This window comes from Petromyzon marinus, chromosome 23 (genome assembly GCF_048934315.1).
Source record: "Petromyzon marinus isolate PM22_M1 ecotype Great Lakes invasive population chromosome 23, UKy_Petmar_22M1.pri1.0, whole genome shotgun sequence".
In the NCBI taxonomy this organism is placed as follows: Eukaryota; Metazoa; Chordata; class Hyperoartia; order Petromyzontiformes; family Petromyzontidae; genus Petromyzon; species Petromyzon marinus.
This window is the reverse complement of record NC_133689.1, coordinates 32,097,200-32,169,288: the sequence shown is the minus strand read 5'-3', so window position 1 is coordinate 32,169,288 and position 72,089 is coordinate 32,097,200.

Sequence of the window (72,089 nt, the reverse complement as noted above, 5' to 3'; positions counted from 1 at the left end):
CATTTATTCGATGCGACGTTTCTTATGGGATTTAATGAGCGACAACATTTTGACCCCAAATCGAGAGGATTCTGGGATGTTTGTGGTTTTTTTGTAATAACTCTGGAAGGAAACGTCGCAGACCCATCAAGGTGGTACTCGTACTGCTCGCCTCATCGAGTGGAATCCAAAGATATGAGTGGTTAAGCTATGGGATATGAAATGGACGAGCGACCAATAAAACAACATGTATTATGGGGTTGAATGCTTTTTGCTATTCACAAAATAAAACAAAAGCATTCATGCAAATATCTTATTTAACACAGCACAGCAAAATCAGTTGCACCATTCAATCCCCCTCGTCCAGACGGGGAGAATTCAATCACATTTATTCGATGCGACTTTTCTTATGGGATTTAATGAGCGACAACATTTTGACCCCAAACCGAGAGGATTCTGGGATGTTTGTGGTTTTTTTGTAATAACTCTGGAAGTAAACGTCGCAGACCCATCAAGGTGGTTCTCGTACTGCTCGCCTCATCGAGAGGAATCCAAAGATATGAGTGTTTAAGCTATGGGATATGAAATGGACGAGCGACCAATAAAACAACATGTATTATGGGGTTGAATGCTTTTTGCTATTCACAAAATAAAACAAAAGCAGTCATGCAAATATCTTATTTAACACAGCACAGCAAAATCAGTTGCACCATTCAATCCCGCTCGTCCAGACGGGGAGAATTCAATCACATTTATTCGATGCGACGTTTCTTATGGGATTTAATGAGCGACAACATTTTGACCCCAAATCGAGAGGCTTCTGGGATGTTTGTGGTTTTTTTGTAATAACTCTGGAAGGAAACGTCGCAGACCCATCAAGCTGGTACTCGTACTGCTCGCCTCATCGAGAGGAATCCATAGATATGAGTGGTTAAGGTATGGGATATGAAATGGACGGGCAACCAATTAAACAACATGTATTATGGGGTTGAATGCGTTTTTGCTATTCACAAAATAAAAAAAAGCAGTCATGCAAATATCTTATTTAACACAGCACAGCAAAATCAGTTGCACCATTCAATCCCGCTCGTCCAGACGGGGAGAATTCAATGACATCTATTCGATGCGACGTTTCTTATGGGATTTAATGAGCGACAACATTTTGACCCCAAACCGAGAGGATTCTGGGATGTTTGTGGTTTTTTTGTAATAACTCTGGAAGGAAACCTCGCAGACCCATCAAGGTGGTACTCGTACTGCTCGCCTCATCGAGTGGAATCCAAAGATATGAGTGGTTAAGCTATGGGATATGAAATGGACGAGCGACCAATAAAACAACATGTATTATGGGGTTGAATGCTTTTTGCTATTCACAAAATAAAACAAAAGCAGTCATGCAAATATCTGTTTTAACACAGCACATCAAAATCAGTTACACCATTCAATCCCCCTCGTCCAGACGGGGAGAATTCAATCACATTTATTCGATGCGACGTTTCTTATGGGATTTAATGAGCGACAACATTTTGACCCCAAATCGAGAGGATTCTGGGATGTTTGTGGTTTTTTTGTAATAACTCTGGAAGGAAACGTCGCAGACCCATCAAGGTGGTACTCGTACTGCTCGCCTCATCGAGTGGAATCCAAAGATATGAGTGGTTAAGCTATGGGATATGAAATGGACGAGCGACCAATAAAACAACATGTATTATGGGGTTGAATGCTTTTTGCTATTCACAAAATAAAACAAAAGCATTCATGCAAATATCTTATTTAACACAGCACAGCAAAATCAGTTGCACCATTCAATCCCCCTCGTCCAGACGGGGAGAATTCAATCACATTTATTCGATGCGACGTTTCTTATGGGATTTAATGAGCGACAACATTTTGACCCCAAACCGAGAGGATTCTGGGATGTTTGTGGTTTTTTTGTAATAACTCTGGAAGTAAACGTCGCAGACCCATCAAGGTGGTTCTCGTACTGCTCGCCTCATCGAGAGGAATCCAAAGATATGAGTGGTTAAGCTATCGGATATGAAATGGACGAGCGACCAATAAAACAACATGTATTATGGGGTTGAATGCTTTTTGCTATTCACAAAATAAAACAAAAGCAGTCATGCAAATATCTTATTTAACACAGCACAGCAAAATCAGTTGCACCATTCAATCCCGCTCGTCAAGACGGGGAGAATTCAATCACATTTATTCGATGCGACGTTTCTTTAATGGGATTTAATGAGCTACAACATTTTGACCCCAAATCGAGAGGATTCTGGGATGTTTGTGGTTTTTTTTTGGTAATAACTCTGGAAGGAAACGTCGCAGACCCATCAAGGTGGTACTCGTACTGCTCGCCTCATCGAGAGGAATCCAAAGATGTGAGTGGTTAAGCTATGGGATATGAAATGGACGAGCGACCAATAAAACAACATGTATTATGGGGTTGAATGCTTTTTGCTATTCACAAAATAAAACAAAAGCAGTCATGCAAATATCTTATTTAACACAGCACAGCAAAATCAGTTGCACCATTCAATCCCGCTCGTCCAGACGGGGAGAATTCAATCACATTTATTCGATGCGACGTTTCTTTAATGGGATTTAATGAGCGACAACATTTTGACCCCAAACCGAGAGGATTCTGGGATGTTTGCGGTTTTTTGGTAACAATTCTGGAAGGAAACGTAGCAGACCCATCAAGGTGGTACTCGTACTGCTCGCCTCATCGAGTGGAATCCAAAGATATGAGTGGTTAAGCTATGGGATATTAAATGGACGAGCGACCAATAAAACAACATGTATTATGGGGTTGAATGCTTTTTGCTATTCACAAAATAAAACAAAAGCAGTCATGCAAATATCTTATTTAACACAGCACAGCAAAATCAGTTGCACCATTCAATCCCCCTCGTCCAGACGGGGAGAATTCAATCACATTTATTCGATGCGACGTTTCTTATGGGATTTAATGAGCGACAACATTTTGACCCCAAACCGAGAGGATTCTGGGATGTTTGTGGTTTTTTTGTAATAACTCTGGAAGTAAACGTCGCAGACCCATCAAGGTGGTACTCGTACTGCTCGCCTCATCGAGAGGAATCCAAAGATATGAGTGGTTAAGCTAGGGGATATGAAATGGACGAGCGACCAATAAAAGAACATGTATTATGGGGTTGAATGCTTTTTGCTATTCACAAAATAAAACAAAAGCAGTCATGCAAATATCTTATTTAACATAGCACAGCAAAATCAGTTGCACCATTCAATCCCGCTCGTCAAGGCGGGGAGAATTCAATCACATTTATTCGATGCGACGTTTCTTTAATGGGATTTAATGAGCGACAACATTTTGACCCCAAACCGAGAGGATTCTGGGATGTTTGCGGTTTTTTGGTAACAATTCTGGAAGGAAACGTAGCAGACCCATCAAGGTGGTACTCGTACTGCTCGCCTCATCGAGTGGAATCCAGAGATATGAGTGGTTAAGCTATGGGATATTAAATGGACGAGCGACCAATAAAGCAACATGTATTATGGGGTTGAATGCTTTTTGCTATTCACAAAATAAAACAAAAGCAGTCATGCAAATATCTGTTTTAACACAGCACATCAAAATCAGTTACACCATTCAATCCCCCTCGTCCAGACGGGGAGAATTCAATCACATTTATTCGATGCGACGTTTCTTATGGGATTTAATGAGCGACAACATTTTGACCCCAAACCAAGAGGATTCTGGGATGTTTGTGGTTTTTTTTGTAATAACTCTGGAAGTAAACGTCGCAGACCCATCAAGGTGGTACTCGTACTGCTCGCCTCATCGAGTGGAATCCAAAGATATGAGTGGTTAAGCTATGGGATATGAAATGGACGAGCGACCAATAAAACAACATGTATTATGGGGTTGAATGCTTTTTGCTATTCACAAAATAAAACAAAATCAGTCATGCAAATATCTTATTTAACATAGCACAGCAAAATCAGTTGCACCATTCAATCCCGCTCGTCAAGGCGGGGAGAATTCAATCACATTTATTCGATGCGACGTTTCTTTAATGGGATTTAATGAGCGACAACATTTTGACCCCAAACCGAGAGGATTCTGGGATGTTTGCGGTTTTTTGGTAACAATTCTGGAAGGAAACGTAGCAGACCCATCAAGGTGGTACTCGTACTGCTCGCCTCATCGAGTGGAATCCAGAGATATGAGTGGTTAAGCTATGGGATATTAAATGGACGAGCGACCAATAAAGCAACATGTATTATGGGGTTGAATGCTTTTTGCTATTCACAAAATAAAACAAAAGCAGTCATGCAAATATCTGTTTTAACACAGCACATCAAAATCAGTTACACCATTCAATCCCCCTCGTCCAGACGGGGAGAATTCAATCACATTTATTCGATGCGACGTTTCTTATGGGATTTAATGAGCGACAACATTTTGACCCCAAACCAAGAGGATTCTGGGATGTTTGTGGTTTTTTTTGTAATAACTCTGGAAGTAAACGTCGCAGACCCATCAAGGTGGTACTCGTACTGCTCGCCTCATCGAGTGGAATCCAAAGATATGAGTGGTTAAGCTATGGGATATGAAATGGACGAGCGACCAATAAAACAACATGTATTATGGGGTTGAATGCTTTTTGCTATTCACAAAATAAAACAAAATCAGTCATGCAAATATCTTATTTAACACAGCACAGCAAAATCAGTTGCACCATTCAATCCCGCTCGTCAAGACGGGGAGAATTCAATCACATTTATTCGATGCGACGTTTCTTTAATGGGATTTAATGAGCTACAACATTTTGACCCCAAACCGAGAGGATTCTGGGATGTTTGTGGTTTTTTTTTTGTAATAACTCTGGAAGGAAACGTCGCAGACCCATCAAGATGTTACTCCTACTGCTCGCCTCATCGAGAGGAATCCAAAGATATGAGTGTTTAAGCTATGGGATATGAAATGGACGAGCGACCAATAAAACAACATGTATTATGGGGTTGAATGCTTTTTGCTATTCACAAAATAAATCAAAAGCAGTCATGCAAATATCTTATTTAACACAGCACAGCAAAATCAGTTGCACCATTCAATCCCGCTCGTCCAGACGGGGAGAATTCAATCACATTTATTCGATGCGACGTTTCTTATGGGATTTAATGAGCGACAACATTTTGACCCCAAATCGAGAGGCTTCTGGGATGTTTGTGGTTTTTTTGTAATAACTCTGGAAGGAAACGTCGCAGACCCATCAAGCTGGTACTCGTACTGCTCGCCTCATCGAGACGAATCCAAAGATATGAGTGGTTAAGCTATGGGACATGAAATGGACGAGCGACCAATAAAACAACATGTATTATGGGGTTGAATGCTTTTTGCTATTCACAAAATAAAACAAAAGCAGTAAAGCAAATATCTTATTTAACACAGCACAGCAAAATCAGTTGCACCATTCAATCCCGCTCGTCCAGACGGGGAGAATTCAATCACATTTATTCGATGCGACGTTTCTTTAATGGGATTTAATGAGCGACACCATTTTGACCCCAAACCGAGAGGATTCTGGGATGTTTGTGGTTTTTTGGTAACAACTCTGGAAGGAAACGTCGCAGACCCATCAAGGTGGTACTCGTACTGCTCGCCTCATCGAGTGGAATCCAAAGATATGAGTGGTTAAGCTATGGGATATGAAATGGACGAGTGACCAATAAAACAACATGTATTATGGGGTTGAATGCTTTTTGCTATTCACAAAATAAAACAAAAGCAGTCATGCAAATATCTGTTTTAACACAGCACAGCAAAATCAGTTATACCATTCAATCCCCCTCGTCCAGACGGGGAGAATTCAATCATATTTATTCGATGCGACGTATCTTATGGGATTTAATGAGCGACAACATTTTGACCCCAAACCGAGAGGATTCTGGGATGTTTGCGGTTTTTTGGTAACAATTCTGGAAGGAAACGTAGCAGACCCATCAAGGTGGTACTCGTACTGCTCGCCTCATCGAGTGGAATCCAAAGATATGAGTGGTTAAGCTATGGGATATTAAATGGACGAGCGACCAATAAAACAACATGTATTATGGGGTTGAATGCTTTTTGCTATTCACAAAATAAAACAAAAGCAGTCATGCAAATATCTTATTTAACACAGCACAGCAAAATCAGTTGCACCATTCAATCCCCCTCGTCCAGACGGGGAGAATTCAATCACATTTATTCGATGCGACGTTTCTTATGGGATTTAATGAGCGACAACATTTTGACCCCAAACCGAGAGGATTCTGGGATGTTTGTGGTTTTTTTGTAATAACTCTGGAAGTAAACGTCGCAGACCCATCAAGGTGGTACTCGTACTGCTCGCCTCATCGAGAGGAATCCAAAAATATGAGTGGTTAAGCTAGGGGATATGAAATGGACGAGCGACCAATAAAAGAACATGTATTATGGGGTTGAATGCTTTTTGCTATTCACAAAATAAAACAAAAGCAGTCATGCAAATATCTTATTTAACATAGCACAGCAAAATCAGTTGCACCATTCAATCCCGCTCGTCAAGACGGGGAGAATTCAATCACATTTATTCGATGCGACGTTTCTTTAATGGGATTTAATGAGCGACAACATTTTGACCCCAAACCGAGAGGATTCTGGGATGTTTGCGGTTTTTTGGTAACAATTCTGGAAGGAAACGTAGCAGACCCATCAAGGTGGTACTCGTACTGCTCGCCTCATCGAGTGGAATCCAGAGATATAAGTGGTTAAGCTATGGGATATTAAATGGACGAGCGACCAATAAAGCAACATGTATTATGGGGTTGAATGCTTTTTGCTATTCACAAAATAAAACAAAAGCAGTCATGCAAATATCTGTTTTAACACAGCACATCAAAATCAGTTACACCATTCAATCCCCCTCGTCCAGACGGGGAGAATTCAATCACATTTATTCGATGCGACGTTTCTTATGGGATTTAATGAGCGACAACATTTTGACCCCAAACCAAGAGGATTCTGGGATGTTTGTGGTTTTTTTTGTAATAACTCTGGAAGTAAACGTCGCAGACCCATCAAGGTGGTACTCGTACTGCTCGCCTCATCGAGTGGAATCCAAAGATATGAGTGGTTAAGCTATGGGATATGAAATGGACGAGCGACCAATAAAACAACATGTATTATGGGGTTGAATGCTTTTTGCTATTCACAAAATAAAACAAAATCAGTCATGCAAATATCTTATTTAACACAGCACAGCAAAATCAGTTGCACCATTCAATCCCGCTCGTCAAGACGGGGAGAATTCAATCACATTTATTCGATGCGACGTTTCTTTAATGGGATTTAATGAGCTACAACATTTTGACCCCAAATCGAGAGGATTCTGGGATGTTTGTGGTTTTTTTGTAATAACTCTGGAAGGAAACGTCGCAGAACCATCAAGGTGGTACTCGTACTGCTCGCCTCATCGAGAGGAATCCATAGATATGAGTGGTTAAGCTATGGGATATGAAATGGACGGGCAACCAATTAAACAACATGTATTATGGGGTTGAATGCATTTTTGCTATTCACAAAATAAAACAAAAGCAGTCATGCAAATATCTTATTTAACACAGCACAGCAAAATCAGTTGCACCATTCAATCCCGCTCGTCCAGACGGGGAGAATTCAATGACATTTATTCGATGCGACGTTTCTTATGGGATTTAATGAGCGACAACATTTTGACCCCAAACCGAGAGGATTCTGGGATGTTTGTGGTTTTTTTTTTGTAATAACTCTGGAAGGAAACGTCGCAGACCCATCAAGATGTTACTCCTACTGCTCGCCTCATCGAGAGGAATCCAAAGATATGAGTGTTTAAGCTATGGGATATGAAATGGACGAGCGACCAATAAAACAACATGTATTATGGGGTTGAATGCTTTTTGCTATTCACAAAATAAATCAAAAGCAGTCATGCAAATATCTTATTTAACACAGCACAGCAAAATCAGTTGCACCATTCAATCCCGCTCGTCCAGACGGGGAGAATTCAATCACATTTATTCGATGCGACGTTTCTTATGGGATTTAATGAGCGACAACATTTTGACCCCAAATCGAGAGGCTTCTGGGATGTTTGTGGTTTTTTTGTAATAACTCTGGAAGGAAACGTCGCAGACCCATCAAGCTGGTACTCGTACTGCTCGCCTCATCGAGACGAATCCAAAGATATGAGTGGTTAAGCTATGGGACATGAAATGGACGAGCGACCAATAAAACAACATGTATTATGGGGTTGAATGCTTTTTGCTATTCACAAAATAAAACAAAAGCAGTAAAGCAAATATCTTATTTAACACAGCACAGCAAAATCAGTTGCACCATTCAATCCCGCTCGTCCAGACGGGGAGAATTCAATCACATTTATTCGATGCGACGTTTCTTTAATGGGATTTAATGAGCGACACCATTTTGACCCCAAACCGAGAGGATTCTGGGATGTTTGTGGTTTTTTGGTAACAACTCTGGAAGGAAACGTCGCAGACCCATCAAGGTGGTACTCGTACTGCTCGCCTCATCGAGTGGAATCCAAAGATATGAGTGGTTAAGCTATGGGATATGAAATGGACGAGTGACCAATAAAACAACATGTATTATGGGGTTGAATGCTTTTTGCTATTCACAAAATAAAACAAAAGCAGTCATGCAAATATCTGTTTTAACACAGCACAGCAAAATCAGTTATACCATTCAATCCCCCTCGTCCAGACGGGGAGAATTCAATCATATTTATTCGATGCGACGTATCTTATGGGATTTAATGAGCGACAACATTTTGACCCCAAACCGAGAGGATTCTGGGATGTTTGTGGTTTTTTGGTAACAACTCTGGAAGGAAACGTCGCAGACCCATCAAGGTGGTACTCGTACTGCTCGCCTCATCGAGTGGAATCCAAAGATATGAGTGGTTAAGCTATGGGATATGAAATGGACGAGTGACCAATAAAACAACATGTATTATGGGGTTGAATGCTTTTTGCTATTCACAAAATAAAACAAAAGCAGTCATGCAAATATCTGTTTTAACACAGCACAGCAAAATCAGTTATACCATTCAATCCCCCTCGTCCAGACGGGGAGAATTCAATCATATTTATTCGATGCGACGTATCTTATGGGATTTAATGAGCGACAACATTTTGACCCCAAACCGAGAGGATTCTGGGATGTTTGTGTTTTTTTTGTAATAACTCTGGAAGGAAACGTCGCAGACCCATCAAGGTGGTACTCGTACTGCTCGCCTCATCGAGTGGAATCCCAAGATATGAGTGGTTAAGCTATGGGATATGAAATGGACGAGCGACCAATAAAACAACATGTATTATGGGGTTGAATGCTTTTTGCTATTCACAAAATAAAACAAAAGCAGTCATGCAAATATCTTATTTAACACAGCACAGCAAAATCAGTTGCACCATTCAATCCCGCTCGTCAAGACGGGGAGAATTCAATCACATTTATTCGATGCGACGTTTCTTTAATGGGATTTAATGAGCTACAACATTTTGACCCCAAATCGAGAGGATTCTGGGATGTTTGTGGTTTTTTTGTAATAACTCTGGAAGGAAACGTCGCAGAACCATCAAGATGGTACTCGTACTGCTCGCCTCATCGAGAGGAATCCATAGATATGAGTGGTTAAGCTATGGGATATGAAATGGACGGGCAACCAATTAAACAACATGTATTATGGGGTTGAATGCTTTTTTGCTATTCACAAAATAAAACAAATGCAGTCATGCAAATATCTTATTTAACACAGCACAGCAAAATCAGTTGCACCATTCAATCCCGCTCGTCCAGACGGGGAGAATTCAATGACATTTATTCGATGCGACGTTTCTTATGGGATTTAATGAGCGACAACATTTTGACCCCAAACCGAGAGGATTCTGGGATGTTTGTGGTTTTTTTTTTTGTAATAACTTTGGAAGGAAACGTCGCAGACCCATCAAGATGTTACTCCTACTGCTCGCCTCATCGAGAGGAATCCAAAGATATGAGTGTTTAAGCTATGGGATATGAAATGGACGAGCGACCAATAAAACAACATGTATTATGGGGTTGAATGCTTTTTGCTATTCACAAAATAAAACAAAAGCAGTCATGCAAATATCTTATTTAACACAGCACAGCAAAATCAGTTGCACCATTCAATCCCGCTCGTCCAGACGGGGAGAATTCAATCACATTTATTCGATGCGACGTTTCTTATGGGATTTAATGAGCGACAACATTTTGACCCCAAATCGAGAGGCTTCTGGGATGTTTGTGGTTTTTTTGTAATAACTCTGGAAGGAAACGTCGCAGACCCATCAAGATGTTACTCCTACTGCTCGACTCATCGAGAGGAATCCAAAGATATGAGTGTTTAAGCTATGGGATATGAAATGGACGAGCGACCAATAAAACAACATGTATTATGGGGTTGAATGCTTTTTGCTATTCACAAAATAAAACAAAAGCAGTCATGCAAATATCTTATTTAACACAGCACAGCAAAATCAGTTGCACCATTCAATCCCGCTCGTCCAGACGGGGAGAATTCAATCACATTTATTCGATGCGACGTTTCTTATGGGATTTAATGAGCGACAACATTTTGACCCCAAATCGAGAGGCTTCTGGGATGTTTGTGGTTTTTTTGTAATAACTCTGGAAGGAAACGTCGCAGACCCATCAAGCTGGTACTCGTACTGCTCGCCTCATCGAGAGGAATCCATAGATATGAGTGGTTAAGGTATGGGATATGAAATGGACGGGCAACCAATTAAACAACATGTATTATGGGGTTGAATGCGTTTTTGCTATTCACAAAATAAAAAAAAGCAGTCATGCAAATATCTTATTTAACACAGCACAGCAAAATCAGTTGCACCATTCAATCCCGCTCGTCCAGACGGGGAGAATTCAATGACATCTATTCGATGCGACGTTTCTTATGGGATTTAATGAGCGACAACATTTTGACCCCAAACCGAGAGGATTCTGGGATGTTTGTGGTTTTTTTGTAATAACTCTGGAAGGAAACCTCGCAGACCCATCAAGGTGGTACTCGTACTGCTCGCCTCATCGAGTGGAATCCAAAGATATGAGTGGTTAAGCTATGGGATATGAAATGGACGAGCGACCAATAAAACAACATGTATTATGGGGTTGAATGCTTTTTGCTATTCACAAAATAAAACAAAAGCAGTCATGCAAATATCTGTTTTAACACAGCACATCAAAATCAGTTACACCATTCAATCCCCCTCGTCCAGACGGGGAGAATTCAATCACATTTATTCGATGCGACGTTTCTTATGGGATTTAATGAGCGACAACATTTTGACCCCAAATCGAGAGGATTCTGGGATGTTTGTGGTTTTTTTGTAATAACTCTGGAAGGAAACGTCGCAGACCCATCAAGGTGGTACTCGTACTGCTCGCCTCATCGAGTGGAATCCAAAGATATGAGTGGTTAAGCTATGGGATATGAAATGGACGAGCGACCAATAAAACAACATGTATTATGGGGTTGAATGCTTTTTGCTATTCACAAAATAAAACAAAAGCATTCATGCAAATATCTTATTTAACACAGCACAGCAAAATCAGTTGCACCATTCAATCCCCCTCGTCCAGACGGGGAGAATTCAATCACATTTATTCGATGCGACGTTTCTTATGGGATTTAATGAGCGACAACATTTTGACCCCAAACCGAGAGGATTCTGGGATGTTTGTGGTTTTTTTGTAATAACTCTGGAAGTAAACGTCGCAGACCCATCAAGGTGGTTCTCGTACTGCTCGCCTCATCGAGAGGAATCCAAAGATATGAGTGGTTAAGCTATCGGATATGAAATGGACGAGCGACCAATAAAACAACATGTATTATGGGGTTGAATGCTTTTTGCTATTCACAAAATAAAACAAAAGCAGTCATGCAAATATCTTATTTAACACAGCACAGCAAAATCAGTTGCACCATTCAATCCCGCTCGTCAAGACGGGGAGAATTCAATCACATTTATTCGATGCGACGTTTCTTTAATGGGATTTAATGAGCTACAACATTTTGACCCCAAATCGAGAGGATTCTGGGATGTTTGTGGTTTTTTTTTGGTAATAACTCTGGAAGGAAACGTCGCAGACCCATCAAGGTGGTACTCGTACTGCTCGCCTCATCGAGAGGAATCCAAAGATGTGAGTGGTTAAGCTATGGGATATGAAATGGACGAGCGACCAATAAAACAACATGTATTATGGGGTTGAATGCTTTTTGCTATTCACAAAATAAAACAAAAGCAGTCATGCAAATATCTTATTTAACACAGCACAGCAAAATCAGTTGCACCATTCAATCCCGCTCGTCCAGACGGGGAGAATTCAATCACATTTATTCGATGCGACGTTTCTTTAATGGGATTTAATGAGCGACAACATTTTGACCCCAAACCGAGAGGATTCTGGGATGTTTGCGGTTTTTTGGTAACAATTCTGGAAGGAAACGTAGCAGACCCATCAAGGTGGTACTCGTACTGCTCGCCTCATCGAGTGGAATCCAAAGATATGAGTGGTTAAGCTATGGGATATTAAATGGACGAGCGACCAATAAAACAACATGTATTATGGGGTTGAATGCTTTTTGCTATTCACAAAATAAAACAAAAGCAGTCATGCAAATATCTTATTTAACACAGCACAGCAAAATCAGTTGCACCATTCAATCCCCCTCGTCCAGACGGGGAGAATTCAATCACATTTATTCGATGCGACGTTTCTTATGGGATTTAATGAGCGACAACATTTTGACCCCAAACCGAGAGGATTCTGGGATGTTTGTGGTTTTTTTGTAATAACTCTGGAAGTAAACGTCGCAGACCCATCAAGGTGGTACTCGTACTGCTCGCCTCATCGAGAGGAATCCAAAGATATGAGTGGTTAAGCTAGGGGATATGAAATGGACGAGCGACCAATAAAAGAACATGTATTATGGGGTTGAATGCTTTTTGCTATTCACAAAATAAAACAAAAGCAGTCATGCAAATATCTTATTTAACATAGCACAGCAAAATCAGTTGCACCATTCAATCCCGCTCGTCAAGGCGGGGAGAATTCAATCACATTTATTCGATGCGACGTTTCTTTAATGGGATTTAATGAGCGACAACATTTTGACCCCAAACCGAGAGGATTCTGGGATGTTTGCGGTTTTTTGGTAACAATTCTGGAAGGAAACGTAGCAGACCCATCAAGGTGGTACTCGTACTGCTCGCCTCATCGAGTGGAATCCAGAGATATGAGTGGTTAAGCTATGGGATATTAAATGGACGAGCGACCAATAAAGCAACATGTATTATGGGGTTGAATGCTTTTTGCTATTCACAAAATAAAACAAAAGCAGTCATGCAAATATCTGTTTTAACACAGCACATCAAAATCAGTTACACCATTCAATCCCCCTCGTCCAGACGGGGAGAATTCAATCACATTTATTCGATGCGACGTTTCTTATGGGATTTAATGAGCGACAACATTTTGACCCCAAACCAAGAGGATTCTGGGATGTTTGTGGTTTTTTTTGTAATAACTCTGGAAGTAAACGTCGCAGACCCATCAAGGTGGTACTCGTACTGCTCGCCTCATCGAGTGGAATCCAAAGATATGAGTGGTTAAGCTATGGGATATGAAATGGACGAGCGACCAATAAAACAACATGTATTATGGGGTTGAATGCTTTTTGCTATTCACAAAATAAAACAAAATCAGTCATGCAAATATCTTATTTAACACAGCACAGCAAAATCAGTTGCACCATTCAATCCCGCTCGTCAAGACGGGGAGAATTCAATCACATTTATTCGATGCGACGTTTCTTTAATGGGATTTAATGAGCTACAACATTTTGACCCCAAATCGAGAGGATTCTGGGATGTTTGTGGTTTTTTTGTAATAACTCTGGAAGGAAACGTCGCAGAACCATCAAGGTGGTACTCGTACTGCTCGCCTCATCGAGAGGAATCCATAGATATGAGTGGTTAAGCTATGGGATATGAAATGGACGGGCAACCAATTAAACAACATGTATTATGGGGTTGAATGCATTTTTGCTATTCACAAAATAAAACAAAAGCAGTCATGCAAATATCTTATTTAACACAGCACAGCAAAATCAGTTGCACCATTCAATCCCGCTCGTCCAGACGGGGAGAATTCAATGACATTTATTCGATGCGACGTTTCTTATGGGATTTAATGAGCGACAACATTTTGACCCCAAACCGAGAGGATTCTGGGATGTTTGTGGTTTTTTTTTTGTAATAACTCTGGAAGGAAACGTCGCAGACCCATCAAGATGTTACTCCTACTGCTCGCCTCATCGAGAGGAATCCAAAGATATGAGTGTTTAAGCTATGGGATATGAAATGGACGAGCGACCAATAAAACAACATGTATTATGGGGTTGAATGCTTTTTGCTATTCACAAAATAAATCAAAAGCAGTCATGCAAATATCTTATTTAACACAGCACAGCAAAATCAGTTGCACCATTCAATCCCGCTCGTCCAGACGGGGAGAATTCAATCACATTTATTCGATGCGACGTTTCTTATGGGATTTAATGAGCGACAACATTTTGACCCCAAATCGAGAGGCTTCTGGGATGTTTGTGGTTTTTTTGTAATAACTCTGGAAGGAAACGTCGCAGACCCATCAAGCTGGTACTCGTACTGCTCGCCTCATCGAGACGAATCCAAAGATATGAGTGGTTAAGCTATGGGACATGAAATGGACGAGCGACCAATAAAACAACATGTATTATGGGGTTGAATGCTTTTTGCTATTCACAAAATAAAACAAAAGCAGTAAAGCAAATATCTTATTTAACACAGCACAGCAAAATCAGTTGCACCATTCAATCCCGCTCGTCCAGACGGGGAGAATTCAATCACATTTATTCGATGCGACGTTTCTTTAATGGGATTTAATGAGCGACAACATTTTGACCCCAAACCGAGAGGATTCTGGGATGTTTGTGGTTTTTTGGTAACAACTCTGGAAGGAAACGTCGCAGACCCATCAAGGTGGTACTCGTACTGCTCGCCTCATCGAGTGGAATCCAAAGATATGAGTGGTTAAGCTATGGGATATGAAATGGACGAGTGACCAATAAAACAACATGTATTATGGGGTTGAATGCTTTTTGCTATTCACAAAATAAAACAAAAGCAGTCATGCAAATATCTGTTTTAACACAGCACAGCAAAATCAGTTATACCATTCAATCCCACTCGTCCAGACGGGGAGAATTCAATCATATTTATTCGATGCGACGTATCTTATGGGATTTAATGAGCGACAACATTTTGACCCCAAACCGAGAGGATTCTGGGATGTTTGTGTTTTTTTTGTAATAACTCTGGAAGGAAACGTCGCAGACCCATCAAGGTGGTACTCGTACTGCTCGCCTCATCGAGTGGAATCCAAAGATATGAGTGGTTAAGCTATGGGATATGAAATGGACGAGCGACCAATAAAACAACATGTATTATGGGGTTGAATGCTTTTTGCTATTCACAAAATAAAACAAAAGCAGTCATGCAAATATCTTATTTAACACAGCACAGCAAAATCAGTTGCACCATTCAATCCCGCTCGTCAAGACGGGGAGAATTCAATCACATTTATTCGATGCGACGTTTCTTTAATGGGATTTAATGAGCTACAACATTTTGACCCCAAATCGAGAGGATTCTGGGATGTTTGTGGTTTTTTTGTAATAACTCTGGAAGGAAACGTCGCAGAACCATCAAGATGGTACTCGTACTGCTCGCCTCATCGAGAGGAATCCATAGATATGAGTGGTTAAGCTATGGGATATGAAATGGACGGGCAACCAATTAAACAACATGTATTATGGGGTTGAATGCTTTTTTGCTATTCACAAAATAAAACAAATGCAGTCATGCAAATATCTTATTTAACACAGCACAGCAAAATCAGTTGCACCATTCAATCCCGCTCGTCCAGACGGGGAGAATTCAATGACATTTATTCGATGCGACGTTTCTTATGGGATTTAATGAGCGACAACATTTTGACCCCAAACCGAGAGGATTCTGGGATGTTTGTGGTTTTTTTTTTTGTAATAACTCTGGAAGGAAACGTCGCAGACCCATCAAGATGTTACTCCTACTGCTCGCCTCATCGAGAGGAATCCAAAGATATGAGTGTTTAAGCTATGGGATATGAAATGGACGAGCGACCAATAAAACAACATGTATTATGGGGTTGAATGCTTTTTGCTATTCATAAAATAAAACAAAAGCAGTCATGCAAATATCTTATTTAACACAGCACAGCAAAATCAGTTGCACCATTCAATCCCGCTCGTCCAGACGGGGAGAATTCAATCACATTTATTCGATGCGACGTTTCTTATGGGATTTAATGAGCGACAACATTTTGACCCCAAATCGAGAGGCTTCTGGGATGTTTGTGGTTTTTTTGTAATAACTCTGGAAGGAAACGTCGCAGACCCATCAAGATGTTACTCCTACTGCTCGACTCATCGAGAGGAATCCAAAGATATGAGTGTTTAAGCTATGGGATATGAAATTGACGAGCGACCAATAAAACAACATGTATTATGGGGTTGAATGCTTTTTGCTATTCACAAAATAAAACAAAAGCAGTCATGCAAATATCTTATTTAACACAGCACAGCAAAATCAGTTGCACCATTCAATCCCGCTCGTCCAGACGGGGAGAATTCAATCACATTTATTCGATGCGACGTTTCTTATGGGATTTAATGAGCGACAACATTTTGACCCCAAATCGAGAGGCTTCTGGGATGTTTGTGGTTTTTTTGTAATAACTCTGGAAGGAAACGTCGCAGACCCATCAAGCTGGTACTCGTACTGCTCGCCTCATCGAGAGGAATCCATAGATATGAGTGGTTAAGGTATGGGATATGAAATGGACGGGCAACCAATTAAACAACATGTATTATGGGGTTGAATGCGTTTTTGCTATTCACAAAATAAAAAAAAGCAGTCATGCAAATATCTTATTTAACACAGCACAGCAAAATCAGTTGCACCATTCAATCCCGCTCGTCCAGACGGGGAGAATACAATGACATCTATTCGATGCGACGTTTCTTATGGGATTTAATGAGCGACAACATTTTGACCCCAAACCGAGAGGATTCTGGGATGTTTGTGGTTTTTTTGTAATAACTCTGGAAGTAAACGTCGCAGACCCATCAAGGTGGTACTCGTACTGCTCGCCTCATCGAGAGAAATCCAAAGATATGAGTGGTTAAGCTATGGGATGTGAAATGGACGAGCGACCAATAAAACAACATGTATTATGGGGTTGAATGATCTTTGCTATTCACAAAATAAAACAAAAGCAGTCATGCAAATATCTTATTTAACACAGCACAGCAAAATCAGTTGCACCATTCAATCCCGCTCGTCAAGACGGGGAGAATTCAATCACATTTATTCGATGCGACGTTTCTTTAATGGGATTTAATGAGCTACAACATTTTGACCCCAAATCGAGAGGATTCTGGGATGTTTGTGGTTTTTTTGAAATAACTCTGGAAGGAAACGTCGCAGAACCATCAAGGTGGTACTCGTACTGCTCGCCTCATCGAGAGGAATCCATAGATATGAGTGGTTAAGCTATGGAATATGAAATGGACGGGCAACCAATTAAACAACATGTATTATGGGGTTGAATGCGTTTTTGCTATTCACTAAATAAAACAAAAGCAGTTATGCAAATATCTTATTTAACACAGCACAGCAAAATCAGTTGCACCATTCAATCCCGCTCGTCCAGACGGGGAGAATTCAATGACATTTATTCGATGCGACGTTTCTTATGGGATTTAATGAGCGACAACATTTTGACCCCAAACCGAGAGGATTCTGGGATGTTTGTGGATTTTTTTTTGTAATAACTCTGGAAGGAAACGTCGCAGACCCATCAAGATGTTACTCCTACTGCTCGCCTCATCGAGAGGAATCCAAAGATATGAGTGTTTAACCTATGGGATATGAAATGGACGAGCGACCAATAAAACAACATGTATTATGGGGTTGAATGCTTTTTGCTATTCACAAAATAAAACAAAAGCAGTCATGCAAATATCTTATTTAACACAGCACAGCAAAATCAGTTGCACCATTCAATCCCGCTCGTCCAGACGGGGAGAATTCAATCACATTTATTCGATGCGACGTTTCTTATGGGATTTAATGAGCGACAACATTTTGACCCCAAATCGAGAGGCTTCTGGGATGTTTGTGGTTTTTTTGTAATAACTCTGGAAGGAAACGTCGCAGACCCATCAAGATGTTACTCCTACTGCTCGACTCATCGAGAGGAATCCAAAGATATGAGTGTTTAAGCTATGGGATATGAAATGGACGAGCGACCAATAAAACAACATGTATTATGGGGTTGAATGCTTTTTTGCTATTCACAAAATAAAACAAAAGCAGTCATGCAAATATCTTATTTAACACAGCACAGCAAAATCAGTTGCACCATTCAATCCCGCTCGTCCAGACGGGGAGAATTCAATGACATTTATTTGATGCGACGTTTCTTATGGGATTTAATGAGCGACAACATTTTGACCCCAAACCGAGAGGATTCTGGGATGTTTGTGTTTTTTTTTGTAATAACTCTGGAAGTAAACGTCGCAGACCCATCAAGGTGGTACTCGTACTGCTCGCCTCATCGAAAGAAATCCAAATATATGAGTGGTTAAGCTATGGAATGTGAAATGGACGAGCGACCAATAAAAGAACATGTATTATGGGGTTGAATGCTTTTTGCTATTCACAAAATAAAACAAAAGCAGTCATGCAAATATCTTATTTAACACAGCACAGCAAAATCAGTTGCACCATTCAATCCCGCTCGTCCAGACGGGGAGAATTCAATCACATTTATTCGATGCGACGTTTCTTTAATGGGATTTAATGAGCGACAACATTTTGACCCCAAACCGAGAGGATTCTGGGATGTTTGCGGTTTTTTGGTAACAATTCTGGAAGGAAACGTAGCAGACCCATCAAGGTGGTACTCGTACTGCTCGCCTCATCGAGTGGAATCCAAAGATATGAGTGGTTAAGCTATGGGATATGAAATGGACGAGCGACCAATAAAACAACATGTATTATGGGGTTGAATGCTTTTTGCTATTCACAAAATAAAACAAAAGCAGTCATGCAAATATCTTATTTAACACAGCACAGCAAAATCAGTTGCACCATTCAATCCCGCTCGTCAAGACGGGGAGAATTCAATCACATTTATTCGATGCGACGTTTCTTTAATGGGATTTAATGAGCTACAACATTTTGACCCCAAATCGAGAGGATTCTGGGATGTTTGTGGTTTTTTTTTGTAATAACTCTGGAAGGAAACGTCGCAGACCCATCAAGATGTTACTCCTACTGCTCGCCTCATCGAGAGGAATCCAAAGATATGAGTGTTTAAGCTATGGGATATGAAATGGACGAGCGACCAATAAAACAACATGTATTATGGGGTTGAATGCTTTTTGCTATTCACAAAATAAAACAAAAGCAGTCATGCAAATATCTTATTTAACACAGCACAGCAAAATCAGTTGCACCATTCAATCCCGCTCGTCCAGACGGGGAGAATTCAATCACATTTATTCGATGCGACGTTTCTTATGGGATTTAATGAGCGACAACATTTTGACCCCAAATCGAGAGGCTTCTGGGATGTTTGTTGTTTTTTTGTAATAACTCTGGAAGGAAACGTCGCAGACCCATCAAGCTGGTACTCGTACTGCTCGCCTCATCGAGACGAATCCAAAGATATGAGTGGTTAAGCTATGGGACATGAAATGGACGAGCGACCAATAAAACAACATGTATTATGGGGTTGAATGCTTTTTGCTATTCACAAAATAAAACAAAAGCAGTAAAGCAAATATCTTATTTAACACAGCACAGCAAAATCAGTTATACCATTCAATCCCCCTCGTCCAGACGGGGAGAATTCAATCATATTTATTCGATGCGACGTATCTTATGGGATTTAATGAGCGACAACATTTTGACCCCAAACCGAGAGGATTCTGGGATGTTTGTGTTTTTTTTGTAATAACTCTGGAAGGAAACGTCGCAGACCCATCAAGGTGGTACTCGTACTGCTCGCCTCATCGAATGGAATCCAAAGATATGAGTGGTTAAGCTATGGGATATGAAATGGACGAGCGACCAATAAAACAACATGTATTATGGGGTTGAATGCTTTTTGCTATTCACGAAATAAAACAAAAGCAGTCATGCAAATATCTTATTTAACACAGCACAGCAAAATCAGTTGCACCATTCAATCCCGCTCGTCCAGACGGGGATAATTCAATCACATTTATTCGATGCGACGTTTCTTTAATGGGATTTAATGAGCTACAACATTTTGACCCCAAATCGAGAGGATTCTGGGATGTTTGTGGTTTTTTTGTAATAACTCTGGAAGGAAACGTCGCAGAACCATCAAGGTGGTACTCGTACTGCTCGCCTCATCGAGAGGAATCCAGAGATATGAGTGGTTAAGCTATGGGATATGAAATGGACGGGCAACCAATTAAACAACATGTATTATGGGGTTGAATGCTTTTTTGCTATTCACAAAATAAAACAAATGCAGTCATGCAAATATCTTATTTAACACAGCACAGCAAAATCAGTTGCACCATTCAATCCCGCTCGTCCAGACGGGGAAAATTCAATGACATTTATTCGATGCGACGTTTTTTATGGGATTTAATGAGCGACAACATTTTGACCCCAAACCGAGAGGATTCTGGGATGTTTGTGGTTTTTTTTTTGTAATAACTCTGGAAGGAAACGTCGCAGACCCATTAAGATGTTACTCCTACTGCTCGCCTCATCGAGAGGAATCCAAAGATATGAGTGTTTAAGCTATGGGATATGAAATGGACGAGCGACCAATAAAACAACATGTATTATGGGGTTGAATGCTTTTTGCTATTCACAAAATAAAACAAAAGCAGTCATGCAAATATCTGTTTTAACACAGCACATCAAAATCAGTTACACCATTCAATCCCCCTCGTCCAGACGGGGAGAATTCAATCACATTTATTCGATGCGACGTTTCTTATGGGATTTAATGAGCGACAACATTTTGACCCCAAACCGAGAGGATTCTGGGATGTTTGTGGTTTTTTTGTAATAACTCTGGAAGTAAACGTCGCAGACCCATCAAGGTGGTACTCGTACTGCTCGCCTCATCGAGCGGAATCCAAAGATATGAGTGGTTAAGCTATGGGATATGAAATGGACGAGCGACCAATAAAACAACATGTATTATGGGGTTGAATGCTTTTTGCTATTCACAAAATAAAACAAAAGCAGTCATGCAAATATCTTATTTAACACAGCACAGCAAAATCAGTTGCACCATTCAATCCCGCTCGTCAAGACGGGAAGAATTAAATCACATTTATTCGATGCGACGTTTCTTTAATGGGATTTAATGAGCTACAACATTTTGACCTCAAATCGAGAGGATTCTGGGATGTTTGTGGTTTTTTTGTAATAACTCTGGAAGGAAACGTCGGAGAACCATCAAGGTGGTACTCTTACTGCTCGCCTCATCGAGAGGAATCCATAGATATGAGTGGTTAAGCTATGGGATATGAAATGGACGGGCAACCAATTAAACAACATGTATTATGGGGTTGAATGCTTTTTGCTATTCACAAAATAAAACAAAAGCAGTCATGCAAATATCTTATTTAACACACCACAGCAAAATCAGTTGCACCATTCAATCCCGCTCGTGCAGACGGGGAGAATTCAATAACATGTATTCGATGCGACGTTTCTTATGGGATTTAATGAGCGACAACATTTTGACCCCAAACCGAGAGGATTCTGGGATGTTTGTGGTTTTTTTTTGTAATAACTCTGGAAGGAAACGTCGCAGACCCATCAAGCTGGTACTCGTACTGCTCGCCTCATCGAGACGAATCCAAAGATATGAGTGGTTAAGCTATGGGACATGAAATGGACGAACGACCAATAAAACAACATGTATTATGGGGTTGAATGCTTTTTGCTATTCACAAAATAAAACAAAAGCAGTAAAGCAAATATCTTATTTAACACAGCACAGCAAAATCAGTTGCACCATTCAATCCCGCTCGTCCAGACGGGGAGAATTCAATCACATTTATTCGATGCGACGTTTATTTAATGGGATTTAATGAGCGACAACATTTTGACCCCAAACCGAGAGGATTCTGGGATGTTTGTGGTTTTTTGGTAACAACTCTGGAAGGAAACGTCGCAGACCCATCAAGGTGGTACTCGTACTGCTCGCCTCATCGAGTGGAATCCAAAGATATGAGTGGTTAAGCTATGGGATATGAAATGGACGAGTGACCAATAAAACCACATGTATTATGGGGTTGAATGCTTTTTGCTATTCACAAAATAAAACAAAAGCAGTCATGCAAATATCTGTTTTAACACTGCACAGCAAAATCAGTTATACCATTCAATCCCCCTCGTCCAGACGGGGAGAATTCAATCATATTTATTCGATGCGACGTATCTTATGGGATTTAATGAGCGACAACATTTTGACCCCAAACCGAGAGGATTCTGGGATGTTTGTGTTTTTTTTGTAATAACTCTGGAAGGCAACGTCGCAGACCCATCAAGGTGGTACTCGTACTGCTCGCCTCATCGAGTGGAATCCAAAGATATGAGTGGTTAAGCTATGGGATATGAAATGGACGAGCGACCAATAAAACAACATGTATTATGGGGTTGAATGCTTTTTGCTATTCACAAAATAAAACAAAAGCAGTAAAGCAAATATCTTATTTAACACAGCACAGCAAAATCAGTTGCACAATTCAATCCCGCTCGTCCAGACGGGGAGAATTCAATCACATTTATTCGATGCGACGTTTCTTTAATGGGATTTAATGAGCGACAACATTTTGACCCCAAACCGAGAGGATTCTGGGATGTTTGCGGTTTTTTGGTAACAATTCTGGAAGCAAACGTAGCAGACCCATCAAGGTGGTACTCGTACTGCTCGCGTCATCGAGTGGAATCCAAAGATATGAGTGGTTAAGCTATGGGACATGAAATGGACGAACGACCAATAAAACAACATGAATTATGGGGTTGAATGCTTTTTGCTATTCACAAAATAAAACAAAAGCAGTAAAGCAAATATCTTATTTAACACAGCACAGCAAAATCAGTTGCACCATTCAATCCCGCTCGTCCAGACGGGGAGAATTCAATCACATTTATTCGATGCGACGTTTATTTAATGGGATTTAATGAGCGACAACATTTTGACCCCAAACCGAGAGGATTCTGGGATGTTTGTGGTTTTTTGGTAACAACTCTGGAAGGAAACGTCGCAGACCCATCAAGGTGGTACTCGTACTGCTCGCCTCATCGAGTGGAATCCAAAGATATGAGTGGTTAAGCTATGGGATATGAAATGGACGAGTGACCAATAAAACCACATGTATTATGGGGTTGAATGCTTTTTGCTATTCACAAAATAAAACAAAAGCAGTCATGCAAATATCTGTTTTAACACAGCACAGCAAAATCAGTTATACCATTCAATCCCCCTCGTCCAGACGGGGAGAATTCAATCATATTTATTCGATGCGACGTATCTTATGGGATTTAATGAGCGACAACATTTTGACCCCAAACCGAGAGGATTCTGGGATGTTTGTGTTTTTTTTGTAATAACTCTGGAAGGCAACGTCGCAGACCCATCAAGGTGGTACTCGTACTGCTCGCCTCATCGAGTGGAATCCAAAGATATGAGTGGTTAAGCTATGGGATATGAAATGGACGAGCGACCAATAAAACAACATGTATTATGGGGTTGAATGCTTTTTGCTATTCACAAAATAAAACAAAAGCAGTCATGCAAATATCTTATTTAACACAGCACAGCAAAATCAGTTGCACCATTCAATCCCGCTCGTCCAGACGGGGAGAATTCAATCACATTTATTCGATGCGACGTTTCTTATGGGATTTAATGAGCGACAACATTTTGACCCCAAATCGAGAGGCTTCTGGGATGTTTGTGGTTTTTTTGCAATAACTCTGGAAGGAAACGTCGCAGACCCATCAAGCTGGTACTCGTACTGCTCGCCTCATCGAGTGGAATCCAAAGATATGAGTGGTTAAGCTATGGGATATGAAATGGACGAGCGACCAATAAAACAACATGTATTATGGGGTTGAATGCTTTTTGCTATTCACAAAATAAAACAAAAGCAGTCATGCAAATATCTGTTTTAACACAGCACATCAAAATCAGTTACACCATTCAATCCCCGTCGTCCAGACGGGGAGAATTCAATCACATTTATTCGATGCGACGTTTCTTATGGGATTTAATGAGCGACAACATTTTGACCCCAAATCGAGAGGCTTCTGGGATGTTTGCAGTTTTTTGGTAACAATTCTGGAAGCAAACGTAGCAGACCCATCAAGGTGGTACTCGTACTGCTCGCCTCATCGAGTGGAATGCAAAGATATGAGTGGTTAAGCTATGGGATATGAAATGGACGAGCGACCAATAAAACAACATGTATTATGGGGTTGAATGCTTTTTGCTATTCACAAAATAAAACAAAAGCAGTCATGCAAATATCTGTTTTAACACAGCACATCAAAATCAGTTACACCATTCAATCCCCCTCGTCCAGACGGGGAGAATTCAATCACATTTATTCGATGCGACGTTTCTTATGGGATTTAATGAGCGACAACATTTTGACCCCAAACCGAGAGGATTCTGGGATGTTTGTGGTTTTTTTGTAATAACTCTGGAAGTAAACGTTGCAGACCCATCAAGGTGGTACTCGTACTGCTCGCCTCATCGACAGGAATCCAAAGATATGAGTGGTTAAGCTATGGGATATGAAATGGACGAGCGACCAATAAAACAACATGTATTATGGGGTTGAATGCTTTTTGCTATTCACAAAATAAAACAAAAGCAGTCATGCAAATATCTTATTTAACACAGCACAGCAAAATCAGTTGCACCATTCAATCCCGCTCGTCAAGACGGGAAGAATTAAATCACATTTATTCGATGCGACGTTTCTTTAATGGGATTTAATGAGCTACAACATTTTGACCCCAAATCGAGAGGATTCTGGGATGTTTGTGGTTTTTTTGTAATAACTCTGGAAGGAAACGTCGGAGAACCATCAAGGTGGTACTCTTACTGCTCGCCTCATCGAGAGGAATCCATAGATATGAGTGGTTAAGCTATGGGATATGAAATGGACGGGCAACCAATTAAACAACATGTATTATGGGGTTGAATGCTTTTTGCTATTCACAAAATAAAACAAAAGCAGTCATGCAAATATCTTATTTAACACACCACAGCAAAATCAGTTGCACCATTCAATCCCGCTCGTGCAGACGGGGAGAATTCAATGACATGTATTCGATGCGACGTTTCTTATGGGATTTAATGAGCGACAACATTTTGACCCCAAACCGAGAGGATTCTGGGATGTTTGTGGTTTTTTTTTTGTAATAACTCTGGAAGGAAACGTCGCAGACCCATCAAGGTGTTACTCCTACTGCTCGCCTCATCGAGTGGAATCCAAAGATATGAGTGGTTAAGCTATGGGATATGAAATGGACGAGCGACCAATAAAACAACATGTATTATGGGGTTGAATGCTTTTTGCTATTCACAAAACAAAACAAAAGCAGTCATGCAAATATCTTATTTAACACAGCACAGCAAAATCAGTTGCACCATTCAATCCCGCTCGTCCAGACGGGGAGAATTCAATCACATTTATTCGATGCGACGTTTCTTTAATGGGATTTAATGAGCGACAACATTTTGACCCCAAACCGAGAGGATTCTGGGATGTTTGTGGTTTTTTTGTAATAACTCTGGAAGGAAACGTCGGAGAACCATCAAGGTGGTACTCTTACTGCTCGCCTCATCGAGAGGAATCCATAGATATGAGTGGTTAAGCTATGGGATATGAAATGGACGGGCAACCAATTAAACAACATGTATTATGGGGTTGAATGCTTTTTGCTATTCACAAAATAAAACAAAAGCAGTCATGCAAATATCTTATTTAACACACCACAGCAAAATCAGTTGCACCATTCAATCCCGCTCGTGCAGACGGGGAGAATTCAATGACATGTATTCGATGCGACGTTTCTTATGGGATTTAATGAGCGACAACATTTTGACCCCAAACCGAGAGGATTCTGGGATGTTTGTGGTTTTTTTTTTGTAATAACTCTGGAAGGAAACGTCGCAGACCCATCAAGGTGTTACTCCTACTGCTCGCCTCATCGAGTGGAATCCAAAGATATGAGTGGTTAAGCTATGGGATATGAAATGGACGAGCGACCAATAAAACAACATGTATTATGGGGTTGAATGCTTTTTGCTATTCACAAAACAAAACAAAAGCAGTCATGCAAATATCTTATTTAACACAGCACAGCAAAATCAGTTGCACCATTCAATCCCGCTCGTCCAGACGGGGAGAATTCAATCACATTTATTCGATGCGACGTTTCTTATGGGATTTAATGAGCGACAACATTTTGACCCCAAACCGAGAGGATTCTGGGATGTTTGTGGTTTTTTGGTAACAACTCTGGAAGGAAACGTCGCAGACCCATCAAGGTGGTACTCGTACTGCTCGCCTCATCGAGTGGAATCCAAAGATATGAGTGGTTAAGCTATGGGATATGAAATGGACGAGTGACCAATAAAAAAACATGTATTATGGGGTTGAATGCTTTTTGCTATTCACAAAATAAAACAAAAGCAGTCATGCAAATATCTGTTTTAACACAGCACAGCAAAATCAGTTATACCATTCAATCCCCCTCGTCCAGACGGGGAGAATTCAATCATATTTATTCGATGCGACGTATCTTATGGGATTTAATGAGCGACAACATTTTGACCCCAAACCGAGAGGATTCTGGGATGTTTGTGTTTTTTTTTTAATAACTCTCGAAGGCAACGTCGCAGACCCATCAAGGTGGTACTCGTACTGCTCGCCTCATCGAGTGGAATCCAAAGATATGAGTGGTTAAGCTATGGGATATGAAATGGACGAGCGACCAATAAAACAACATGTATTATGGGGTTGAATGCTTTTTGCTATTCACAAAACAAAACAAAAGCAGTCATGCAAATATCTTATTTAACACAGCACAGCAAAATCAGTTGCACCATTCAATCCCGCTCGTCCAGACGGGGAGAATTCAATCACATTTATTCGATGCGACGTTTCTTATGGGATTTAATGAGCGACAACATTTTGACCCCAAACCGAGAGGATTCTGGGATGTTTGTGGTTTTTTGGTAACAACTCTGGAAGGAAACGTCGCAGACCCATCAAGGTGGTACTCGTACTGCTCGCCTCATCGAGTGGAATCCAAAGATATGAGTGGTTAAGCTATGGGATATGAAATGGACGAGTGACCAATAAAAAAACATGTATTATGGGGTTGAATGCTTTTTGCTATTCACAAAATAAAACAAAAGCAGTCATGCAAATATCTGTTTTAACACAGCACAGCAAAATCAGTTATACCATTCAATCCCCCTCGTCCAGACGGGGAGAATTCAATCATATTTATTCGATGCGACGTATCTTATGGGATTTAATGAGCGACAACATTTTGACCCCAAACCGAGAGGATTCTGGGATGTTTGTGTTTTTTTTTTAATAACTCTCGAAGGCAACGTCGCAGACCCATCAAGGTGGTACTCGTACTGCTCGCCTCATCGAGTGGAATCCAAAGATATGAGTGGTTAAGCTATGGGATATGAAATGGACGAGCGACCAATAAAACAACATGTATTATGGGGTTGAATGCTTTTTGCTATTCACAAAATAAAACAAAAGCAGTCATGCAAATATCTTATTTAACACAGCACAGCAAAATCAGTTGCACCATTCAATCCCGCTCGTCCAGACGGGGAGAATTCAATCACATTTATTCGATGCGACGTTTCTTATGGGATTTAATGAGCGACAACATTTTGACCCCAAATCGAGAGGCTTCTGGGATGTTTGTGGTTTTTTTGCATTAACTCTGGAAGGAAACGTCGCAGACCCATCAAGCTGGTACTCGTACTGCTCGCCTCATCGAGACGAATCCAAAGATATGAGTGGTTAAGCTATGGGACATGAAATGGACGAGCGACCAATAAAACAACATGTATTATGGGGTTGAATGCTTTTTGCTATTCACAAAATAAAACAAAAGCAGTAAAGCAAATATCTTATTTAACACAGCACAGCAAAATCAGTTGCACAATTCAATCCCGCTCGTCCAGACGGGGAGAATTCAATCACATTTATTCGATGCGACGTTTCTTTAATGGGATTTAATGAGCGACAACATTTTGACCCCAAACCGAGAGGATTCTGGGATGTTTGCGGTTTTTTGGTAACAATTCTGGAAGCAAACGTAGCAGACCCATCAAGGTGGTACTCGTACTGCTCGCCTCATCGAGTGGAATCCAAAGATATGAGTGGTTAAGCTATGGGATATGAAATGGACGAGCGACCAATAAAACAACATGTATTATGTGGTTGAATGCTTTTTGCTATTCACAAAATAAAACAAAAGCAGTCATGCAAATATCTGTTTTAACACAGCACATCAAAATCAGTTACACCATTCAATCCCCCTCGTACAGACGGGGAGAATTCAATCACATTTATTCGATGCGACGTTTCTTATGGGATTTAATGAGCGACAACATTTTGACCCCAAACCGAGAGGATTCTGGGATGTTTGTGGTTTTTTTGTAATAACTCTGGAAGGAAACGTCGCAGACCCATCAAGGTGGTACTCTTACTGCTCGCCTCAACGAGTGGAATCCAAAGATATGAGTGGTTAAGCTAAGGGATATGAAATGGACGAGCGACCAATAAAACAACATGTATTATGGGGTTGAATGCTTTTTGCTATTCACAAAATAAAACAAAAGCAGTCATGCAAATATCTTATTTAACACAGCACTGCAAAATCAGTTGCACCATTCAATCCCGCTCGTCAAGACGGGGAGAATTCAATCACATTTATTCTATGCGACGTTTCTTTAATGGGATTTAATGAGCTACAACATTTTGACCCCAAATCGAGAGGATTCTGGGATGTTTGTGGTTTTTTTGTAATAACTCTGGAAGGAAACGTCGCAGAACCATCAAGGTGGTACTCGTACTGCTCGCCTCATCGAGAGGAATCCAAAGATATGAGTGGTTAAGCTATGGGATATGAAATGGACGGGCGACCAATTAAACAACATTTATTATGGGGTTGAATGCTTTTTGCTATTCACAAAATAAAACAAAAGCAGTCATGCAAATATCTGTTTTAACACAGCACATCAAAATCAGTTACACCATTCAATCCCCCTCGTCCAGTCGGGGAGAATTCAATCACATTTATTCGATGCGACGTTTCTTATGGGATTTAATGAGCGACAACATTTTGACCCCAAACCGAGAGGAATCTGGGATGTTTGTGGTTTTTTTGTAATAACTCTGGAAGGAAACGTCGCAGACCCATGAAGGTGGTACTCGTACTGCTCGCCTCATCGAGTGGAATCCAAAGATATGAGTGGTTAAGCTATGGGATATGAAATGGACGAGCGACCAATGAAACAACATGTATTATGGGGTTGAATGCTTTTTGCTATTCACAAAATAAAATAAAAGCAGTCATGGAAATATCTTATTTAACACAGCACAGCAAAATCAGTTGCACCGTTCAATCCCGCTCGTCCAGACGTGGCGAATTCAATGACATTTATTCGATGCGACGTTTCTTATGGGATTTAATGAGCGACAACATTTTGACCCCAAACCGAGAGGATTCTGGGATGTTTGTGGTTTTTTTTGTAATAACTCTGGAAGGAAACGTCGCAGACCCATGAAGATGGTACTACTACTGCTCGCCTCATCGAGAGGAATCCAAAGATATGAGTGTTAAGCTATGGGATATGAAATGGACGAGCGACCAATAAAACAACATGTATTATGGGGTTGAATGCTTTTTGCTATTCACAAAATAAAACAAAAGCAGTCATGCAAATATCTTATTTAACACAGCACAGCAAAATCAGTTGCACCATTCAATCCCGCTCGTCCAGACGGGGAGAATTTAATCACATTTATTCGATGCGACGTTTCTTTAATGAGATTTAATGAGCGACAACATTTTGACCCCAAACCGAGAGGATTCTGGGATGTTTGTGGTTTTTTGGTAATAACTCTGGAAGGAAACGTCGCAGACCCATCAAGGTGGTAGTCGTACTGCTCGCCTCATCGAGTGGAATCCAAAGATATGAGTGGTTAAGCTATGGAATATGAAATGGACGAGCGACCAATAAAACAACATGTATTATGGGGTTGAATGCTTTTTGCTATTCACAAAATAAACAAAAGCAGTCATGCAAATATCTGTTTTAACACAGCACAGCAAAATCAGTTACACCATTCAATCCCCCTCGTCCAGACGGGGAGAATTCAATCACATTGATTCGATGCGACGTTTCTTATGGGATTTAATGAGCGACAACATTTTGACCCCAAACCGAGAGGATTCTGGGATGTTTGTGTTTTTTTTGTAATAACTCTGGAAGGCAACGTCGCAGACCCATCAAGGTGGTACTCGTACTGCTCGCCTCATCGAGTGGAATCCAAAGATATGAGTGGTTAAGCTATGGGATATGAAATGGACGATCGACCAATAAAACAACATGTATTATGGGGTTGAATGCTTTTTGCTATTCACAAAATAAAACAAAAGCAGTAAAGCAAATATCTTATTTAACACAGCACAGCAAAATCAGTTGCACAATTCAATCCCGCTCGTCCAGACGGGGAGAATTCAATCACATTTATTCGATGCGACGTTTATTTAATGGGATTTAATGAGCGACAACATTTTGACCCCAAACCGAGAGGATTCTGGGATGTTTGTGTTTTTTGGTAACAACTCTGGAAGGAAACGTCGCAGACCCATCAAGGTGGTACTCGTACTGCTCGCCTCATCGAGAGGAATCCAAAGATATGAGTGGTTAAGCTATGGGATATGAAATGGACGGGCGACCAATTAAACAACATGTATTATGGGGTTGAATGCTTTTTGCTATTCACAAAATAAAACAAAAGCAGTCATGCAAATATCTGTTTTAACACAGCACAGCAAAATCAGTTACACCATTCAATCCCCCTCGTCCAGACGGGGAGAATTCAATCACATTTATTCGATGCGACGTTTATTATGGGATTTAATGAGCGACAACATTTTGACCCCAAACCGAGAGGATTCTGGGATGTTTGTGGTTTTTTTGTAATAACTCCGGAAAGCAACGTCGCAGACCCATCAAGGTGGTACTCGTACTGCTCGCCTCATCGAGTGGAATCCAAAGATATGAGTGGTTAAGCTATGGGATATGAAATGGACGAGCGACCAATAAAACAACATGTATTATGGGGTTGAATGCTTTTTGCTATTCACAAAATAAAATAAAAGCAGTCATGTAAATATCTTATTTAACACAGCACAGCAAAATCAGTTGCACCATTCAATCCCGCTCGTCCAGACGGGGCGAATTCAATGACATTTATTCGATGCGACGTTTCTTATGGGATTTAATGAGCGACAACATTTTGACCCCAAACCGAGAGGATTCTGGGATGTTTGTGGTTTTTTTTGTAATAACTCTGGAAGGAAACGTCGCAGACCCATGAAGATGGTACTACTACTGCTCGCCTCATCGAGAGGAATCCAAAGATTTGAGTGTTAAGCTATGGGATATGAAATGGACGAGCGACCAATAAAACAACATGTATTATGGGGTTGAATGCTTTTTGCTATTCACAAAATAAAACAAAAGCAGTCATGCAAATATCTTATTTAACACAGCACAGCAAAATCAGTTGCACCATTCAATCCCGCTCGTCCAGACGGGGAGAATTTAATCACATTTATTCGATGCGACGTTTCTTTAATGGGATTTAATGAGCGACAACATTTTGACCCCAAACCGAGAGGATTCTGGGATGTTTGTGGTTTTTTGGTAATAACTCTGGAAGGAAACGTCGCAGACCCATCAAGGTGGTAGTCGTACTGCTCGCCTCATCGAGTGGAATCCAAAGATATGAGTGGTTAAGCTATGGGATATGAAATGGACGAGCGACCAATAAAACAACATGTATTATGGGGTTGAATGCTTTTTGCTATTCACAAAATAAACAAAAGCAGTCATGCAAATATCTGTTTTAACACAGCACAGCAAAATCAGTTACACCATTCAATCCCCCTCGTCCAGACGGGGAGAATTCAATCACATTGATTCGATGCGACGTTTCTTATGGGATTTAATGAGCGACAACATTTTGACCCCAAACCGAGAGGATTCTGGGATGTTTGTGTTTTTTTTTGTAATAACTCTGGAAGGCAACGTCGCAGACCCATCAAGGTGGTACTCTTACTGCTCGCCTCATCGAGTGGAATCCAAAGATATGAGTGGTTAAGCTATGGGATATGAAATGGACGATCGACCAATAAAACAACATGTATTATGGGGTTGAATGCTTTTTGCTATTCACAAAATAAAACAAAAGCAGTAAAGCAAATATTTTATTTAACACAGCACAGCAAAATCAGTTGCACAATTCAATCCCGCTCGTCCAGACGGGGAGAATTCAATCACATTTATTCGATGCGACGTTTATTTAATGGGATTTAATGAGCGACAACATTTCGACCCCAAACCGAGAGGATTCTGGGATGTTTGTGGTTTTTTGGTAACAACTCTGGAAGGAAACGTCGCAGACCCATCAAGGTGGTACTCGTACTGCTCGCCTCATCGAGAGGAATCAAAAGATATGAGTGGTTAAGCTATGGGATATGAAATGGACGGGCGACCAATTAAACAACATGTATTATGGGGTTGAATGCTTTTTGCTATTCACAAAATAAAACAAAAGCAGTCATGCAAATATCTGTTTTAACACAGCACAGCAAAATCAGTTACACCATTCAATCCCCCTCGTCCAGACGGGGAGAATTCAATCACATTTATTCGATGCGACGTTTATTATGGGATTTAATTAGCGACAACATTTTGACTCCAAACCGAGAGGATTCTGGGATGTTTGTGGTTTTTTTGTAATAACTCTGGAAAGCAACGTCGCAGACCCATCAAGGTGGTACTCGTACTGCTCGCCTCATCGAGTGGAATCCAAAGATATGAGTGGTTAAGCTATGGGATATGAAATGGACGAGCGACCAATGAAACAACATGTATTATGGGGTTGAATGCTTTTTGCTATTCACAAAATAAAATAAAAGCAGTCATGCAAATATCTTATTTAACACAGCACAGCAAAATCAGTTGCACCATTCAATCCGGCTCGTCCAGACGGGGCGAATTCAATGACATTTATTCGATGCGACGTTTCTTATGGGATTTAATGAGTGACAACATTTTGACCCCAAACCGAGAGGATTCTGGGATGTTTGTGGTTTTTTTTGTAATAACTCTGGAAGGAAACGTCGCAGACCCATGAAGATGGTACTACTACTGCTCGCCTCATCGAGAGGAATCCAAAGCTATGAGTGTTAAGCTATGGGATATGAAATGGACGAGCGACCAATAAAACAACATGTATTATGGGGTTGAATGCTTTTTGCTATTCACAAAATAAAACAAAAGCAGTCATGCAAATATCTTATTTAACACAGCACAGCAAAATCAGTTGCACCATTCAATCCCGCTCGTCCAGACGGGGAGAATTTAATCACATTTATTCGATGCGACGTTTCTTTAATGGGATTTAATGAGCGACAACATTTTGACCCCAAACCGAGAGGATTCTGGGATGTTTGTGGTTTTTTGGTAATAACTCTGGAAGGAAACGTCGCAGACCCATCAAGGTGGTAGTCGTACTGCTCGCCTCATCGAGTGGAATCCAAAGATATGAGTGGTTAAGCTATGGGATATGAAATGGACGAGCGACCAATAAAACAACATGTATTATGGGGTTGAATGCTTTTTGCTATTCACAAAATAAACAAAAGCAGTCATGCAAATATCTGTTTTAACACAGCACAGCAAAATCAGTTACACCATTCAATCCCCCTCGTCCAGACGGGGAGAATTCAATCACATTGATTCGATGCGACGTTTCTTATGGGATTTAATGAGCGACAACATTTTGACCCCAAACCGAGAGGATTCTGGGATGTTTGTGTTTTTTTTGTAATAACTCTGGAAGGCAACGTCGCAGACCCATCAAGGTGGTACTCGTACTGCTCGCCTCATCGAGTGGAATCCAAAGATATGAGTGGTTAAGCTATGGGATATGAAATGGACGATCGACCAATAAAACAACATGTATTATGGGGTTGAATGCTTTTTGCTATTCACAAAATAAAACAAAAGCAGTAAAGCAAATATCTTATTTAACACAGCACAGCAAAATCAGTTGCACAATTCAATCCCGCTCGTCCAGACGGGGAGAATTCAATCACATTTATTCGATGCGACGTTTATTTAATGGGATTTAATGAGCGACAACATTTTGACCCCAAACCGAGAGGATTCTGGGATGTTTGCGGTTTTTTGGTAACAATTCTGGAAGCAAACGTAGCAGACCCATCAAGGTGGTACTCGTACTGCTCGCCTCATCGAGTGGAATCCAAAGATATGAGTGGTTAAGCTATGGGATATGAAATGGACGAGCGACCAATAAAACAACATGTATTATGTGGTTGAATGCTTTTTGCTATTCACAAAATAAAACAAAAGCAGTCATGCAAATATCTGTTTTAACACAGCACATCAAAATCAGTTACACCATTCAATCCCCCTCGTCCAGACGGGGAGAATTCAATCACATTTATTCGATGCGACGTTTCTTATGGGATTTAATGAGCGACAACATTTTGACCCCAAACCGAGAGGATTCTGGGATGTTTGTGGTTTTTTTGTAATAACTCTGGAAGGAAACGTCGCAGACCCATCAAGGTGGTACTCTTACTGCTCGCCTCAACGAGTGGAATCCAAAGATATGAGTGGTTAAGCTAAGGGATATGAAATGGACGAGCGACCAATAAAACAACATGTATTATGGGGTTGAATGCTTTTTGCTATTCACAAAATAAAACAAAAGCAGTCATGCAAATATCTTATTTAACACAGCACTGCAAAATCAGTTGCACCATTCAATCCCGCTCGTCAAGACGGGGAGAATTCAATCACATTTATTCGATGCGACGTTTCTTTAATGGGATTTAATGAGCTACAACATTTTGACCCCAAATCGAGAGGATTCTGGGATGTTTGTGGTTTTTTTGTAATAACTCTGGAAGGAAACGTCGCAGAACCATCAAGGTGGTACTCGTACTGCTCGCCTCATCGAGAGGAATCCAAAGATATGAGTGGTTAAGCTATGGGATATGAAATGGACGGGCGACCAATTAAACAACATGTATTATGGGGTTGAATGCTTTTTGCTATTCACAAAATAAAACAAAAGCAGTCATGCAAATATCTGTTTTAACACAGCACATCAAAATCAGTTACACCATTCAATCCCCCTCGTCCAGTCGGGGAGAATTCAATCACATTTATTCGATGCGACGTTTCTTATGGGATTTAATGAGCGACAACATTTTGACCCCAAACCGAGAGGAATCTGGGATGTTTGTGGTTTTTTTGTAATAACTCTGGAAGGAAACGTCGCAGACCCATGAAGGTGGTACTCGTACTGCTCGCCTCATCGAGTGGAATCCAAAGATATGAGTAGTTAAGCTATGGGATATGAAATGGACGAGCAACCAATGAAACAACATGTATTATGGGGTTGAATGCTTTTGCTATTCACAAAATAAAATAAAAGCAGTCATGCAAATATCTTATTTAACACAGCACAGCAAAATCAGTTGCACCGTTCAATCCCGCTCGTCCAGACGTGGCGAATTCAATGACATTTATTCGATGCGACGTTTCTTATGGGATTTAATGAGCGACAACATTTTGACCCCAAACCGAGAGGATTCTGGGATGTTTGTGGTTTTTTTTGTAATAACTCTGGAAGGAAACGTCGCAGACCCATGAAGATGGTATTACTACTGCTCGCCTCATCGAGAGGAATCCAAAGATATGAGTGTTAAGCTATGGGATATGAAATGGACGAGCGACCAATAAAACAACATGTATTATGGGGTTGAATGCTTTTTGCTATTCACAAAATAAAACAAAAGCAGTCATGCAAATATCTTATTTAACACAGCACAGCAAAATCAGTTGCACCATTCAATCCCGCTCGTCCAGACGGGGAGAATTTAATCACATTTATTCGATGCGACGTTTCTTTAATGGGATTTAATGAGCGACAACATTTTGACCCCAAACCGAGAGGATTCTGGGATGTTTGTGGTTTTTTGGTAATAACTCTGGAAGCAAACGTCGCAGACCCATCAAGGTGGTAGTCGTACTGCTCGCCTCATCGAGTGGAATCCAAAGATATGAGTGGTTAAGCTATGGAATATGAAATGGACGAGCGACCAATAAAACAACATGTATTATGGGGTTGAATGCTTTTTGCTATTCACAAAATAAACAAAAGCAGTCATGCAAATATCTGTTTTAACACAGCACAGCAAAATCAGTTACACCATTCAATCCCCCTCGTCCAGACGGGGAGAATTCAATCACATTGATTCGATGCGACGTTTCTTATGGGATTTAATGAGCGACAACATTTTGACCCCAAACCGAGAGGATTCTGGGATGTTTGTGTTTTTTTTGTAATAACTCTGGAAGGCAACGTCACAGACCCATCAAGGTGGTACTCGTACTGCTCGCCTCATCGAGTGGAATCCAAAGATATGAGTGGTTAAGCTATGGGATATGAAATGGACGATCGACCAATAAAACAACATGTATTATGGGGTTGAATGCTTTTTGCTATTCACAAAATAAAACAAAAGCAGTAAAGCAAATATCTTATTTAACACAGCACAGCAAAATCAGTTGCACAATTCAATCCCGCTCGTCCAGACGGGGAGAATTCAATCACATTTATTCGATGCGACGTTTATTTAATGGGATTTAATGAGCGACAACATTTTGACCCCAAACCGAGAGGATTCTGGGATGTTTGTGTTTTTTGGTAACAACTCTGGAAGGAAACGTCGCAGACCCATCAAGGTGGTACTCGTACTGCTCGCCTCATCGAGAGGAATCCAAAGATATGAGTGGTTAAGCTTTGGGATATGAAATGGACGGGCGACCAATTAAACAACATGTATTATGGGGTTGAATGCTTTTTGCTATTCACAAAATAAAACAAAAGCAGTCATGCAAATATCTGTTTTAACACAGCACAGCAAAATCAGTTACACCATTCAATCCCCCTCGTCCAGACGGGGAGAATTCAATCACATTTATTCGATGCGACGTTTATTATGGGATTTAATGAGCGACAACATTTTGACCCCAAACCGAGAGGATTCTGGGATGTTTGTGGTTTTTTTGTAATCACTCCGGAAAGCAACGTCGCAGACCCATCAAGGTGGTACTCGTACTGCTCGCCTCTTCGAGTGAAATCCAAAGATATGAGTGGTTAAGCTATGGGATATGAAATGGACGAGCGACCAATAAAACAACATGTATTATGGGGTTGAATGCTTTTTGCTATTCACAAAATAAAATAAAAGCAGTCATGCAAATATCTTATTTAACACAGCACAGCAAAATCAGTTGCACCATTCAATCCCGCTCGTCCAGACGGGGCGAATTCAATGACATTTATTCGATGCGACGTTTCTTATGGGATTTAATGAGCGACAACATTTTGACCCCAAACCGAGAGGATTCTGGGATGTTTGTGGTTTTTTTTGTAATAACTCTGGAAGGAAACGTCGCAGACCCATGAAGATGGTACTACTACTGCTCGCCTCATCGAGAGGAATCCAAAGATTTGAGTGTTAAGCTATGGGATATGAAATGGACGAGCGACCAATAAAACAACATGTATTATGGGGTTGAATGCTTTTTGCTATTCACAAAATAAAACAAAAGCAGTCATGCAAATATCTTATTTAACAAAGCACAGCAAAATCAGTTGCACCATTCAATCCCGCTCGTCCAGACGGGGAGAAATTAATCACATTTATTCGATGCGACGTTTCTTTAATGGGATTTAATGAGCGACAACATTTTGACCCCAAACCGAGAGGATTCTGGGATGTTTGTGGTTTTTTGGTAATAACTCTGGAAGGAAACGTCGCAGACCCATCAAGGTGGTAGTCGTACTGCTCGCCTCATCGAGTGGAATCCAAAGATATGAGTGGTTAAGCTATGGGATATGAAATGGACGAGCGACCAATAAAACAACATGTATTATGGGGTTGAATGCTTTTTGCTATTCACAAAATAAACAAAAGCAGTCATGCAAATATCTGTTTTAACACAGCACAGCAAAATCAGTTACACCATTCAATCCCCCTCGTCCAGACGGGGAGAATTCAATCACATTGATTCGATGCGACGTTTCTTATGGGATTTAATGAGCGACAACATTTTGACCCCAAACCGAGAGGATTCTGGGATGTTTGTGTTTTTTTTGTAATAACTCTGGAAGGCAACGTCGCAGACCCATCAAGGTGGTACTCTTACTGCTCGCCTCATCGAGTGGAATCCAAAGATATGAGTGGTTAAGCTATGGGATATGAAATGGACGATCGACCAATAAAACAACATGTATTATGGGGTTGAATGCTTTTTGCTATTCACAAAATAAAACAAAAGCAGTAAAGCAAATATTTTATTTAACACAGCACAGCAAAATCAGTTGCACAATTCAATCCCGCTCGTCCAGACGGGGAGAATTCAATCACATTTATTCGATGCGACGTTTATTTAATGGGATTTAATGAGCGACAACATTTTGACCCCAAACCGAGAGGATTCTGGGATGTTTGTGGTTTTTTGGTAACAACTCTGGAAGGAAACGTCGCAGACCCATCAAGGTGGTACTCGTACTGCTCGCCTCATCGAGAGGAATCCAAAGATATGAGTGGTTAAGCTATGGGATATGAAATGGACGAGCAACCAATGAAACAACATGTATTATGGGGTTGAATGCTTTTTGCTATTCACAAAATAAAATAAAAGCAGTCATGCAAATATCTTATTTAACACAGCACAGCAAAATCAGTTGCACCGTTCAATCCCACTCGTCCAGACGTGGCGAATTCAATGACATTTATTCGATGCGACGTTTCTTATGGGATTTAATGAGCGACAACATTTTGACCCCAAACCGAGAGGATTCTGGGATGTTTGTGGTTTTTTTTGTAATAACTCTGGAAGGAAACGTCGCAGACCCATGAAGATGGTACTACTACTGCTCGCCTCATCGAGAGGAATCCAAAGCTATGAGTGTTAAGCTATGGGATATGAAATGGACGAGCGACCAATAAAACAACATGTATTATGGGGTTGAATGCTTTTTGCTATTCACAAAATAAAACAAAAGCAGTCATGCAAATATCTTATTTAACACAGCACAGCAAAATCAGTTGCACCATTCAATCCCGCTCGTCCAGACGGGGAGAATTTAATCACATTTATTCGATGCGACGTTTCTTTAATGGGATTTAATGAGCGACAACATTTTGACCCCAAACCGAGAGGATTCTGGGATGTTTGTGTTTTTTTTGTAATAACTCTGGAAGGCAACGTCGCAGACCCATCAAGGTGGTACTCTTACTGCTCGCCTCATCGAGTGGAATCCAAAGATATGAGTGGTTAAGCTATGGGATATGAAATGGACGATCGACCAATAAAACAACATGTATTATGGGGTTGAATGCTTTTTGCTATTCACAAAATAAAACAAAAGCAGTAAAGCAAATATTTTATTTAACACAGCACAGCAAAATCAGTTGCACAATTCAATCCCGCTCGTCCAGACGGGGAGAATTCAATCACATTTATTCGATGCGACGTTTATTTAATGGGATTTAATGAGCGACAACATTTTGACCCCAAACCGAGAGGATTCTGGGATGTTTGTGGTTTTTTGGTAACAACTCTGGAAGGAAACGTCGCAGACCCATCAAGGTGGTACTCGTACTGCTCGCCTCATCGAGAGGAATCCAAAGATATGAGTGGTTAAGCTATGGGATATGAAATGGACGAGCAACCAATGAAACAACATGTATTATGGGGTTGAATGCTTTTTGCTATACACAAAATAAAATAAAAGCAGTCATGCAAATATCTTATTTAACACAGCACAGCAAAATCAGTTGCACCGTTCAATCCCACTCGTCCAGACGTGGCGAATTCAATGACATTTATTCGATGCGACGTTTCTTATGGGATTTAATGAGCGACAACATTTTGACCCCAAACCGAGAGGATTCTGGGATGTTTGTGGTTTTTTTTTGTAATAACTCTGGAAGGAAACGTCGCAGACCCATGAAGATGGTACTACTACTGCTCGCCTCATCGAGAGGAATCCAAAGCTATGAGTGTTAAGCTATGGGATATGAAATGGACGAGCGACCAATAAAACAACATGTATTATGGGGTTGAATGCTTTTTGCTATTCACAAAATAAAACAAAAGCAGTCATGCAAATATCTTATTTAACACAGCACAGCAAAATCAGTTGCACCATTCAATCCCGCTCGTCCAGACGGGGAGAATTCAATCACATTTATTCGATGCGACGTTTATTTAATGGGATTTAATGAGCGACAACATTTTGACCCCAAACCGAGAGGATTCTGGGATGTTTGTGGTTTTTTGGTAACAACTCTGGAAGGAAACGTCGCAGACCCATCAAGGTGGTACTCGTACTGCTCGCCTCATCGAGAGGAATCCAAAGATATGAGTGGTTAAGCTATGGGATATGAAATGGACGAGCAACCAATGAAACAACATGTATTATGGGGTTGAATGCTTTTTGCTATACACAAAATAAAATAAAAGCAGTCATGCAAATATCTTATTTAACACAGCACAGCAAAATCAGTTGCACCGTTCAATCCCACTCGTCCAGACGTGGCGAATTCAATGACATTTATTCGATGCGACGTTTCTTATGGGATTTAATGAGCGACAACATTTTGACCCCAAACCGAGAGGATTCTGGGATGTTTGTGGTTTTTTTTGTAATAACTCTGGAAGGAAACGTCGCAGACCCATGAAGATGGTACTACTACTGCTCGCCTCATCGAGAGGAATCCAAAGCTATGAGTGTTAAGCTATGGGATATGAAATGGACGAGCGACCAATAAAACAACATGTATTATGGGGTTGAATGCTTTTTGCTATTCACAAAATAAAACAAAAGCAGTCATGCAAATATCTTATTTAACACAGCACAGCAAAATCAGTTGCACCATTCAATCCCGCTCGTCCAGACGGGGAGAATTTAATCACATTTATTCGATGCGACGTTTCTTTAATGGGATTTAATGAGCGACAACATTTTGACCCCAAACCGAGAGGATTCTGGGATGTTTGTGGTTTTTTGGTAATAACTCTGGAAGGAAACGTCGCAGACCCATCAAGGTGGTAGTCGTACTGCTCGCCTCATCGAGTGGAATCCAAAGATATGAGTGGTTAAGCTATGGAATATGAAATGGACGAGCGACCAATAAAACAACATGTATTATGGGGTTGAATGCTTTTTGCTATTCACAAAATAAACAAAAGCAGTCATGCAAATATCTGTTTTAACACAGCACAGCAAAATCAGTTACACCATTCAATCCCCCTCGTCCAGACGGGGAGAATTCAATCACATTGATTCGATGCGACGTTTCTTATGGGATTTAATGAGCGACAACATTTTGACCCCAAACCGAGAGGATTCTGGGATGTTTGTGTTTTTTTTGTAATAACTCTGGAAGGCAACGTCACAGACCCATCAAGGTGGTACTCGTACTGCTCGCCTCATCGAGTGGAATCCAAAGATATGAGTGGTTAAGCTATGGGATATGAAATGGACGGGCGACCAATAAAACAACATGTATTATGGGGTTGAATGCTTTTTGCTATTCACAAAATAAAACAAAAGCAGTCATGCAAATATCTTATTTAACACAGCACAGCAAAATCAGTTGCACCATTCAATCCCGCTCGTCCAGACGGGGAGAATTTAATCACATTTATTCGATGCGACGTTTCTTTAATGGGATTTAATGAGCGACAACATTTTGACCCCAAACCGAGAGGATTCTGGGATGTTTGTGGTTTTTTGGTAATAACTCTGGAAGGAAACGTCGCAGACCCATCAAGGTGGTAGTCGTACTGCTCGCCTCATCGAGTGGAATCCAAAGATATGAGTGGTTAAGCTATGGAATATGAAATGGACGAGCGACCAATAAAACAACATGTATTATGGGGTTGAATGCTTTTTGCTATTCACAAAATAAACAAAAGCAGTCATGCAAATATCTGTTTTAACACAGCACAGCAAAATCAGTTACACCATTCAATCCCCCTCGTCCAGACGGGGAGAATTCAATCACATTGATTCGATGCGACGTTTCTTATGGGATTTAATGAGCGACAACATTTTGACCCCAAACCGAGAGGATTCTGGGATGTTTGTGTTTTTTTTGTAATAACTCTGGAAGGCAACGTCACAGACCCATCAAGGTGGTACTCGTACTGCTCGCCTCATCGAGTGGAATCCAAAGATATGAGTGGTTAAGCTATGGGATATGAAATGGACGATCGACCAATAAAACAACATGTATTATGGGGTTGAATGCTTTTTGCTATTCACAAAATAAAACAAAAGCAGTAAAGCAAATATCTTATTTAACACAGCACAGCAAAATCAGTTGCACAATTCAATCCCGCTCGTCCAGACGGGGAGAATTCAATCACATTTATTCGATGCGACGTTTATTTAATGGGATTTAATGAGCGACAACATTTTGACCCCAAACCGAGAGGATTCTGGGATGTTTGTGTTTTTTGGTAACAACTCTGGAAGGAAACGTCGCAGACCCAACAAGGTGGTACTCGTACTGCTCGCCTCATCGAGAGGAATCCAAAGATATGAGTGGTTAAGCTATGGGATATGAAATGGACGGGCGACCAATTAAACAACATGTATTATGGGGTTGAATGCTTTTTGCTATTCACAAAATAAAACAAAAGCAGTCATGCAAATATCTGTTTTAACACAGCACAGAAAAATCAGTTACACCATTTAATCCCCCTCGTCCAGACGGGGAGAATTCAATCACATTTATTCGATGCGACGTTTATTATGGGATTTAATGAGCGACAACATTTTGACCCCAAACCGAGAGGATTCTGGGATGTTTGTGGTTTTTTTGTAATAACTCCGGAAAGCAACGTCGCAGACCCATCAAGGTGGTACTCGTACTGCTCGCCTCATCGAGTGGAATCCAAAGATATGAGTGGTTAAGCTATGGGATATGAAATGGACGAGCGACCAATAAAACAACATGTATTATGGGGTTGAATGCTTTTTGCTATTCACAAAATAAAATAAAAGCAGTCATGCAAATATCTTATTTAACACAGCACAGCAAAATCAGTTGCACCATTCAATCCCGCTCGTCCAGACGGGGCGAATTCAATGACATTTATTCGATGCGACGTTTCTTATGGGATTTAATGAGCGACAACATTTTGACCCCAAACCGAGAGGATTCTGGGATGTTTGTGGTTTTTTTTGTAATAACTCTGGAAGGAAACGTCGCAGACCCATGAAGATGGTACTACTACTGCTCGCCTCATCGAGAGGAATCCAAAGATTTGAGTGTTAAGCTATGGGATATGAAATGGACGAGCGACCAATAAAACAACATGTATTATGGGGTTGAATGCTTTTTGCTATTCACAAAATAAAACAAAAGCAGTCATGCAAATATCTTATTTAACACAGCACAGCAAAATCAGTTGCACCATTCAATCCCGCTCGTCCAGACGGGGAGAATTTAATCACATTTATTCGATGCGACGTTTCTTTAATGGGATTTAATGAGCGACAACATTTTGACCCCAAACCGAGAGGATTCTGGGATGTTTGTGGTTTTTTGGTAATAACTCTGGAAGGAAACGTCGCAGACCCATCAAGGTGGTAGTCGTACTGCTCGCCTCATCGAGTGGAATCCAAAGATATGAGTGGTTAAGCTATGGGATATGAAATGGACGAGCGACCAATAAAACAACATGTATTATGGGGTTGAATGCTTTTTGCTATTCACAAAATAAACAAAAGCAGTCATGCAAATATCTGTTTTAACACAGCACAGCAAAATCAGTTACACCATTCAATCCCCCTCGTCCAGACGGGGAGAATTCAATCACATTGATTCGATGCGACGTTTCTTATGGGATTTAATGAGCGACAACATTTTGACCCCAAACCGAGAGGATTCTGGGATGTTTGTGTTTTTTTTGTAATAACTCTGGAAGGCAACGTCGCAGACCCATCAAGGTGGTACTCTTACTGCTCGCCTCATCGAGTGGAATCCAAAGATATGAGTGGTTAAGCTATGGGATATGAAATGGACGATCGACCAATAAAACAACATGTATTATGGGGTTGAATGCTTTTTGCTATTCACAAAAGAAAACAAAAGCAGTAAAGCAAATATTTTATTTAACACAGCACAGCAAAATCAGTTGCACAATTCAATCCCGCTCGTCCAGACGGGGAGAATTCAATCACATTTATTCGATGCGACGTTTATTTAATGGGATTTAATGAGCGACAACATTTTGACCCCAAACCGAGAGGATTCTGGGATGTTTGTGGTTTTTTGGTAACAACTCTGGAAAGAAACGTCGCAGACCCATCAAGGTGGTACTCGTACTGCTCGCCTCATCGAGAGGAATCCAAAGATATGAGAGGTTAAGCTATGGGATATGAAATGGACGGGCGACCAATTAAACAACATGTATTATGGGGTTGAATGCTTTTTGCTATTCACAAAATAAAACAAAAGCAGTCATGCAAATATCTGTTTTAACACAGCACAGCAAAATCAGTTACACCATTCAATCCCCCTCGTCCAGACGGGGAGAATTCAATCACATTTATTCGATGCGACGTTTATTATGGGATTTAATTAGCGACAACATTTTGACCCCAAACCGAGAGGATTCTGGGATGTTTGTGTTTTTTTTGTAATAACTCTGGAAGGCAACGTCACAGACCCATCAAGGTGGTACTCGTACTGCTCGCCTCATCGAGTGGAATCCAAAGATATGAGTGGTTAAGCTATGGGATATGAAATGGACGATCGACCAATAAAACAACATGTATTATGGGGTTGAATGCTTTTTGCTATTCACAAAATAAAACAAAAGCAGTAAAGCAAATATCTTATTTAACACAGCACAGCAAAATCAGTTGCACAATTCAATCCCGCTCGTCCAGACGGGGAGAATTCAATCACATTTATTCGATGCGACGTTTATTTAATGGGATTTAATGAGCGACAACATTTTGACCCCAAACCGAGAGGATTCTGGGATGTTTGTGTTTTTTGGTAACAACTCTGGAAGGAAACGTCGCAGACCCAACAAGGTGGTACTCGTACTGCTCGCCTCATCGAGAGGAATCCAAAGATATGAGTGGTTAAGCTATGGGATATGAAATGGACGGGCGACCAATTAAACAACATGTATTATGGGGTTGAATGCTTTTTGCTATTCACAAAATAAAACAAAAGCAGTCATGCAAATATCTGTTTTAACACAGCACAGAAAAATCAGTTACACCATTCAATCCCCCTCGTCCAGACGGGGAGAATTCAATCACATTTATTCGATGCGACGTTTATTATGGGATTTAATGAGCGACAACATTTTGACCCCAAACCGAGAGGATTCTGGGATGTTTGTGGTTTTTTTGTAATAACTCCGGAAAGCAACGTCGCAGACCCATCAAGGTGGTACTCGTACTGCTCGCCTCATCGAGTGGAATCCAAAGATATGAGTGGTTAAGCTATGGGATATGAAATGGACGAGCGACCAATAAAACAACATGTATTATGGGGTTGAATGCTTTTTGCTATTCACAAAATAAAATAAAAGCAGTCATGCAAATATCTTATTTAACACAGCACAGCAAAATCAGTTGCACCATTCAATCCCGCTCGTCCAGACGGGGCGAATTCAATGACATTTATTCGATGCGACGTTTGTTATGGGATTTAATGAGCGACAACATTTTGACCCCAAACCGAGAGGATTCTGGGATGTTTGTGGTTTTTTTTGTAATAACTCTGGAAGGAAACGTCGCAGACCCATTGAGATGGTACTACTACTGCTCGCCTCATCGAGAGGAATCCAAAGATTTGAGTGTTAAGCTATGGGATATGAAATGGACGAGCGACCAATAAAACAACATGTATTATGGGGTTGAATGCTTTTTGCTATTCACAAAATAAAACAAAAGCAGTCATGCAAATATCTTATTTAACACAGCACAGCAAAATCAGTTGCACCATTCAATCCCGCTCGTCCAGACGGGGAGAATTTAATCACATTTATTCGATGCGACGTTTCTTTAATGGGATTTAATGAGCGACAACATTTTGACCCCAAACCGAGAGGATTCTGGGATGTTTGTGGTTTTTTGGTAATAACTCTGGAAGGAAACGTCGCAGACCCATCAAGGTGGTAGTCGTAATGCTCGCCTCATCGAGTGGAATCCAAAGATATGAGTGGTTAAGCTATGGGATATGAAATGGACGAGCGACCAATAAAACAACATGTATTATGGGGTTGAATGCTTTTTGCTATTCACAAAATAAACAAAAGCAGTCATGCAAATATCTGTTTTAACACAGCACAGCAAAATCAGTTACACCATTCAATCCCCCTCGTCCAGACGGGGAGAATTCAATCACATTGATTCGATGCGACGTTTCTTATGGGATTTAATGAGCGACAACATTTTGACCCCAAACCGAGAGGATTCTGGAATGTTTGTGTTTTTTTTGTAATAACTCTGGAAGGCAACGTCGCAGACCCATCAAGGTGGTACTCTTACTGCTCGCCTCATCGAGTGGAATCCAACGATATGAGTGGTTAAGCTATGGGATATGAAATGGACGATCGACCAATAAAACAACATGTATTATGGGGTTGAATGCTTTTTGCTATTCACAAAAGAAAACAAAAGCAGTAAAGCAAATATTTTATTTAACACAGCACAGCAAAATCAGTTGCACAATTCAATCCCGCTCGTCCAGACGGGGAGAATTCAATCACATTTATTCGATGCGACGTTTATTTAATGGGATTTAATGAGCGACAACATTTTGACCCCAAACCGAGAGGATTCTGGGATGTTTGTGGTTTTTTGGTAACAACTCTGGAAAGAAACGTCGCAGACCCATCAAGGTGGTACTCGTACTGCTCGCCTCATCGAGAGGAATCCAAAGATATGAGAGGTTAAGCTATGGGATATGAAATGGACGGGCGACCAATTAAACAACATGTATTATGGGGTTGAATGCTTTTTGCTATTCACAAAATAAAACAAAAGCAGTCATGCAAATATCTGTTTTAACACAGCACAGCAAAATCAGTTACACCATTCAATCCCCCTCGTCCAGACGGGGAGAATTCAATCACATTTATTCGATGCGACGTTTATTATGGGATTTAATTAGCGACAACATTTTGACCCCAAACCGAGAGGATTCTGGGATGTTTGTGGTTTTTTTGGTAATAACTCTGGAAGGAAACGTCGCAGACCCATGAAGATGGTACTACTACTGCTCGCCTCATCGAGAGGAATCCAAAGCTATGAGTGTTAAGCTATGGGATATGAAATGGACGAGCGACCAATAAAACAACATGTATTATGGGGTTGAATGCTTTTTGCTATTCACAAAATAAAACAAAAGCAGTCATGCAAATATCTTATTTAACACAGCACAGCAAAATCAGTTGCACCATTCAATCCCGCTCGTCCAGACGGGGAGAATTTAATCACATTTATTCGATGCGACGTTTCTTTAATGGGATTTAATGAGCGACAACATTTTGACCCCAAACCGAGAGGATTCTGGGATGTTTGTGGTTTTTTGGTAATAACTCTGGAAGTAAACGTCACAGACCCATCAAGGTGGTAGTCGTACTGCTCGCCTCATCGAGTGGAATCCAAAGATATGAGTGGTTAAGCTATGGGATATAAAATGGACGAGCGACCAATAAAACAACATGTATTATGGGGTTGAATGCTTTTTGCTATTCACAAAATAAACAAAAGCAGTCATGCAAATATCTGTTTTAACACAGCACAGCAAAATCAGTTACACCATTCAATCCCCCTCGTCCAGACGGGGAGAATTCAATCACATTGATTCGATGCGACGTTTCTTATGGGATTTAATGAGCGACAACATTTTGACCCCAAACCGAGAGGATTCTGGGATGTTTGTGTTTTTTTTTGTAATAACTCTGGAAGGCAACGTCGCAGACCCATCAAGGTGGTACTCATACTGCTCGCCTCATCGAGTGGAATCCAAAGATATGAGTGGTTAAGCTATGGGATATGAAATGGACGATCGACCAATAAAACAACATGTATTATGGGGTTGAATGCTTTTTGCTATTCACAAAATAAAACAAAAGCAGTAAAGCAAATATCTTATTTAACACAGCACAGCAAAATCAGTTGCACAATTCAATCCCGCTCGTCCAGACGGGGAGAATTCAATCACATTTATTCGATGCGACGTTTATTTAATGGGATTTAATGAGCGACAACATTTTGACCCCAAACCGAGAGGATTCTGGGATGTTTGTGGTTTTTTGGTAACAACTCTGGAAGGAAACGTCGCAGACCCATCAAGGTGGTACTCGTACTGCTCGCCTCATCGAGAGGAATCCAAAGATATGAGTGGTTAAGCTATGGGATATGAAATGGACGGGCGACCAATTAAACAACATGTATTATGGGGTTGAATGCTTTTTGCTATTCACAAAATAAAACAAAAGCAGTCATGCAAATATCTGTTTTAACACAGCACAGCAAAATCAGTTACACCATTCAATCCCCCTCGTCCAGACGGGGAGAATTCAATCACATTTATTCGATGCGACGTTTATTATGGGATTTAATGAGCGACAACATTTTGACCCCAAACCGAGAGGATTCTGGGATGTTTGTGGTTTTTTTGTAATAACTCCGGAAAGCAACGTCGCAGACCCATCAAGGTGGTACTCGTACTGCTCGCCTCATCGAGTGGAATCCAAAGATATGAGTGGTTAAGCTATGGGATATGAAATGGACGAGCGACCAATGAAACAACATGTATTATGGGGTTGAATGCTTTTTGCTATTCACAAAATAAAATAAAAGCAGTCATGCAAATATCTTATTTAACACAGCACAGCAAAATCAGTTGCACCATTCAATCCCGCTCGTCCAGACGGGGCGAATTCAATGACATTTATTCGATGCGACGTTTCTTATGGGATTTAATGAGTGACAACATTTTGACCCCAAACCGAGAGGATTCTGGGATGTTTGTGGTTTTTTTTGTAATAACTCTGGAAGGAAACGTCGCAGACCCATGAAGATGGTACTACTACTGCTCGCCTCATCGAGAGGAATCCAAAGATATGAGTGTTAAGCTATGGGATATGAAATGGACGAGCGACCAATAAAACAACATGTATTATGGGGTTGAATGCTTTTTGCTATTCACAAAATAAAACAAAAGCAGTCATGCAAATATCTTATTTAACACAGCACAGCAAAATCAGTTGCACCATTCAATCCCGCTCGTCCAGACGGGGAGAATTTAATCACATTTATTCGATGCGACGTTTCTTTAATGGGATTTAATGAGCGACAACATTTTGACCCCAAACCGAGAGGATTCTGGGATGTTTGTGGTTTTTTGGTAATAACTCTGGAAGGAAACGTCGCAGACACATCAAGGTGGTAGTCGTACTGCTCGCCTCATCGAGTGGAATCCAAAGATATGAGTGGTTAAGCTATGGGATATGAAATGGACGAGCGACCAATAAAAAAATATGTATTATGGGGTTGAATGCTTTTTGCTATTCACAAAATAAACAAAAGCAGTCATGCAAATATCTGTTTTAACACAGCACAGCAAAATCAGTTACACCATTCAATCCCCCTCGTCCAGACGGGGAGAATTCAATCACATTTATTCGATGCGACGTTTATTATGGGATTTAATGAGCGACAACATTTTGACCCCAAACCGAGAGGATTCTGGGATGTTTGTGGTTTTTTTGTAATAACTCCGGAAAGCAACGTCGCAGACCCATCAAGGTGGTACTCGTACTGCTCGCCTCATCGAGTGGAATCCAAAGATATGAGTGGTTAAGCTATGGGATATGAAATGGACGAGCGACCAATGAAACAACATGTATTATGGGGTTGAATGCTTTTTGCTATTCACAAAATAAAATAAAAGCAGTCATGCAAATATCTTATTTAACACAGCACAGCAAAATCAGTTGCACCATTCAATCCCGCTCGTCCAGACGGGGCGAATTCAATGACATTTATTCGATGCGACGTTTCTTATGGGATTTAATGAGTGACAACATTTTGACCCCAAACCGAGAGGATTCTGGGATGTTTGTGGTTTTTTTTGTAATAACTCTGGAAGGAAACGTCGCAGACCCATGAAGATGGTACTACAACTGCTCGCCTCATCGAGAGGAATCCAAAGATATGAGTGTTAAGCTATGGGATATGAAATGGACGAGCGACCAATAAAACAACATGTATTATGGGGTTGAATGCTTTTTGCTATTCACAAAATAAAACAAAAGCAGTCATGCAAATATCTTATTTAACACAGCACAGCAAAATCAGTTGCACCATTCAATCCCGCTCGTCCAGACGGGGAGAATTTAATCACATTTATTCGATGCGACGTTTCTTTAATGGGATTTAATGAGCGACAACATTTTGACCCCAAACCGAGAGGATTCTGGGATGTTTGTGGTTTTTTGGTAATAACTCTGGAAGGAAACGTCGCAGACCCATCAAGGTGGTAGTCGTACTGCTCGCCTCATCGAGTGGAATCCAAAGATATGAGTGGTTAAGCTATGGGATATGAAATGGACGAGCGACCAATAAAAAAACATGTATTATGGGGTTGAATGCTTTTTGCTATTCACAAAATAAACAAAAGCAGTCATGCAAATATCTGTTTTAACACAGCACAGCAAAATCAGTTACACCATTCAATCCCCCTCGTCCAGACGGGGAGAATTCAATCACATTGATTCGATGCGACGTTTCTTATGGGATTTAATGAGCGACAACTTTTTGACCCCAAACCGAGAGGATTCTGGGATGTTTGTGTTTTTTTTGTAATAACTCTGGAAGGCAACGTCGCAGACCCATCAAGGTGGTACTCGTACTGCTCGCCTCATTGAGTGGAATCCAAAGATATGAGTGGTTAAGCTATGGGATATGAAATGGACGATCGACCAATAAAACAACATGTATTATGGGGTTGAATGCTTTTTGCTATTCACAAAATAAAACAAAAGCAGTAAAGCAAATATCTTATTTAACACAGCACAGCAAAATCAGTTGCACAATTCAATCCCGCTCGTCCAGACGGGGAGAATTCAATCACATTTATTCGATGCGACGTTTCTTTAATGGGATTTAATGAGCGACAACATTTTGACCCCAAACCGAGAGGGTTCTGGGATGTTTGCGGTTTTTTGGTAACAATTCTGGAAGGAAACGTAGCAGACCCATCAAGGTGGTACTCGTAATGCTCGCCTCATCGAGTGGAATCCAAAAATATAAGTGGTTAAACTAAGGGATATGAAATGGACGAGCGACCAATAAAACAACATGTATTATGGGGTTGAATGCTTTTTGCTATTCACAAAATAAAACAAAAGCAGTCATGCAAATATCTGTTTTAACACAGCACAGCAAAATCAGTTACACCATTCAATCCCCCTCGTCCAGACGGGGAGAATTCAATCACATTTATTCGATGCGACGTTTCTTATGGGATTTAATGAGCGACAACATTTTGACCCCAAACCGAGAGGATTCTGGGATGTTTGTGGTTTTTTTGTAATAACTCTGGAAGGCAACGTCGCAGACCCATCAAGGTGGTACTCGTACTGCTCGCCTCATCGAGTGGAATCCAAAGATATGAGTGGTTAAGCTGTGGGATATGAAATGGACGAGCGACCAATAAAACAACATGTATTATGGGGTTGAATGTTTTTTGCTATTCACAAAATAAAATAAAAGCAGTCATGCAAATATCTTATTTAACACAGCACAGCAAAATCAGTTGCACCATTCAATCCCGCTCGTCCAGACGGGGAGAATTCAATCACATTTATTCGATGCGACGTTTCTTATGGGATTTAATGAGCGACAACATTTTGACCCCAAATCGAGAGGCTTCTGGGATGTTTGTGTTTTTTTTGTAATAACTCTGGAAGGAAACGTCGCAGACCCATCAAGGTGGTACTCGTACTGCTCGCCTCATCGAGAGGAATCCAAAGATATGAGTGGTTAAGCTATGGGATATGAAATGGACGAGCGACCAATAAAACAACATGTATTATGGGGTTGAATGCTTTTTGCTATTCACAAAATAAAACAAAAGCAGTCATGCAAATATCTTATTTAACACAGCACAGCAAAATCAGTTGCACCATTCAATCCCGCTCGTCAAGACGGGGAGAATTCAATCACATTTATTCGATGCGACGTTTCTTTAATGGGATTTAATGAGCTACAACATTTTGACCCCAAATCGAGAGGATTCTGGGATGTTTGTGGTTTTTTTGTAATAACTCTGGAAGGAAACGTCGCAGAACCATCAAGGTGGTACTCGTACTGCTCGCCTCATCGAGAGGAATCCAAAGATATGAGTGGTTAAGCTATGGGATATGAAATGGACGGGCGACCAATTAAACAACATGTATTATGGGGTTGAATGCTTTTTGCTATTCACAAAATAAAACAAAAGCAGTCATGCAAATATCTGTTTTAACACAGCACAGCAAAATCAGTTACACCATTCAATCCCCCTCGTCCAGACGGGGAGAATTCAATCACATTTATTCGATGCGACGTTTATTATGGGATTTAATGAGCGACAACATTTTGACCCCAAACCGAGAGGATTCTGGGATGTTTGTGGTTTTTTTGTAATAACTCTGGAAAGCAACGTCGCAGACCCATCAAGGTGGTACTCGTACTGCTCGCCTCATCGAGTGGAATCCAAAGATATGAGTGGTTAAGCTATGGGATATGAAATGGACGAGCGACCAATAAAACAACATGTATTATGGGGTTGAATGCTTTTTGCTATTCACAAAATAAAACAAAAGCAGTCATGCAAATATCTGTTTTAACACAGCACATCAAAATCAGTTACACCATTCAATCCCCCTCGTCCAGACGGGGAGAATTCAATCACATTTATTCGATGCGACGTTTCTTATGGGATTTAATGAGCGACAACATTTTGACCCCAAACCGAGAGGATTCTGGGATGTTTGTGTTTTTTTTTGTAATAACTCTGGAAGGAAACGTCGCAGACCCATGAAGATGGTACTACTACTACTCGCCTCATCGAGAGGAATCCAAAGATATGAGTGTTTAAGCTATGGGATATGAAATGGACGAGCGACCAATAAAACAACATGTATTATGGGGTTGAATGCTTTTTGCTATTCACAAAATAAAACAAAAGCAGTCATGCAAATATCTTATTTAACACAGCACAGCAAAATCAGTTGCACCATTCAATCCCGCTCGTCCAGACGGGGAGAATTCAATCACATTTATTAGATGCGACGTTTCTTATGGGATTTAATGAGCGACAACATTTTGACCCCAAATCGAGAGTCTTCTGGGATGTTTGTGGTTTTTTTGTAATAACTCTGGAAGGAAACGTCGCAGACCCATCAAGGTGGTACTCGTACTGCTCGCCTCATCGAGTGGAATCCAAAAATATGAGTGGTTAAGCTATGGGATATGAAATGGACGAGCGACCAATAAAACAACATGTATTATGGGGTTGAATGCTTTTTGCTATTCACAAAATAAAACAAAAGCAGTCATGCAAATATCTTATTTAACACAGCACAGCAAAATCAGTTGCACCATTCAATCCCGCTCGTCCAGACGGGGAGAATTCAATCACATTTATTCGATGCGACGTTTCTTATGGGATTTAATGAGCGACAACATTTTGACCCCAAATCGAGAGGCTTCTGGGATGTTTGTGTTTTTTTTTGTAATAACTCTGGAAGGAAACGTCGCAGACCCATCAAGGTGGTACTCGTACTGCTCGCCTCATCGAGTGGAATCCAAAGATATGAGTGGTTAAGCTATGGGATATGAAATGGACGAGCGACCAATAAAACAACATGTATTATGGGGTTGAATGCTTTTTGCTATTCACAAAATAAAACAAAAGCAGTCATGCAAATATCTGTTTTAACACAGCACAGCAAAATCAGTTACACCATTCAATCCCCCTCGTCCAGACGGGGAGAATTCAATCACATTTATTCGATGCGACGTTTCTTTAATGGGATTTAATGAGCGACAACATTTTGACCCCAAACCGAGAGGATTCTGGGATGTTTGTGGTTTTTTTGTAATAACTCTGGAAGGCAACGTCGCAGACCCATCAAGGTGGTACTCGTACTGCTCGCCTCATCGAGTGGAATCCAAAGATATGAGTGGTTAAGCTATGGGATATGAAATGGACGAGCGACCAATAAAACAACATGTATTATGGGGTTGAATGCTTTTTGCTATTCACAAAATAAAACAAAAGCAGTCATGCAAATATCTTATTTAACACAGCACAGCAAAATCAGTTGCACCATTCAATCCCGCTCGTCCGGACGGGGAGAATTCAATCACATTTATTCGATGCGACGTTTCTTATGGGATTTAATGAGCGACAACATTTTGACCCCAAATCGAGAGGCTTCTGGGATGTTTGTGGTTTTTTTGTAATAACTCTGGAAGGAAACGTCGCAAACCCATCAAGGTGGTACTCGTACTGCTCGCCTCATCGAGAGGAATCCAAAGATATGAGTGGTTAAGCTATGGGATATGAAATGGACGAGCGACCAATAAAACAACATGTATTATGGGGTTGAATGCTTTTTGCTATTCACAAAATAAAACAAAAGCAGTAAAGCAAATATCTTATTTAACACAGCACAGCAAAATCAGTTGCACAATTCAATCCCGCTCGTCCAGACGGGGAGAATTCAATCACATTTATTCGATGCGACGTTTCTTTAATGGGATTTATTGAGCGACAACATTTTGACCCCAAACCGAGAGGATTCTGGGATGTTTGTGGTTTTTTTGTAATAACTCTGGAAGGCAACGTCGCAGACCCATCAAGGTGGTACTCGTACTGCTCGCCTCATCGAGTGGAATCCAAAGGTATGAGTGGTTAAGCTATGGGATATGAAATGGACGAGCGACCAATAAAACAACATGTATTATGGGGTTGAATGCTTTTTGCTATTCACAAAATAAAACAAAAGCAGTCATGCAAATATCTTATTTAACACAGCACAGCAAAATCAGTTGCACCATTCAATCCCGCTCGTCCAGACGGGAAGAATTCAATCACATTTATTCGATGCGACGTTTCTTATGGGATTTAATGAGCGACAACATTTTGACCCCAAATCGAGAGGCTTCTGGGATGTTTGTGGTTTTTTTGTAATAACTCTGGAAGGAAACGTCGCAGACCCATCAAGCTGGTACTCGTACTGCTCGCCTCATCGAGAGGAATCCAAAGATATGAGTGGTTAAGCTATGGGATATGAAATGGACGAGCGACCAATAAAACAACATGTATTATGGGGTTGAATGCTTTTTGCTATTCACAAAATAAAACAAAAGCAGTAAAGCAAATATCTTATTTAACACAGCACAGCAAAATCAGTTGCACAATTCAATCCCGCTCGTCCAGACGGGGAGAATTCAATCACATTTATTCGATGCGACGTTTCTTTAATGGGATTTAATGAGCGACAACATTTTGACCCCAAACCGAGAGGATTCTGGGATGTTTGCGGTTTTTTGGTAACAATTCTGGAAGCAAACGTAGCAGACCCATCAAGGTGGTACTCGTACTGCTCGCCTAATCGAGTGGAATCCAAAGATATGAGTGGTTAAGCTATGGGATATGAAATGGACGAGCGACCAATAAAACAACATGTATTATGGGGTTGAATGCTTTTTGCTATTCATAAAATAAAACAAAAGCAGTCATGCAAATATCTTATTTAACACAGCACAGCAAAATCAGTTGCACCATTCAATCCCGCTCGTCCAGACGGGGAGAATTCAATCACATTTATTCGATGCGACGTTTCTTATGGGATTTAATGAGCGACAACATTTTGACCCCAAACCGAGAGGATTCTGGGATGTTTGTGTTTTTTTTGTAATAACTCTGGAAGGCAACGTCGCAGACCCATCAAGGTGGTACTCGTACTGCTCGCCTCATCGAGTGGAATCCAAAGATATGAGTGGTTAAGCTATGGGATATGAAATGGACGAGCGACCAATAAAACAACATGTATTATGGGGTTGAATGCTTTTTGCTATTCACAAAATAAAACAAAAGCAGTCATGCAAATATCTTATTTAACACAGCACAGCAAAATCAGTTGCACCATTCAATCCCGCTCGTCCAGACGGGGAGAATTCAATCACATTTATTCGATGCGACGTTTCTTATGGGATTTAATGAGCGACAACTTTTTGACCCCAAACCGAGAGGATTCTGGGATGTTTGTGTTTTTTTTGTAATAACTCTGGAAGGCAACGTCGCAGACCCATCAAGGTGGTACTCGTACTGCTCGCCTCATTGAGTGGAATCCAAAGATATGAGTGGTTAAGCTATGGGATATGAAATGGACGATCGACCAATAAAACAACATGTATTATGGGGTTGAATGCTTTTTGCTATTCACAAAATAAAACAAAAGCAGTAAAGCAAATATCTTATTTAACACAGCACAGCAAAATCAGTTGCACAATTCAATCCCGCTCGTCCAGACGGGGAGAATTCAATCACATTTATTCGATGCGACGTTTCTTTAATGGGATTTAATGAGCGACAACATTTTGACCCCAAACCGAGAGGGTTCTGGGATGTTTGCGGTTTTTTGGTAACAATTCTGGAAGGAAACGTAGCAGACCCATCAAGGTGGTACTCGTAATGCTCGCCTCATCGAGTGGAATCCAAAAATATAAGTGGTTAAACTAAGGGATATGAAATGGACGAGCGACCAATAAAACAACATGTATTATGGGGTTGAATGCTTTTTGCTATTCACAAAATAAAACAAAAGCAGTCATGCAAATATCTGTTTTAACACAGCACAGCAAAATCAGTTACACCATTCAATCCCCCTCGTCCAGACGGGGAGAATTCAATCACATTTATTCGATGCGACGTTTCTTATGGGATTTAATGAGCGACAACATTTTGACCCCAAACCGAGAGGATTCTGGGATGTTTGTGGTTTTTTTGTAATAACTCTGGAAGGCAACGTCGCAGACCCATCAAGGTGGTACTCGTACTGCTCGCCTCATCGAGTGGAATCCAAAGATATGAGTGGTTAAGCTGTGGGATATGAAATGGACGAGCGACCAATAAAACAACATGTATTATGGGGTTGAATGTTTTTTGCTATTCACAAAATAAAATAAAAGCAGTCATGCAAATATCTTATTTAACACAGCACAGCAAAATCAGTTACACCATTCAATCCCGCTCGTCCAGACGGGGAGAATTCAATCACATTTATTCGATGCGACGTTTCTTATGGGATTTAATGAGCGACAACATTTTGACCCCAAATCGAGAGGCTTCTGGGATGTTTGTGTTTTTTTTGTAATAACTCTGGAAGGAAACGTCGCAGACCCATCAAGGTGGTACTCGTACTGCTCGCCTCATCGAGAGGAATCCAAAGATATGAGTGGTTAAGCTATGGGATATGAAATGGACGAGCGACCAATAAAACAACATGTATTATGGGGTTGAATGCTTTTTGCTATTCACAAAATAAAACAAAAGCAGTCATGCAAATATCTTATTTAACACAGCACAGCAAAATCAGTTGCACCATTCAATCCCGCTCGTCAAGACGGGGAGAATTCAATCACATTTATTCGATGCGACGTTTCTTTAATGGGATTTAATGAGCTACAACATTTTGACCCCAAATCGAGAGGATTCTGGGATGTTTGTGGTTTTTTTGTAATAACTCTGGAAGGAAACGTCGCAGAACCATCAAGGTGGTACTCGTACTGCTCGCCTCATCGAGAGGAATCCAAAGATATGAGTGGTTAAGCTATGGGATATGAAATGGACGGGCGACCAATTAAACAACATGTATTATGGGGTTGAATGCTTTTTGCTATTCACAAAATAAAACAAAAGCAGTCATGCAAATATCTGTTTTAACACAGCACAGCAAAATCAGTTACACCATTCAATCCCCCTCGTCCAGACGGGGAGAATTCAATCACATTTATTCGATGCGACGTTTATTATGGGATTTAATGAGCGACAACATTTTGACCCCAAACCGAGAGGATTCTGGGATGTTTGTGGTTTTTTTGTAATAACTCTGGAAAGCAACGTCGCAGACCCATCAAGGTGGTACTCGTACTGCTCGCCTCATCGAGTGGAATCCAAAGATATGAGTGGTTAAGCTATGGGATATGAAATGGACGAGCGACCAATAAAACAACATGTATTATGGGGTTGAATGCTTTTTGCTATTCACAAAATAAAACAAAAGCAGTCATGCAAATATCTGTTTTAACACAGCACATCAAAATCAGTTACACCATTCAATCCCCCTCGTCCAGACGGGGAGAATTCAATCACATTTATTCGATGCGACGTTTCTTATGGGATTTAATGAGCGACAACATTTTGACCCCAAACCGAGAGGATTCTGGGATGTTTGTGTTTTTTTTTGTAATAACTCTGGAAGGAAACGTCGCAGACCCATGAAGATGGTACTACTACTACTCGCCTCATCGAGAGGAATCCAAAGATATGAGTGTTTAAGCTATGGGATATGAAATGGACGAGCGACCAATAAAACAACATGTATTATGGGGTTGAATGCTTTTTGCTATTCACAAAATAAAACAAAAGCAGTCATGCAAATATCTTATTTAACACAGCACAGCAAAATCAGTTGCACCATTCAATCCCGCTCGTCCAGACGGGGAGAATTCAATCACATTTATTAGATGCGACGTTTCTTATGGGATTTAATGAGCGACAACATTTTGACCCCAAATCGAGAGTCTTCTGGGATGTTTGTGGTTTTTTTGTAATAACTCTGGAAGGAAACGTCGCAGACCCATCAAGGTGGTACTCGTACTGCTCGCCTCATCGAGTGGAATCCAAAAATATGAGTGGTTAAGCTATGGGATATGAAATGGACGAGCGACCAATAAAACAACATGTATTATGGGGTTGAATGCTTTTTGCTATTCACAAAATAAAACAAAAGCAGTCATGCAAATATCTTATTTAACACAGCACAGCAAAATCAGTTGCACCATTCAATCCCGCTCGTCCAGACGGGGAGAATTCAATCACATTTATTCGATGCGACGTTTCTTATGGGATTTAATGAGCGACAACATTTTGACCCCAAATCGAGAGGCTTCTGGGATGTTTGTGTTTTTTTTTGTAATAACTCTGGAAGGAAACGTCGCAGACCCATCAAGGTGGTACTCGTACTGCTCGCCTCATCGAGTGGAATCCAAAGATATGAGTGGTTAAGCTATGGGATATGAAATGGACGAGCGACCAATAAAACAACATGTATTATGGGGTTGAATGCTTTTTGCTATTCACAAAATAAAACAAAAGCAGTCATGCAAATATCTGTTTTAACACAGCACAGCAAAATCAGTTACACCATTCAATCCCCCTCGTCCAGACGGGGAGAATTCAATCACATTTATTCGATGCGACGTTTCTTTAATGGGATTTAATGAGCGACAACATTTTGACCCCAAACCGAGAGGATTCTGGGATGTTTGTGGTTTTTTTGTAATAACTCTGGAAGGCAACGTCGCAGACCCATCAAGGTGGTACTCGTACTGCTCGCCTCATCGAGTGGAATCCAAAGATATGAGTGGTTAAGCTATGGGATATGAAATGGACGAGCGACCAATAAAACAACATGTATTATGGGGTTGAATGCTTTTTGCTATTCACAAAATAAAACAAAAGCAGTCATGCAAATATCTTATTTAACACAGCACAGCAAAATCAGTTGCACCATTCAATCCCGCTCGTCCGGACGGGGAGAATTCAATCACATTTATTCGATGCGACGTTTCTTATGGGATTTAATGAGCGACAACATTTTGACCCCAAATCGAGAGGCTTCTGGGATGTTTGTGGTTTTTTTGTAATAACTCTGGAAGGAAACGTCGCAAACCCATCAAGGTGGTACTCGTACTGCTCGCCTCATCGAGAGGAATCCAAAGATATGAGTGGTTAAGCTATGGGATATGAAATGGACGAGCGACCAATAAAACAACATGTATTATGGGGTTGAATGCTTTTTGCTATTCACAAAATAAAACAAAAGCAGTAAAGCAAATATCTTATTTAACACAGCACAGCAAAATCAGTTGCACAATTCAATCCCGCTCGTCCAGACGGGGAGAATTCAATCACATTTATTCGATGCGACGTTTCTTTAATGGGATTTATTGAGCGACAACATTTTGACCCCAAACCGAGAGGATTCTGGGATGTTTGTGGTTTTTTTGTAATAACTCTGGAAGGCAACGTCGCAGACCCATCAAGGTGGTACTCGTACTGCTCGCCTCATCGAGTGGAATCCAAAGGTATGAGTGGTTAAGCTATGGGATATGAAATGGACGAGCGACCAATAAAACAACATGTATTATGGGGTTGAATGCTTTTTGCTATTCACAAAATAAAACAAAAGCAGTCATGCAAATATCTTATTTAACACAGCACAGCAAAATCAGTTGCACCATTCAATCCCGCTCGTCCAGACGGGAAGAATTCAATCACATTTATTCGATGCGACGTTTCTTATGGGATTTAATGAGCGACAACATTTTGACCCCAAATCGAGAGGCTTCTGGGATGTTTGTGGTTTTTTTGTAATAACTCTGGAAGGAAACGTCGCAGACCCATCAAGCTGGTACTCGTACTGCTCGCCTCATCGAGAGGAATCCAAAGATATGAGTGGTTAAGCTATGGGATATGAAATGGACGAGCGACCAATAAAACAACATGTATTATGGGGTTGAATGCTTTTTGCTATTCACAAAATAAAACAAAAGCAGTAAAGCAAATATCTTATTTAACACAGCACAGCAAAATCAGTTGCACAATTCAATCCCGCTCGTCCAGACGGGGAGAATTCAATCACATTTATTCGATGCGACGTTTCTTTAATGGGATTTAATGAGCGACAACATTTTGACCCCAAACCGAGAGGATTCTGGGATGTTTGCGGTTTTTTGGTAACAATTCTGGAAGCAAACGTAGCAGACCCATCAAGGTGGTACTCGTACTGCTCGCCTAATCGAGTGGAATCCAAAGATATGAGTGGTTAAGCTATGGGATATGAAATGGACGAGCGACCAATAAAACAACATGTATTATGGGGTTGAATGCTTTTTGCTATTCATAAAATAAAACAAAAGCAGTCATGCAAATATCTTATTTAACACAGCACAGCAAAATCAGTTGCACCATTCAATCCCGCTCGTCCAGACGGGGAGAATTCAATCACATTTATTCGATGCGACGTTTCTTATGGGATTTAATGAGCGACAACATTTTGACCCCAAACCGAGAGGATTCTGGGATGTTTGTGTTTTTTTTGTAATAACTCTGGAAGGCAACGTCGCAGACCCATCAAGGTGGTACTCGTACTGCTCGCCTCATCGAGTGGAATCCAAAGATATGAGTGGTTAAGCTATGGGATATGAAATGGACGAGCGACCAATAAAACAACATGTATTATGGGGTTGAATGCTTTTTGCTATTCACAAAATAAAACAAAAGCAGTCATGCAAATATCTTATTTAACACAGCACAGCAAAATCAGTTGCACCATTCAATCCCGCTCGTCCAGACGGGGAGAATTCAATCACATTTATTCGATGCGACGTTTCTTTAATGGGATTTAATGAGCGACAACATTTTGACCCCAAATCGAGAGACTTCTGAGATGTTTGTGGTTTTTTTGTAATAACTCTGGAAGCAAACGTAGCAGACCCATCAAGGTGGTACTCGTACTGCTCGCCTCATCGAGAGGAATCCAAAGATATGAGTGGTTAAGCTATGGGATATGAAATGGACGAGCGACCAATAAAACAACATGTATTATGGGGTTGAATGCTTTTTGCTATTCACAAAATAAAACAAAAGCAGTAAAGCAAATATCTTATTTAACACAGCACAGCAAAATCAGTTGCACAATTCAATCCCGCTCGTCCAGACGGGGAGAATTCAATCACATTTATTCGATGCGACGTTTCTTTAATGGGATTTAATGAGCGACAACATTTTGACCCCAAACCGAGAGGATTCTGGGATGTTTGCGGTTTTTTGGTAACAATTCTGGAAGCAAACGTAGCAGACCCATCAAGGTGGTACTCGTACTGCTCGCCTAATCGAGTGGAATCCAAAGATATGAGTGGTTAAGCTATGGGATATGAAATGGACGAGCGACCAATAAAACAACATGTATTATGGGGTTGAATGCTTTTTGCTATTCATAAAATAAAACAAAAGCAGTCATGCAAATATATTATTTAACACAGCACAGCAAAATCAGTTGCACCATTCAATCCCGCTCGTCCAGACGGGGAGAATTCAATCACATTTATTCGATGCGACGTTTCTTATGGGATTTAATGAGCGACAACATTTTGACCCCAAACCGAGAGGATTCTGGGATGTTTGTGTTTTTTTTGTAATAACTCTGGAAGGCAACGTCGCAGACCCATCAAGGTGGTACTCGTACTGCTCGCCTCATCGAGTGGAATCCAAAGATATGAGTGGTTAAGCTATGGGATATGAAATGGACGAGCGACCAATAAAACAACATGTATTATGGGGTTGAATGCTTTTTGCTATTCACAAAATAAAACAAAAGCAGTCATGCAAATATCTTATTTAACACAGCACAGCAAAATCAGTTGCACCATTCAATCCCGCTCGTCCAGACGGGGAGAATTCAATCACATTTATTCGATGCGACGTTTCTTTAATGGGATTTAATGAGCGACAACATTTTGACCCCAAATCGAGAGACTTCTGAGATGTTTGTGGTTTTTTTGTAATAACTCTGGAAGCAAACGTAGCAGACCCATCAAGGTGGTACTCGTACTGCTCGCCTCATCGAGTAGAATCCAAAGATATAAGTGGTTAAGCTATGGGATATGAAATGGACGAGCGACCAATAAAACAACATGTATTATGGGGTTGAATGCTTTTTGCTATTCACAAAATAAAACAAAAGCAGTCATGCAAATATCTGTTTTAACACAGCACAGCAAAATCAGTTACACCATTCAATCCCCCTCGTCCAGACGGGGAGAATTCAATCACATTTATTCGATGCGACGTTTATTATGGGATTTAATGAGCGACAACATTTTGACCCCAAACCGAGAGGATTCTGGGATGTTTGTGGTTTTTTTGTAATAACTCTGGAAAGCAACGTCGCAGACCCATCAAGGTGGTACTCGTACTGCTCGCCTCATCGAGTGGAATCCAAAGATATGAGTGGTTAAGCTATGGGATATGAAATGGACGAGCGACCAATAAAACAACATGTATTATGGGGTTGAATGCTTTTTGCTATTCACAAAATAAAACAAAAGCAGTCATGCAAATATCTGTTTTAACAAAGCACATCAAAATCAGTTACACCATTCAATCCCCCTCGTCCAGACGGGGAGAATTCAATCACATTTATTCGATGCGACGTTTCTTATGGGATTTAATGAGCGACAACATTTTGACCCCAAACCGAGAGGATTCTGGGATGTTTGTGTTTTTTTTTGTAATAACTCTGGAAGGAAACGTCGCAGACCCATGAAGATGGTACTACTACTACTCGCCTCATCGAGAGGAATCCAAAGATATGAGTGTTTAAGCTATGGGATATGAAATGGACGAGCGACCAATAAAACAACATGTATTATGGGGTTGAATGCTTTTTGCTATTCACAAAATAAAACAAAAGCAGTCATGCAAATATCTGTTTTAACACAGCACAGCAAAATCAGTTGCACCATTCAATCCGGCTCGTCCAGACGGGGAGAATTCAATCACATTTATTCGATGCGACGTTTCTTATGGGATTTAATGAGCGACAACATTTTGACCCCAAATCGAGAGGCTTCTGGGATGTTTGTGTTTTTTTTGTAATAACTCTGGAAGGAAACGTCGCAGACCCATCAAGGTGGTACTCGTACTGCTCGCCTCATCGAGTGGAATCCAAAGATATGAGTGGTTAAGCTATGGGATATGAAATGGACGAGCGACCAATAAAACAACATGTATTATGGGGTTGAATGCTTTTTGCTATTCACAAAATAAAACAAAAGCAGTCATGCAAATATCTGTTTTAACACAGCACAGCAAAATCAGTTACACCATTCAATCCCCCTCGTCCAGACGGGGAGAATTCAATCACATTTATTCGATGCGACGTTTCTTTAATGGGATTTAATGAGCGACAACATTTTGACCCCAAACCGAGAGGATTCTGGGATGTTTGTGGTTTTTTTGTAATAACTCTGGAAGGCAACGTCGCAGACCCATCAAGGTGGTACTCGTACTGCTCGCCTCATCGAGTGGAATCCAAAGATATGAGTGGTTAAGCTATGGGATATGAAATGGACGAGCGACCAATAAAACAACATGTATTATGGGGTTGAATGCTTTTTGCTATTCACAAAATAAAACAAAAGCAGTCATGCAAATATCTGTTTTAACACAGCACATCAAAATCAGTTACACCATTCAATCCCCCTCGTCCAGACGGGGAGAATTCAATCACATTTATTCGATGCGACGTTTCTTATGGGATTTAATGAGCGACAACATTTTGACCCCAAACCGAGAGGATTCTGGGATGTTTGTGTTTTTTTTTGTAATAACTCTGGAAGGAAACGTCGCAGACCCATGAAGATGGTACTACTACTACTCGCCTCATCGAGAGGAATCCAAAGATATGAGTGTTTAAGCTATGGGATATGAAATGGACGAGCGACCAATAAAACAACATGTATTATGGGGTTGAATGCTTTTTGCTATTCACAAAATAAAACAAAAGCAGTCATGCAAATATCTTATTTAACACAGCACAGCAAAATCAGTTGCACCATTCAATCCCGCTCGTCCAGACGGGGAGAATTCAATCACATTTATTCGATGCGACGTTTCTTATGGGATTTAATGAGCGACAACATTTTGACCCCAAATCGAGAGTGTTCTGGGATGTTTGTGGTTTTTTTTGTAATAACTCTGGAAGGAAACGTCGCAGACCCATGAAGATGGTACTACTACTACTCGCCTCATCGAGAGGAATCCAAAGATATGAGTGTTTAAGCTATGGGATATGAAATGGACGAGCGACCAATAAAACAACATGTATTATGGGGTTGAATGCTTTTTGCTATTCACAAAATAAAACAAAAGCAGTCATGCAAATATCTTATTTAACACAGCACAGCAAAATCAGTTGCACCATTCAATCCCGCTCGTCCAGACGGGGAGAATTCAATCACATTTATTAGATGCGACGTTTCTTATGGGATTTAATGAGCGACAACATTTTGACCCCAAATCGAGAGTCTTCTGGGATGTTTGTGGTTTTTTTATAATAACTCTGGAAGGAAACGTCGCAGACCCATCAAGGTGGTACTCGTACTGCTCGCCTCATCGAGTGGAATCCAAAGATATGAGTGGTTAAGCTATGGGATATGAAATGGACGAGCGACCAATAAAACAACATGTATTATGGGGTTGAATGCTTTTTGCTATTCACAAAATAAAACAAAAGCAGTCATGCAAATATCTTATTTAACACAGCACAGCAAAATCAGTTGCACCATTCAATCCCGCTCGTCCAGACGGGGAGAATTCAATCACATTTATTCGATGCGACGTTTCTTATGGGATTTAATGAGCGACAACATTTTGACCCCAAATCGAGAGGCTTCTGGGATGTTTGTGTTTTTTTTGTAATAACTCTGGAAGGAAACGTCGCAGACCCATCAAGGTGGTACTCGTACTGCTCGCCTCATCGAGTGGAATCCAAAGATATGAGTGGTTAAGCTATGGGATATGAAATGGACGAGCGACCAATAAAACAACATGTATTATGGGGTTGAATGCTTTTTGCTATTCACAAAATAAAACAAAAGCAGTCATGCAAATATCTGTTTTAACACAGCACAGCAAAATCAGTTACACCATTCAATCCCCCTCGTCCAGACGGGGAGAATTCAATCACATTTATTCGATGCGACGTTTCTTTAATGGGATTTAATGAGCGACAACATTTTGACCCCAAACCGAGAGGATTCTGGGATGTTTGTGGTTTTTTTGTAATAACTCTGGAAGGCAACGTCGCAGACCCATCAAGGTGGTACTCGTACTGCTCGCCTCATCGAGTGGAATCCAAAGATATGAGTGGTTAAGCTATGGGATATGAAATGGACGAGCGACCAATAAAACAACATGTATTATGGGGTTGAATGCTTTTTGCTATTCACAAAATAAAACAAAAGCAGTCATGCAAATATCTTATTTAACACAGCACAGCAAAATCAGTTGCACCATTCAATCCCGCTCGTCCGGACGGGGAGAATTCAATCACATTTATTCGATGCGACGTTTCTTATGGGATTTAATGAGCGACAACATTTTGACCCCAAATCGAGAGGCTTCTGGGATGTTTGTGGTTTTTTTGTAATAACTCTGGAAGGAAACGTCGCAGACCCATCAAGGTGGTACTCGTACTGCTCGCCTCATCGAGAGGAATCCAAAGATATGAGTGTTTAAGCTATGGGATATGAAATGGACGAGCGACCAATAAAACAACATGTATTATGGGGTTGAATGCTTTTTGCTATTCACAAAATAAAACAAAAGCAGTCATGCAAATATCTTATTTAACACAGCACAGCAAAATCAGTTGCACCATTCAATCCCGCTCGTCCAGACGGGGAGAATTCAATCACATTTATTAGATGCGACGTTTCGTATGGGATTTAATGAGCGACAACATTTTGACCCCAAATCGAGAGTCTTCTGGGATGTTTGTGTTTTTTTTGTAATAACTCTGGAAGGAAACGTCGAAGACCCATCAAGGTGGTACTCGTACTGCTCGCCTCATCGAGTGGAATCCAAAGATATGAGTGGTTAAGCTATGGGATATGAAATGGACGAGCGACCAATAAAACAACATGTATTATGGGGTTGAATGCTTTTTGCTATTCACAAAATAAAACAAAAGCAGTCATGCAAATATCTGTTTTAACACAGCACAGCAAAATCAGTTACACCATTCAATCCCCCTCGTCCAGACGGGGAGAATTCAATCACATTTATTCGATGCGACGTTTCTTTAATGGGATTTAATGAGCGACAACATTTTGACCCCAAACCGAGAGGATTCTGGGATGTTTGTGGTTTTTTTGTAATAACTCTGGAAGGCAACGTCGCAGACCCATCAAGGTGGTACTCGTACTGCTCGCCTCATCGAGTGGAATCCAAAGATATGAGTGGTTAAGCTATGGGATATGAAATGGACGAGCGACCAATAAAACAACATGTATTATGGGGTTGAATGCTTTTTGCTATTCACAAAATAAAACAAAAGCAGTCATGCAAATATCTTATTTAACACAGCACAGCAAAATCAGTTGCACCATTCAATCCCGCTCGTCCGGACGGGGAGAATTCAATCACATTTATTCGATGCGACGTTTCTTATGGGATTTAATGAGCGACAACATTTTGACCCCAAATCGAGAGGCTTCTGGGATGTTTGTGGTTTTTTTGTAATAACTCTGGAAGGAAACGTCGCAGACCCATCAAGGTGGTACTCGTACTGCTCGCCTCATCGAGAGGAATCCAAAGATATGAGTGGTTAAGCTATGGGATATGAAATGGACGAGCGACCAATAAAACAACATGTATTATGGGGTTGAATGCTTTTTGCTATTCACAAAATAAAACAAAAGCAGTAAAGCAAATATCTTATTTAACACAGCACAGCAAAATCAGTTGCACAATTCAATCCCGCTCGTCCAGACGGGGAGAATTCAATCACATTTATTCGATGCGACGTTTCTTTAATGGGATTTATTGAGCGACAACATTTTGACCCCAAACCGAGAGGATTCTGAGATGTTTGTGGTTTTTTTGTAATAACTCTGGAAGGCAACGTCGCAGACCCATCAAGGTGGTACTCGTACTGCTCGCCTCATCGAGTGGAATCCAAAGATATGAGTGGTTAAGCTATGGGATATGAAATGGACGAGCGACCAATAAAACAACATGTATTATGGGGTTGAATGCTTTTTGCTATTCACAAAATAAAACAAAAGCAGTCATGCAAATATCTTATTTAACACAGCACAGCAAAATCAGTTGCACCATTCAATCCCGCTCGTCCAGACGGGGAGAATTCAATCACATTTATTCGATGCGACGTTTCTTATGGGATTTAATGAGCGACAACATTTTGACCCCAAATCGAGAGGCTTCTGGGATGTTTGTGGTTTTTTTGTAATAACTCTGGAAGGAAACGTCGCAGACCCATCAAGGTGGTACTCGTACTGCTCGCCTCATCGAGAGGAATCCAAAGATATGAGTGGTTAAGCTATGGGATATGAAATGGACGAGCGACCAATAAAACAACATGTATTATGGGGTTGAATGCTTTTTGCTATTCACAAAATAAAACAAAAGCAGTAAAGCAAATATCTTATTTAACACAGCACAGCAAAATCAGTTGCACAATTCAATCCCGCTCGTCCAGACGGGGAGAATTCAATCACATTTATTCGATGCGACGTTTCTTTAATGGGATTTAATGAGCGACAACATTTTGACCCCAAACCGAGAGGATTCTGGGATGTTTGCGGTTTTTTGGTAAAAATTCTGGAAGCAAACGTAGCAGACCCATCAAGGTGGTACTCGTACTGCTCGCCTCATCGAGTGGAATCCAAAGATATGAGTGGTTAAGCTATGGGATATGAAATGGACGAGCGACCAATAAAACAACATGTATTATGGGGTTGAATGCTTTTTGCTATCCATAAAATAAAACAAAAGCAGTCATGCAAATATCTTATTTAACACAGCACAGCAAAATCAGTTGCACCATTCAATCCTGCTCGTCCAGACGGGGAGAATTCAATCACATTTATTCGATGCGACGTTTCTTATGGGATTTAATGAGCGACAACATTTTGACCCCAAATCGAGAGGCTTCTGGGATGTTTGTGGTTTTTTTGTAATAACTCTGGAAGGAAACGTCGCAGACCCATCAAGGTGGTACTCGTACTGCTCGCCTCATCGAGTGGAATCCAAAGATATGAGTGGTTAAGCTATGGGATATGAAATGGACGAGCGACCAATAAAACAACATGTATTATGGGGTTGAATGCTTTTTGCTATTCACAAAATAAAACAAAAGCAGTCATGCAAATATCTTATTTAACACAGCACAGCAAAATCAGTTGCACCATTCAATCCCGCTCGTCCAGACGGGGAGAATTCAATCACATTTATTCGATGCGACGTTTCTTATGGGATTTAATGAGCGACAACATTTTGACCCCAAATCGAGAGGCTTCTGGGATGTTTGTGTTTTTTTTGTAATAACTCTGGAAGGAAACGTCGCAGACCCATCAAGGTGGTACTCGTACTGCTCGCCTCATCGAGTGGAATCCAAAGATATGAGTGGTTAAGCTATGGGATATGAAATGGACGAGCGACCAATAAAACAACATGTATTATGGGGTTGAATGCTTTTTGCTATTCACAAAATAAAACAAAAGCAGTCATGCAAATATCTGTTTTAACACAGCACAGCAAAATCAGTTACACCATTCAATCCCCCTCGTCCAGACGGGGAGAATTCAATCACATTTATTCGATGCGACGTTTCTTTAATGGGATTTAATGAGCGACAACATTTTAACCCCAAACCGAGAGGATTCTGGGATGTTTGTGTTTTTTTTGTAATAACTCTGGAAGGCAACGTCGCAGACCCATCAAGGTGGTACTCGTACTGCTCGCCTCATCGAGTGGAATCCAAAGATATGAGTGGTTAAGCTATGGGATATGAAATGGACGAGCGACCAATAAAACAACATGTATTATGGGGTTGAATGCTTTTTGCTATTCACAAAATAAAACAAAAGCAGTCATGCAAATATCTGATTTAACACAGCACAGCAAAATCAGTTGCACCATTCAATCCCGCTCGTCCGGACGGGGAGAATTCAATCACATTTATTCGATGCGACGTTTCTTATGGGATTTAATGAGCGACAACATTTTGACCCCAAATCGAGAGGCTTCTGGGATGTTTGTGGTTTTTTTGTAATAACTCTGGAAGGAAACGTCGCAGACCCATCAACGTGGTACTCGTACTGCTCGCCTCATCGAGAGGAATCCAAAGATATGAGTGGTTAATCTATGGGATATGAAATGGACGAGCGACCAATAAAACAACATGTATTATGGGGTTGAATGCTTTTTGCTATTCACAAAATAAAACAAAAGCAGTAAAGCAAATATCTTATTTAACACAGCACAGCAAAATCAGTTGCACAATTCAATCCCACTCGTCCAGACGGGGAGAATTCAATCACATTTATTCGATGCGACGTTTCTTTAATGGGATTTATTGAGCGACAACATTTTGACCCCAAACCGAGAGGATTCTGGGATGTTTGTGGTTTTTTTGTAATAACTCTGGAAGGCAACGTCGCAGACCCATCAAGGTGGTACTCGTACTGCTCGCCTCATCGAGTGGAATCCAAAGATATGAGTGGTTAAGCTATGGGATATGAAATGGACGAGCGACCAATAAAACAACATGTATTATGGGGTTGAATGCTTTTTGCTATTCACAAAATAAAACAAAAGCAGTCATGCAAATATCTTATTTAACACAGCACAGCAAAATCAGTTGCACCATTCAATCCCGCTCGTCCAGACGGGGAGAATTCAATCACATTTATTCGATGCGACGTTTCTTATGGGATTTAATGAGCGACAACATTTTGACCCCAAATCGAGAGGCTTCTGGGATGTTTGTGGTTTTTTTGTAATAACTCTGGAAGGAAACGTCGCAGACCCATCAAGGTGGTACTCGTACTGCTCGCCTCATCGAGAGGAATCCAAAGATATGAGTGGTTAAGCTATGGGATATGAAATGGACGAGCGACCAATAAAACAACATGTATTATGGGGTTGAATGCTTTTTGCTATTCACAAAATAAAACAAAAGCAGTAAAGCAAATATCTTATTTAACATAGCACAGCAAAATCAGTTGCACAATTCAATCCCGCTCGTCCAGACGGGGAGAATTCAATCACATTTATTCGATGCGACGTTTCTTTAATGGGATTTAATGAGCGACAACATTTTGACCCCAAACCGAGAGGATTCTGGGATGTTTGCGGTTTTTTGGTAACAATTCTGGAAGCAAACGTAGCAGACCCATCAAGGTGGTACTCGTACTGCTCGCCTCATCGAGTGGAATCCAAAGATATGAGTGGTTAAG